The sequence below is a fragment of the Citrus sinensis genome, chromosome 2 (assembly GCF_022201045.2).
Source record: "Citrus sinensis cultivar Valencia sweet orange chromosome 2, DVS_A1.0, whole genome shotgun sequence".
NCBI lineage: Eukaryota > Viridiplantae > Streptophyta > Magnoliopsida > Sapindales > Rutaceae > Citrus > Citrus sinensis.
In genome coordinates this window covers 10,545,870-10,616,995 of record NC_068557.1, presented here as the reverse complement: position 1 = coordinate 10,616,995, position 71,126 = coordinate 10,545,870, and the positions used below count along the sequence as shown (strand labels likewise).

Genomic DNA, 71,126 nt, shown 5'->3' with positions numbered 1-71,126 from the left:
GGAGCAAAAACTGTGATGTTTTCAGGCTTATTTATGATTTCGCCGTGTCGCCGAGGTTTTTGACAGCCAAGGGTGGAGAGTTGGAGGAGCACATTGAGGAAATTCCTTCTGTTTACAAGTGGGAGATGATGAATAGAGCTGTCCATGCTGCTGCCAGGGGAGGAAACCTGAAGATCTTGAAGGAGCTTTTGGAGAATTGCACTGATGTCCTGACTTATAGAGATAAGCAGGGGTCAACTATCTTGCATGCAGCTGCTGGTAGAGGCCAGGTTGAGGTGGGACTTTTTTTTGTTATGTTTTAGATTTCTATGGCACACTTAACCAGTTCAATAATAATATTATTATGTTGATCTGAATTCGGATTATCCCATTTGCGTGAAGAGATAAACTTCCCGACTTGTAAAGAATTTTGTTTGAAGTAGTATCTTTTTATAGATGGAAAGGGAATGAAATCTGATTTTGACCATTTCTATCTGGTACATATGCTGTTTAATTGATTTTTGTGTTCTTTAAGGTAAAGTCCACTGCTTTAGCATGCATATATCTATTATTATCCACAAAAACAACTCATCTTATATTCTTATGGTATGCACTTAAAAACAGGGCATCAACTTGATGATGGCTCACAGAAGAGGTCCTGTGAGCCAAGGGTTAAAAGCTAGAGAAAGTGGACTGCTATTCTAAATGTCATGGACTCTCAGTATTGCACGAGCTTACTTGTTAGGAAGCCTTTTTAAGATACCGTATATAAAATTTTGATTCTTAAAATTTTCTGAGTGTAGTTCTTTTGCATATTCGAGACTTTTAATTGGTTAATCTGATTTGTAGTAGAGTTAAATAATGTTCTTACAAAAATCGAAATAACATTGTTGTACAAAAGGTTATATCAATATGTACTTCATGCCTTCGACAAAGTTTGTACTTACAGTAGCAGTGTTATCTTAAACTATGCAGGTAGTGAAAGATCTTATAGCATCCTTTGATATCATCAACTCCACAGACCATCAAGGGAACACACCATTACATATTGCAGCCTACAGGGGCCAACCAGCAGTGGTTGAAGCTCTGATCCTTGCTTCTCCTTCAATGATCTCTGTAAAGAACACTTCTGGAGAAACTTTTCTCCACTCAGCAGTTTCCGGTTTCCAGACTTATGCTTTTAGAAGATTGGATCGACAGGTTAAGCTCATGAAGCAGCTAGCAAGTGGGCAGATTTTCAACATGGAAGACATCATCAATGCCAAGAATAATGATGGAAGAACTGCTCTTCACATGGCCATCACTGGGAATGTTCATTTAGAACTAGTACAACTCTTGATGTCTGCCCCATCAATCAATGTGAATGTTCGTGATAATGATGGCATGACTACGCTTGATCTCCTCAAGCAAAGGCCACAATCTGCCTCATCAGATATATTAATTAGACATTTGATTTCTGCTGGAGGGATATTCGGTTGTCAGGATTATTCTGCGAGAAGGGCCATTGCTTCACATATAAAGATGCTAGGAAATGGAAGCAGTCCTGGAACTTCATTTAGAATCTCTGACACAGAAATATTCTTGTACACAGGCATCGATGTTTCATCAGATGGTAATGCTAATTCTGGCAGTGGAGGAATGAGTTCATCATCAACAGAACTGAATCAGTTTGATCCAACCAATGATAATCAAAGCTCATCAACTGATAAAAAACCTGCAGGTTCTGTGAATGTTGCAGCGCAGCGACTGAAAAGTGTCTTCCATTGGCCCAAACTGAAAGAGAAAAAACCTGAAAGATTCAAGAAATCGTTAGATGAGGGTTCAGATGAACCTCCAACCCCATTGAGAAAGAGATTCTCGAAGCCCTCATCTCTTCCAAACAACAAACGTACACTTTCTGTGAGGAGCAACCAATCAAGTCCAACTGCAAAGAAAAGGTTTGCTTCGGGGATAATGCACGGTGTTATGCAGGCCATGCCACAGTTAACCGTTCCTGGAGGTCGATCACGGTCAAGTTCATTTTCAAAATCATCCATTTGTTCGCCTACTTCACTGGATAAACAAAAGGGAATTTTCACTGATAATGAAGATGCAGGACCTTCTTGTTCCAATCAACTTTTCGATGATGAAACACCAAATAACATGACTGAGAAACAAAGCCACAGGAGGTCGAAGAGCCAGTACTTCTGTTTCGGCGGACCAGGCCTGTCAGTGAAAACCCCAGTTAGCAAGCAGCGGCAAAACCAGAATGTCAATCCTTCCATCCTCTCGACGGCTTGATTGACATGATTATGAAAGGCAAGTGCATTGCATGGATCATAAAAGATGAACTTGCTAACATAGAAAGTCTTGGGAAGTCCTATATCAGGCTACTTATTTAGTAAGTGAAGTTTATGTACTTTCTACACAGTTCTGTCCCAATAACTTGTAATGTTGCGCTTGAAGCAAATCATTAGAAATGTAATGTTGCAATTCTAGTTTTTAGCATTTTATGTTGTATTTGCTAACCTCTTGTTAGCCTGAGAGAAGGGGAGATATGAGGAGGTGGGGATCTTCACGAGGGGAGTCCTGGAATTTTAGCTTTTGAGCAATTTGATATTCACTTTTGACAGAATAATTGCCTTGCTTATCATAGTGCCAAAGGATCTTATCATAGTGTCAAACGGCTCTTTGCATGACATATTCATCTAAGTCTAATTTGTCAATACAAATGTCTGATATGGGGATAAATGACCTACCAAAATGATAATATAGATAACAAACAAATGAATGACCTGCCAATGGAGAATATAAATGACAGATGTGTCAATTTTATGGTACTCACAAGTGCAAAAATCTATTTTAGTATAGATTTATGGTGACAAATCTATTTTAGTATAGATTTATGGTGATGAGTGTCGATTTCACAAGATTTTACAAGAAGATAGATTTAATCATGTATAGGGTTAATTTTTCAAATTCGAATTGGTTGGATGTGATTTTTAAGCAATATTAAGATTAAAAAAATGGTGAAAATAAATTAAAAATAAAACAATGCAAATGAAGTAATTGAGTTTCTGGATTCATACTTAACACTTCATCATAGACTTAATATTCCATTTTAATTCTAATTAATTTATAAAGGAATAATTTCTACTTCTCAAAAGTCTCATTTTGATAATTATAGTATCAAACACTCATTGTCTCAGGGGAAAATAATCTTCTGCAGAATGTAGTGTCAAATACACGTTGTGCTAGGAAATAACAATTTTTTTGTCGATAATATGGCAAGACTATCCACTAAATATCTTATATATACATTCTCTAGCACTCAACAATCGACAAGTATCGGTATATTTATCCACAGTAAGTACAGGTTTCAATGACATGACATTTCAAGATATTGAAGATAACTTGATAGATGAACATGTCCCCAAGATGTGTTCTAATACTGAGACTAGTTCAGCAGTAGATAATTTAAATGGACCAGTGCTAGAAACAACCAGCCCATACAGAACATTACTTACCTAGAACAAATGCCATTACATGTGGTAGAATTTTTACACCAGCTAACACAGTTCATGCCCTTGAATCGGTCAATTCTATTGTCAATGTTGCTAATAGGGATGATGGTTTCGTAGTTGGGGAAATATTTGACATCAAATGAGATTTGAAAGTCTGCCTATGCAAAGTAGGAATTTCAATTCAGGATGATTAAATGTGTGTGAGTGTGTGTGTGTGTGTACATACAATGTATTCACCAGACTTGTCAATGGCGACTCCTTGCCACTAGGATGAATGATAGTCCATGTTTTCAGATTTGAAAGTACCACCCTGATCATTCATGCCCTCTCAATAATCTTGAAAGGGATTACCATCAAGCTTCCTCAAAATTAATTGCCAACGAGATCAAACATAAGTTTGAAGGGGCTTATTCTTCTAATTCACAGGCAGATATTCAACGTGATGTTTTAAAAAAATCTGGGTACTCTAAAGTTACTCTGAGACATGGAGATCTAAGGAACATGCTATGCATCTTGTAAGGAGTCTTACATGCTGTTACCATCATCTTGTCATATGTTGAAGAAGAAAAATATTGGCATCATCACTTATTTTGTAACCAATGACAGAAATGTCTTCGAATACCTCTTCATGTGTATAGGTGCTTCTATGAGAGCGTTTTGTAATTGTAATAGACCAGTAATTGCAATTGATATTACACATTTGAAGAGAAAATATAAAAATGTTTTGTTCATGAACTCTGGCAAAGACGGTAACAATCAAATTATACTTTAGCATTTGGCATCGATGAAAGCGAAAATTAACTTTTTTGTGAGAAATTTACATCTCGTCCTAAATATATGTACATTTAGAGACAAATCTAGTTTTCTTCACTATTATTCAACATTGTCATTGCTAAAAATTACTATTGGCAACGAAATAATTCATTGCAATTAAATGATATTTCGTGGCTAAAAATATTAGTTAGTTATTAATTTTGCACTTACCTATTTAGTGACGACAAAATTTTCATTTCTATTAACCTTGTCGCAAAAGGCCAAAATTCTTGCAGCTTTTGGGGGGGTTTTTTTTTTTTTTTTTGTGTTCAAGCCACCATAAGGTTGCGACTAGGGTTTAATTAAAGCCACCTAGTCTCCATTAATTCTTCTGTTTAACATCCTGAAATGGAATTTTTAGTTTTAATTACTTTTTTGCATTTTAATTGTTTATTAAAAAAAAGAAATTTTGATTTTTTTAATCACTATTAATCTTATAATTTTTTTAAGGATAAAATAGTCAATAATCATTAAAGATAACGTTATAACAGTAAGAGGATTTGAACTTATTTTCAAATAGTAAAGGAGTTTAATGTAACTTTTGAACCGTTGTAGCTAACTCTCTCTTCTCTCTTCCCTGAAGGGGCAGAATGGGAGTAAAACGTGAGCCGTCATGGCTCCTGTTGTCACCCACATAAGTTGGGTGTTTTTTTGTTGCGTATTATTTTCTTTTCAAATTTTACTGTTGTCTCTCTTTCCAAGTCAAACTCAAGGATCTGTTATTCGTAGACACTTGGAAAGTTGGGTAGTAGTTAACCTCTTGGAAGAAGAATATATAGGTGTTGGTGAAGTTCTTAGTTCCCAGCTTCTGATCCTTAAAATGGATACAGAGGAGCTAATTCGTAGATGCAAAGAAATCTCGTTGAGTGGAGAAACAAGAGGAAAAATGCCATTCAAAGGAAATCTGAGGCTGAAAGGAGAAAAGATTGTCGCTGGTTGTTTAATAGGGAAGGTACTGCATAATAGAGAAGTAAATTTGGAAGGGCTAAGATTAGCCATGTCACAGGTGTGGTGAACAATAAGAGAAGTTAGGATTGAGGAGCTGGGAGATAACATTTTCATGTTCAAGTTTGCAACGGAAGCTGACAAAAGGAGGATCCTAGCAGGAGGGTATGTGGCACTTTAACAGAGCTTTAATGGTGCTGATTGAGCCAACAGGCATCGGAGAGTTAACTAAGCATTCCTTTTCCCATGTTTCTTTTTCAGTTCAAATCCATAATGTCCCCATTATGTGCATGAATGAGGAGACGATAAGAGATTTTGGAAACGAAATCGGAAAAGTGGAGGAAGTAGGCACTAATGCTGCAGGAGAATGCATTGGCAAAGTATGTAAGGCTAAGAGTCTCGGTTGATGTGACAAAACCTTTGGTAAAGGTATTAAGCCTGGAGCCAGAAGAGGACAGGGAAGAAGGTGTAGAGATGGTAGATATGGAAAAGGAAGATATTGAGGCTGAAAAGAAAGAAGAGAAAAAGCAAGAAATTGTTATGCCAGTCTTATACGAAAAGCTGCCAAATTTCTGCTATGTTTGTGGTTGTGTGGGGCATCAATTTAGAGAGTGTACTCAATTTAAAAATCAATCTAAAGATGAGATGGCGTATGGACCATGGTTGAAAGCACCCACAAATACTAAGAAAATCAATTGAATAAAGGCAAAGAACAAGGGAAGATGGATGAAGATAACCAAATGCGTAACATGCCCTTCGAGTCAAGAGTCCAGGATCACTCCTAGGGATGGCAATTGTACCCGCAAACCCGCAAACCCGCCCAAACCCACCCGCCAAAACCCGCCCGTTGTGGGTAATTTTACCCGTTGCGGGCGGGTTTAGTATTATAAATTAAAACCCGCACATGGATGCGGGTGGGTTTGGTATTAACATTATATCCGGTGGATACCCGCATGGATATCCACCAAACCCGCAATATTTTTTTCAAATATTTTTAATTTAATTTTAATCTAAAAATGTATAAAGAAAATAATGTCATTAATTAAATTACCAAATAGCCAAAGGCTCAAAGTTGTGTATGTGTGTATGTGGCCTATATCCTATTCTAAAGTCATAATCTAAAGAAAACTAAAGACATTTTCCTTCGAATTAGTATTTGAAAATATTAATCTTAATTATTATTATGGGCATTGTGTTGGATGGGTGCTTATGGTGGTGAATGAAATGAATATCTTCTCTTGGAGCTTGTTTTAAATGATAATATGAAATGTAATTATTATTTTTAGATACTAGTTTGTGTTTTTTAAATGGATTTGTGTAATTTATACTTAAATTTGAGAATTTGTGTTGAATTGATGTGGAAATTTTAATTTTTCATTTACATTATTTAAATATAAAATTGAGTATATTATATGAAATTTGAGGTTATTATTATAAATTTATATATTAAACATTTGTGATTTTAAATACGGAAACCCGCAAAAAATCCGCCGGATACCATTGCGGGTTTGGTAATTGTTAAAACCCGCTGCGGGTGGGTTTTTGTAAAAAAATTAAAACCCGCTGCGGGTTGCGGGTGGGTTTGGTAATTTAAATTTTGTGCGGGTTTGGATTTGGTAATGGCAAACCCGCTGCGGGCGGTGCCCATTGCCATCCCTAATCACTCCGTAAAGAAGTTGCAATTGGTGAACGACGTCAGGGAAGGAGATAATGAAGGCGGGTTAACCCAACACCAATCCAACACGGATACGGGTAGGCTATATAGACCTGAGCTAGGGTTTTCGAAACTGTTAGGAAAAAGTAGCCAAAAGCTGGTGAATCCAGCTGTCTCTGAAACAACATCAGAAAACCAAAGCGGCGAAGCGGGAAATAAAAATGTCAACGAAAAGGAAAAGGAAGCACAGTTTCTACCAGAAAAACAGGCCCAAGCAAAGGCAAGCCCAAATGTGGGGAAGCTGATGGACTGGGTGTAACAAAGACTGAAGTTAAAAAACAGAAGTGGAAACGACAAGCAAGAGCTCTTGAGAAGACTTCAGGGAATGTAGAGGGAGTTAAAAGCTTAAAAAGACCCAGTGGAGAAAGTAGTTGGGTTAGCCCTGACGAAAAAAAAAAGAAAAGAATAAGTAACGAAAGTCAAACCTTTATGTACTCCACAGAAGCAAAGTGTAAGCGCGAACTGGAAATGCTGCAAAACAGAGACGTGGAGATGGCAGCCATAAACACAGTGGAATTAACGGCGCAGGCTGGTTGCCAGCCCCACCAACAGCCATGAGGATTGTATCCTGGAACACTCGAGGTATGAGGAATGACCAAGCATTCCGCGAAACCCATAAAAATCTCCTATAGCACAGGCCACAAATTATGTTCCTTTGTGAAACTAAGCTGTTGTCTGAGCAAATGCAGGATAGAGGTAAGGCTTTAAAGTGATTTGTTTAGCTGTTAGTAGAAATGGCTTGAGTGGTAGTTTGGCGTTGTTATGGAACTCGAAAGTTGTTGTGAACATAAAATCTTACAGTAGGTATCATATAGATGCAGTGGTTCATGGTGATACTAGTAGCTACTAGAGGTGTACAGGAATATATGGACACCCCGAATCTGACCAAAAACAACATACATGGAACTTGTTGCGAAGACTAGTTGGTTTGTCTTTATTGTCGTGGTTTTGCTTTGGAGACTTTAATGAGATATTACAGTTGAATGAGAAGATTGGAAAGCAGGATAGAAGTGTGTATGTTGTTAATGAGTTTAGAGAAGCTGTAAAGTTTTGTGGTTTGATAGATTTGGGGTGCAAATGCCGTCTCTTTACTTGGTCTAACAGGAGATTTGGACCTCAGTTGGTAGAGGAAAGACTAGATAGGTTTTTTTGTTATAAGAATTAGGGAAGCATTTTTCAAGAATCAGCAGCAGAGATCTTTGAAACTTGGACATCTGATCACAATCCAATCCTGCTATCCGTAGAAGAAAAAGGCAGAAACACAAAGTACAGTAAAAAAGTCTTCTCAAGAACTCACTATGAAGACATGTGGAGTCCCTATGAAAAATGTAAGGAAATAGTGCATTTTGAATGGCTGGAAAATAGAAGGTGGAGATATGAAGACCCTGTTACAGTTTTCAAAAAGGCTGCCAAGGAGTCACTAACTAATTTGAAGCTCTGGAGTAATCAAGTTTTCAGAGGGAGAGAGAAGAAGTTGAAGAAGTTGCTGGCTGAGTTGAAGACCTACAAAGAAAGCAACAATCAGTATATGAACGATGATAAGATAAAGCTCTTAGAAAGACAAATTGATGACCTGCTCCTTGACGAAGAAATCTACTAGAGGCAGAGATCTAGAGCAGTTTGGCTACGAGAGGGAGACAAAAATTCAAAGTTTTTCCATATCAAAGCTTCAGCTTGGAAAAGGAAAAACTGGATCAATGGCATTGTTGACGAAAATAATAAATGGTCTGAGGAAGCAGAGGATATTGAGAGAATGTTCTGTGAACATTATGACAGGCTTTTCCAATCAACAAATCCTTCTCAACACCGGCTGGAGACAGCTCTTCGAAACATGCCTCACAAAGTTTCTGCAAAAATGAACTCCCAATTGGACCAGCCCTTCACAGAAGCTGACATTACAGAAACTCTAAGTCAGATGCATCCAACTAAAGCTCCTGGCCCGGATGGTCTTCCAACAGCATTTTTCCAAAAGCATTGGAAATCAGTGAGCAAAGGCGTTACAGCCACTTGTCTGCATATCCTCAATGACGAAGGTAACATTGCTCCTTTGAATCACACATATATTGTTTTATCCTAAGACTGCACAGCCTAGAAATGTGATGGAGTATAGACCAATCAACTTATGTAATGTAATTTATAGGATTATTGCAAAATCTATAGCAAACAGGCTTAAGCTAGTTCTAAATTTTGTAATTTCACCATCACAGAGTACTTTTGTGCCAAATAGGCTCATAACTAATAATATCATTATTGGGTATAAGTGTCTCCACAAGAATAGGTATAACAAAGGTAAAAAGCATGGCTTGATGGCTTTGAAATTAGATAACAGTAAAACATATGACAGGGTGGAATGGGATTTTCTAAGATGCACTATAGAAAAACTGGGCTTTTCCCATAAATGGGTGGAACTTATCACGAGATGCATATCTACTTCATCCTTTTCTGTGTTGATTAATGGGGTAGCTAAAGTCCTTATCCAGCCTCAAAGAGGCTTAAGACAAAGTTGCCCTTTATCTCCATATATGTTCATCATTTGTGCTGAAGCATTCGCAAACCTCCTTAACCAAGTTGAATCAAACCAACTGATTCATGGATTAAAATTCAATAGGAACTTGTCTATTACCCATTTTTTATTTGCAGATGATAGCTTGGTATTCACTAGAGCCACTAAAGAAGACTGTACAAATCTGAAGCAAGGCTTTGATTGCTATTCTACTGCCTCAAGCCAGATATTTAATTTGGAAAAGTCCTCGATGTTTTTCAGCGAAAATGCTAAGCAACCTCATATCGCTACAATCAAGGACATTTTTCAACTTCAGGTGGTCTCAAGACATGAAAAGTATCTTGGACTACCTTCAATGGTGGGAAGAAATAAGACCAGATTTTTCAACGATATCAAGCTAAGAATTCTGAACAAAATCTCCAATTGGCAAGCAAAATTTTTCTCATGCAGAGGGAAGGAGATTCTGATAAAATCAGTGGCTCAGGCAATACCTACCTACGCCATGAGTGTTTTCAAACTTCCTGTTGGGTTATGCGAGGATATGCAGAAGGCTATAGCTAGCTTTCGGTAGGGAAGCAAGAGTAATCACAAGGCTATTCACTGGTCGAAGTGGGAAAAATGTGTCAAGCTAAGACGAGAGGTGGCTTGGGTTTTCGAGACTTGTCTAGCATCAACCAAGCTTTAGTGGCAAAACAGAGCCGAAGAATCATTCAAGCTCCATATTCACTAGTAGCTAGGGTGATGAAAAGACGATATTTTAGGCATTCCGACTTTATGGAAGCAAAGCTTGGTTCAAACCCCTCCTATATATGGCGGAGCATCCTTTGGGGAAGAGAGGTTATTCATAAGGGCCTCAGGTGGAGAATTGGTGATGGAAATCAGGTGAAAGTGTATTAAAGTAGCTGGTTACCAAGACCGGTAACATTCAAACCAATATCTTCTAGAAGCCTCCTTGTGGAAACTACTGTTTCTGAATTAATTGATGAAGAACACTGCTGGAAAGAACTGATGATAAGACAATATTTTCATCAAGACGATGTTGTCCAGATACTCAAGATCCCTCTGCCAACATAACCAAGATCAAATCAAGTTTTGTGGCATTACGATAAAAAGGGTTTTTACTCAGTCAAGAGCGGCTATCAACTAGCTCTACAAAGGAGGTTCCCAAACAAGCCCAGTAGTTCGGAGGAAGGCAAAAGTTCTTGGAGCTTGATTTGGTATCTGCAGATTCCAGAGAAAGTGAAAATTTTTATATGGAGGGCAGCAAATAACGTGTTACCTACAGCAGAGAATTTATGGAAGAAAAGAGTATTGCAAACCCCTTGGTGTCAGAGACGCATGAGTTATGAAGAGTCAACCTTTCACTCCCTGTTTGAATGTAAAGCCTCGCGGAAGATTTGGAAACTCACATCTTTTGCAAATGAACTGAAGACTCTAAAGTATAGAGATGTTTTAAGTCTACCATCAGTTGTGGCTGAACAACGAAACAAGACTGAAATGGAGCTGATAGTTGCCTTATGTTGGAGCATATGGCACACAAGGAATCTGTTTATTTTCAAGAACAAAAAAGAAGACTCACAGTTATCAGTAGCTGAAGCTGAGGCAATTGTTCAGTCCTATAGAAGAATTCAAATGCCACAAATGCAAGAAATAGCATATCAGAATTCGGCATTCCAGAAGCATTGGAAGAGCCCCCCTGCAGGTTGGTTTAAGGTAAACGTTGATGCAGCTGTAAACATAGACCAACAAAGAGTAGGCTTGGGTATTGTGATCAGAAATGCAGAAGGCAAACTTGTAGCAGTAGTTATAAAGCCTACAAAATGCTTTGATAAAGTTGACTATCCAGAAGCTGAAGCAACTAAGTTCGGGCTGGAAGTAGCTGAAGACAAAGGATGCTTACCGTTAATTGTTGAGACTGATTCAAAGGAAGTAGTAGACTTGGTCTCAGCAAGGAAAAAGTCAAAGGCAGAAATTTTTTAGGTAGTATCTGAGATCCAAGAGACGATGAAGAGATTGAAACATGTCAATATTCAACACACACCATGAGCCTGTAACGAATTTGCTCACATTCTTGCAAAGTTAGTTTTAGACTACAATGATTGTATATGTTGGGTGGATAACATACCAGCCCATCTTTTGTATTTATTCACCAAGTTGAATGATTGAAAGTTATACTTTTCTTTCAAAAAAAAAAAAAAAGCAAAGGAGTTTTGGTTAGATTCACCAAACGACAAGGGTTATTTTGTGCTTGACCAACTTCACTCATGAGTTGACGTCTTAAAGATGTTTGAGATTACAAAATGTTGGGTTTATAAACTTGGAATAAAAAATTTATATCTCAACTAATGAACAAATGATGTAGGCATTATCTTATATGTAGAATCAAATTATAATTAGTTATTATGCTTATCATTTTTAATCCAAACGATAAATTTTGTATTAATGTCGCATTAGTTATATACAAAACTTCTTGTCCTAACTTTATGTCTGCAACTATGCGTACATACAGTTAGAATAAATAGTTTGTATATAACTTATAATTGCACCATAAGATCATCAAGTTAATGGTGAATAATAAATCCAAAACATTTTAAATACAAACTGTTTATGATATGATATCCCAACTATACCTGTACATGCTCCAAACAACAAAATAAATAAATAAAATTCTATATATGTACATGTAGCAGTATTCGTGAAGCTCCGATCGAAGTTCTTTTATAAAGAGAGAAAACTAAAACGACAAGATAAAAGAGCCACAGCCCATAGCCCACAGCCCACCGGCCTGCTCTATCCACCAAACTTTGCAAGATCCAATGGTTGCCAAAGGCATACCATGGGCCCTTTAAACACAATTCCGTTTCTCAATCCAATTCACTCAGACCTAATATAGAGTTTTAGCTGGTTTAATTTTAATGTTTAAGGTTTAAGATGGTGAAAATTTCATCTAATTAGAATCAACATCAATAGTTTGATTGCATGTGTCATCAGTTGTTTGATTGAACCAATTACACATTTTAATGGTTTAATTTTGGATGACAATACTTTACTAGTGAACCAACTGATGTTCAGTCCAAATGCTGAATCGAACCCCTAATTATAAACAACAATATGATAACACGGTAGGTATATATATGTCTTGAAAAAAATTTAATATATATATATATATATATATGATTTAAATTTTATTTTTTGTGGAGTAAAAGTATATATAATCTTCGAGCATTTTCTTTAATGCTTTCCAACCAAACACATACCAAATGTTCTTATTAAAAGACACACACATGCTTTTCGATCACTTTTGTTTTTATTTTATTTAAAATTCATGATTATGTTATTAATTTTTTAACAGCATCTTTAACCACATTTTGTTTTAAAAAAATTTGTCAAACATCCTCAGTTATTTACTTATTTTGGCCATACCTACTTGCGTACGCGACTTCCTTTAAATTTAATAAGTATAATTGTCGCATCATTGAATAACTCTGCATATAATAGTTTTAATTTAATATATATATATATATATATATATGGTCTTTCTCTTGTGGCATCACATGGGATATACTTTGAATTCGCATATTAAAAAAATATGACAATCCGCACTACACACACATATGATTATTTGGGAAAAAAATAAGCACACCCCTAACATTTAGGTAAAGAGACAAAAATCCTCCTAATGTTTCAAAAAAGACATTTACACCTTAATTTATTATAATTTTACTATTATACCCTTCTAGCATATAAAAAAATAATTAGATTATCTAATTTGTCTATATATTGTTAATAAAATTATAAATATACCCTCATTGCCTCATTCTTCTATTTAAATTTTTAGCAATAACCAATTTTCAAAAAAGACATCTACACACTTAAAAAAAATCATAAATAAATTATAATTTTAAAAATAAAATTGGTTATTAATACCATAATAAATAACATAGAAAATTGGTTATAAATGTACAAGTTTAAATGATTGACATGTAGGGAATTGTTAAATATACAAGTTTAAAGTTTAAATAAAATTGATTATTAATAACCAATTTTATTTTTAAAATTATAATTTATTTACAATTTTTTTAGGTGTATAGATGTCTTTTTTGAAAATTAGTTATTGATAAAAATTTAAATAGAGGAATTGGGCAATGAGGGTATATTTAATTTTTTTTATAATATCTAATTTGTCTATTTACAATTTTATTAACAATATATAGACAAATTGGATAATTTAATTTAAAAAATTTATATGCTAGAAAGGTATAATGGTAAAATTATAATAAATTAGGGTGTAAATGTCTTTTTTGAAACGTTAGGGGGATTTTTATCCCTTTGCCTAAACGTTGGGGGTGTATTTATTATTTTTCCTGATTATTTTTTTGTGAGAACTGAGGATATATTAAAAAAATATAAAATTTATTACATTAAAGACCGTGCTTTTTTTCTTCTATTACTATGTTAAAATTTATTTATTTTCCTCGATTTGTTGAAAATAAAGATGTTTTAGAAAATGAAAAATAAAAAATATGTAAAAAAAAATTTTTAGATGCGATCGTTTTTTTTAAGCGAACATGTTATTAATTTATATAATTTTATAATTAATTAAATAATGAATTTATTAAACCACATAATTTAATATAACTTGAAACTGATCATATTAAAGCATATGATTTAATAACGTATTTGCAGAAAAAAAAAAAGAGCACCGTTACAACTAGGCAAATGAAATGCAACTATCAGTTTGCATTTTGGCGAAGCTTCCATGCAAATTCTTTTATATGCAAAAATAGTAGTGATTGAGCAAACTCATCGACATTCTCTTCAAAATGATTGGATGTTGTTCGTTTCTGTAAAATAATAATAATAACAATATTAAAAAATAAGAAAATAATAATAGAAAAGGAAGAAGAAAAGAAAACTCCCATTATAATCATGACACTGACACGTAATTACATTCAAGGCTCAATTAAGTTCCATGAAATTCACGAGCACCAAATGCATGATTATGTTCTTTAGGATTATTTAAAATAATACAATTTCTTTCCCCCCCCCCCCCCCCAAAAAAAAGAAAAGAAATTAATGCTATCCAAAATGTAAATATATTTAGCTAATATCTTTGTACAGATAATATGAATATATATTCTCTCGGTAAATAACGTAATCGTGGCATCATGATGACTGTTAATGTTCATAAATTTCCACCTATGACGTTACACATATATACATAGTGTCAATTGTCATGTTCTAATTCTATTTTTATTATTCTACACACCAAGCCTTGATTAATTTATTTTAATTATCTAAGAAAAATGAGCCATCAAACAGATATTTTATTTTAATTTATATTTGGAACGTACAATACAAGTCTAGCCATCCTTTTTTTTGTTTTTTCTTTGCTTCCCTCACGTTGAATTGCAATCAAGTTCCTCAAACGGTTTCGGTTTGCTAGTTTTGTTGTGTTTAATTACGTAAAATCAATATATATATATATATATATATAGATATTTTATTTATTGGCCATAAAAATCAATAACTTGTGCAAATCAGTATATATTAATTTCATCGCAATTAGCCAACAAAATAGATTTGTATATAAGATAAAGATTATTTGAAAATCACCATTTCGTTACAATTACCGATTAGTTAGACTCACATTTATAAAGATGAAGATGAAAGTAATTGAGTGATTTGAATGGATCACTCGGAAATTGATACTATATTTATCATATTTAATTTACAACGCTTATCAAAAACAAAACAAAAAAATACAACGACTAGTCATATTTAAATATTTTATGATTCTTATATTTTTATCTTTAAAAAAATAATATTAATAATAATATGAAATGGGAGTTTTCAAATTATAAAAGCAGAAGGCCAGTTTTGGAAAAGTATGGTGGGCACACACGCGTCGTTGTAATAGCGGACTAAATTGAAAGAAATTGAGATGTAAAAGTAAAACGTACACGATTCATGGCACATGGTGTTGACTTGAAACTCCTTAGTCCAAGTCGTTGTTGTATTATTGTGCTAAAATTTCCACACCCTAGCATGGCATTTTCTTTTAGTGGGGTTGTAGTGCATTAATTTGAATAGTCGCAATTTAAAAAAAAATTAAATTACCAATTAATGTCAGCATGCAATCAAACAAAAACTTTTTCAATTGAAGTGACGTTTCTCTCTTTTTTTTTTAAAGTAAAATATCTTTTCATCGTAAGGAGTCCCCTACGTTATGTGAATCGTAACGTACATCCACACATAGCAATAGTATTTATAGTTGGATCCTTTATTGTTGTTGTGTGTGGCGTACGTTACGATTAACGTAACGTAGTATTGGCCTCATTGTAAATGAGTGATAACGTTTCACTTGTGCAGCTAAGCTTCATAGTTTCTTTTTTAAATCAATAAGTTATATGGTATCACGATGATGTATTATATATATATAATTTTTTTTAGTGTGTATGTCTTTTTTTTAAGGTAGACATGTTATTAAGTCGTGTAGTTTTATAAAATTAACTTTTAATATTATTAAATTGTCTATCTTTATAATGTATTAAAAATTAATTGCGTGTTCATATTAAAAAAAAGAGAGTATAAATAATAGACAAGATAAGATAATTAGTACATAAATTTTGTATATTTTAAATATTAACTTAGAACAACATTAAAAAAAATCTTACTATTACACCTGAATTTAACCTTATGAAATTAATTGATTAAAGAGATGTACATGAAAAAAAAATAGCGAATATACATTTGAGAGTTTATCTAAATGCAATTTTATTTTCCACAAACATTTGATTTACGTAATTTGAGTGGAAGAACACAAAAACTATTGATCAAAGTATAAACGCATGTTTTAGTATAAATTATATAATGTATATGCCGTGTGCAATTCCAAGACGACCGCCCCATATTAAACAATTTTATGTCAACAATAAGAAAGTGATGAATAATGTGTTGTGCGTGTATATGTGGAGCCTCAATCTAAAGCACATATAGCATTGACCATCTTTGTTTTCCTAAAATTTGTCGACACGAAAAATGAGATTCTTCTGAGGGAGTGAGATTTGGATTTCCGGGGGCCATTATACCTTTGTCCAAAAGAAATTAAAGAGACTAATATATATAACTAAGAGAAGTCAACTTTCTCATCAACTCAGTTTTGTGTGTGCTTTTGAAGTATTTGAGATTGGGAAGTGAAATCAAATTTGGCGGCTACAGCTTGATTGAATCGACTTGTAAATCCACTAGCTAGCATTAGCAGATATTATCAATTCCACAAAGCTAAGCCTTATGTGTAAATTAAAGGCCCCCCACTTGTACTCGACCGTATCATCATTTGTCGGCATTTGGACTTCTCGGCATCCACCTTTTTTCTTTTTTCAGACGAAAATGAAATTTTTCTTCAATGAACGGAGTGAATAAAGGTGTAAGTTTTGAAGGGTATGAACTCGTTCATACAATATTTTTATATTTCTCTAAAGTTAATTGAGTTAGAGAACAAGAATTACTTTATAAGATTTAAGGATATAACGAACTCTAATTTAATTAAAAACATTTAGTAAGTTTTGAATTTTTGAAACCATTTGATAAATTTCTTTCATGATATCTTACTCGTTGATCGATATGTACGTCTACGTTTTAATTCAACTTCAATGAATATTGATTACTTTGTTTGATTGATTGATTGTTATTAGATAATATAAACATGAATAACGCCATCACTGAATTTAAAAAATCTTCCAATTAATTTGATGGATGATAACTTTTACTTCGCTCTATGAGTACACAAAATGACTTGACTGATTTGTTTACTGTAACACCACCATGTAACTAGAATGTCGATGTTGCTGTACAAAATATATGTGATGTTACTTACGATATTTGTGTGTTTCAAAAAAAAAAAAAAAAAAAACTCTGCTTAGTTCACATTGAGGTTGGTGAAATGTGAACGTTACTTATTTCAGGGGGCTGCAAAATACAGGTTCAGTTGCTGGGGAATATTGACTGCCCAAAAACATCCCACAAAATGCAACAATGTACAGTAAACAATGGACCGAATAAGAGAAAACAAAAATCCCACAAAGAGGACTGGGGAGCCTCCTGCTTTTTCTGTGAGCTACTATTGAATAGTCTTGTAAATCGTAATCAATGAATTCTACAACAAATTAATAACGGCCAGCAATATAATAATATATGCTTGAATTCAAACAATAGTATTTCTTGTAAGTAATGGCTAAGAATCTTCAACTTTTATAAATTTAATTAATTCTCCATTTGATATTTCTATTTTGACTTTCCCCTTATCAATAGTGGATCGAAATACGACTTAAAAACTGGAAATCAATGACAAAAGCATTTGGAAATTGATTAAAGTTTGGATGGATGAATGCTTTAGAAAATATTTTCGGCGGTCAATGAGCATTAAGCAACATGCTAATTACTAATTAGTTAGTAGAAAATTCTTTGCTCATGGCACGATCTTGCTGATTACTTTCACACAACCAAATCTAACCTAATCTGTTTTGAACACTTGGCGTATAAATAAATAAATAAACATAAATCAGGCCATTCCCTAGTCAAGATTGAATATCTTATTAGCTAGGGCAAATGTTAATTCGATTGTCCAGTAAAGTTATATATCATGTGTCATATAATGTGTATGAGTTAAGATATATAACAGGTGTAAAAAAGCAATTCTATGTCTAATGAGCACAATATTTCAATAATAATATTATGAATTTTCTTTCGATCATTTGTATTCATTTTGATAATATTTTAATGTACCGATATTATGACACTTAAGTCAACATTCATTAAAAAAAAAAAATCATTTAAGTCAACATTCTGCATATATAAATTACGAGTGGGCAACGGTGAGATTTGGCTTGATTCTAGAGATGCCCAACGGGCTCATTTATGCTCGTTCTCGTGTTGTGCCTTGCTCAGTATGTGTTTCGTGTCATGCCATACTTTTTTTTTTTAGGCCTAGCCGGCAATACACATATTGTGCTGTAGGCCATGTCATGCTGTACCTAAGAAAAAAAAGCATGATAAAAAAATTTTTTTTAAAGAAGGTATGCCAAGTTGTTACTGTAGTTTTTTTTCAAACCTATGTATTTTTTGGGGCCTATTGCCCTTAGTTAAATTCAATAGAATCAATATGTCAAAAAAAAAAAGTCAATAGAATCAAAAATTCAAAAATTAAGTCTATATTCAATAATAATAAACTAATAATAGTAAGAGAATGTAATATTAATTACTAAGTTAGGCCCTGCGATATTAAAATTTCTTCTTAATACTTAATAACAATAACAACAATAATAAATTTTTCTTAAAGATTAACTTACTTGTTAACTTGGACTTACATAGAGTTATAGATTATAATCCATAACAATATTAATACATATTTATAAAATCATAATATTTATAATTTTATTTATTAAAATCATGATATCAGTTATTAATTTAATAAATTATAAACATAAATCGATTAGAGAATTTTTTTTTGAAACTGAGAATTAAGAGAATTTAAAAAAATTACGCTAATAAAATATATTAAAAAGATTTAATTGCAAGTTATTTATAAAATAATAAAATTTTAAGTTTACTTTTTTAAAAAGTGAAATGTACTTATTGTGGGCCTTTTCTTGTAGTGCTTTTAAGGTTCACGTGCTTAAAATTCTAAGCTCGACATGATTTACGTGCGTGTCATGCCGTGCTGTGTGTCCTACCAAAACGTGCTCGTGTCGTGCCACTTGCTGTCTGACTCGTTGGACATCTCTATTCGATTCTGACCTAAAAAATGAACTAGAAATAATAATCTAAACTGAAACGATCTAAATTAGTTTGGTTTCCATTTTTTTTAAAATCATAATTCTTTTATATTTCTTAATTTTTTTTTATATAAACCGATCTTTTTTAATTTTAAAATCGAATCCAACTTGTCGAATCGTTTATTTTACCTACCCAGTGTATAAATCATGTGCAATGCTCGAGAGGATAGTGTCAATCCACATGCTCTGCATGTTTCGACCATTACCAGTCGAACAACAAGCAACCTAGGGTTTCTTCAAAATTCATCAAGAGTTACCACCATTATTGTGATGAAAGATTGCAAAGCAATTATTATTATTTTTAGGGACCAACTGACTTTATGAGATGTACATGTATCCAAGAGGAAACAATTGACTTTATAATACTGTTGCTAGTTACATTTTATTTATATTATATATATATGGGCATATATCTAATTTTAAGGAGGAATCAATGGAAGTGTAAATTATTTAAATAATTGTCACCATCACATACTGCCGCTCCATTATTCTCCTCTTTGTTGAAAGAAACAAGAATTACTTTAATTCGATTGGCACTTGAGAATCCAGGATGTATAATTGTAGGAAAAGGACAAAAAAAATAAATTGAGATTATGAAGAATCCTTTTATTTTATTTTTTTTAAATGGTTGCAATAATCTTATACACACACGCGAGTGGGTTTTCAAACATAAATCCCGGATCATATTAAAATTTGGATAAATTACAAGATAAAAATAACAAATTTCAATATACTAGAAAATAAAGTACAATGCATTAAAGTTTATATTTTTTTTAATCTTTTAGTTTATTCATAATCATGACTTTAATATGGTCATAGATCACTTATCGGAACATTTCAAGTATACACACACATGTGAGCAAATAATTAGAGATTTCTGATCATATTAAAGTCAGCTACGAGTTAAAAGATAAAAAAATAAATAAAAATTTCAATACACTGTATTAAAGTATGTGTTTTTTTTCTTATGGGGTAAAGCTCGTTTATGTGTTTTTTTCTTATGGGGTAAAGCTCGTTTAGTTTCTATATCTTGACATTAATTTTCATTTTGTTCCTATATTTTTATAAATATTCAAAAACATCACCGTTTTCAAATTATTGATGCCCCTGCCATTATTTTTTTTGTTTCTTTGGACTTACTTTTACAATATTACCCTCTAACAATAATGTTTTTTTTCTTGGACCTTAATAAAAAAATTAAATTACCAATTTGACCCAAAAAATGAAATTAAAATAAAAAGAATATATATTAATTTTTATTGAACACTTTGTTGAGGAGTTAATATATTAATTTTCAAAAAATTTGATAACTAATTTTTTTTACAATATTAATTTCTTTGGACATACATGAGCTTCTAAAAAATTAATATATATTATTTTTATTTTATTTTTTGGGTTAAATTAGTAATTTAATTTTTTATTAATATCCAAAAAAGAAACATTATTGTAAGAGAATAATATTGTAAAAGTGAGGCAAAAGGAATGAAAAACAATGGCAAGAGTGTTAATATTTTAATGACAGAGATGTTTTGAGGTATTTTTAAAAATATAAAGATTAAACATGCACTAACCTTATAATATATGGACCAACTGAGCTTTTACCCTTATTTTTATCTCAGTTCATCCATAACATCCTCAGAAGCACTAAAATACAAAAAAAAAAAATACATATTTTAAAATATTGGAGATATATAGCATTTTTTTGTTTGATGGTGTATTGAAATATGTATTTTTTAAAAAGTTAATGACATCTGAATATGTGTGGGGGGGGGGGGGTTGGCAAATTTAAGTTTAGATCGTGTTCGGATAAATCCAATTGCATTTTGGGTCAATCGGGTCAGGAAAATGTCATCCGAACACAATCCAAACTTATAATTCAATCTAATCCTATCAAAATTAAATTTAGATTTGATTAGATCATATTAAAAACTCGAGAGAGTTCAGATCAGATCGGATCTGCAAGGTTGAAGAGAGATTTTTTTTTATAATCACCATATCACAATCATGGATTTGATAAGTTGGAAATTTGGAATCAATTAGAACATGCCCAATTGAACAAGTAAAGGAACTTTATATCTAAGTTATAATTTGAACATGCCAAATTGAACAATCCAATGCTGAATACATATCATTTCGACAAATCAAAAATAATAATAATAATTTTGCAGTGGACAGTGGCTGCTTGGTGGCGGCGACTGGTAGTGGTGCAGTGGGCTTTTAGAATTGCTTATTGGAGTTTTGATTTTGGAGTTATGAAAGTGGTGGCAGCTTTTCTTCTGTTTTGTGTGTGGGGATGTAAAGAATAAGAGAAATTAGCTAGAATATCGCAGCAAAACCACGACTTGTGGGTCTCTTTCTTCCAAACGGGTCTCTCTCGGAAAGAGAAACCAGGAATGAAAGACATATGACTCTTTATGATTCTTTATATTACCCACATATTGGGTGTTCACTTAAATTACTAAGTTCTTAAATAAACAAGTTTTCCTTTTAAGTGTGGTTGGTGGGGTAGTTATTTCTTCTGAGGAAGGTGGTTAATTCAACATGGATACATAAGAACTTATTCAGAAATGTCAAGCTATAACGCTAAAAGAAGAAGAAGAAGACATGGTAGCAGTGATTGGCAAGATGAGGGCTCAAGGAGTAAAGATTATGGGAAATTGTTTAGTGGGCAAAATAATTTTAACAAGAGGAGTAAACTTGGAGGGTCTGAGATATGCCATAAGACAAGTGTGGAGGTTAATTAAAGAGGTGAAAATAGAGAGCATGGGAAGCAATGTGTTCTTATTTAAGTTCGATACAGAAGAAGATAAGAGAAGGGTGTTAATGGGAGGCCCTTATCATTTTGACAGAGCGCTGATAATTTTGTCAGAGCCAAGTGGAATAGGAGATATCCAAAAGCAATCTTTTACCCATGCAACATTTTGGGTACAATTCCATAATGTGCCTATAATGTGCATGCATAAGGAAGCCATTCATGAGCTAGGGGAGAAAGTAGGCACAGTGGAGGAGGTAGAAACGGATGAAGATGGAGAATGTATTAGAACTTTTGTTAGAGCTCGAATCTCTATAGACATTACTCTCCCACTAAGGAAAAACATATTTCTCAAACCGAAAGAAGAAACAAAAGATTCCAATAGCAATTTTATATGAAAAATTTTCGGATTTCTAATTTTGCTATGGGATGTTAGGGCATCAATATAGAGAATGCCAGGGCATCAAAACAAAGAATGCCTGAAGTATAAAGGACAACCAAAAGAAAAACTTGCTTTTGGTGGTTGGATGAAGGCAATCACTCCCACAGAAAGAGTAAGGCAAAACAAAACCAAAAATAGAGAAAAAAAGGAATCAAGTGCAGAATCAGGCCAACACAATCTTCTCCACTACAACACACCAGACCCAACACAATTTGCAACAAAACCCGGATGAAGAAAACGGGTCATATTTGAATCGGCTTAAGCAAAATGAAGAAATCAGCCCAATGACATTAAGCAATGTGGCAGGGGTAGGTGAGATCTCATTAATGCAAAAGGAGGGAGAACTGCAACAACAGACAATCAACGGTGTGGAGCAAATTGATACAGCTGGTGTAGAGACACTTCCTTGAAACAAGGACATAGAAACAAGAATTGAAAATTGAAAAGAGAAGGAAAACCAAAATGAAGGGGAACCAGATAAGGTGGGCTTAATGGGCCTAAACCAACAAAAGCAAGAAATCTTTCAAGGCCACTTTGACACAAAAGAAGTGGATAATGAGACTAATCAAAACATGAGAAGGACAAAAGGCAAAAAATAGAAGCTATAAGTAAGAACCACGAGAGTTAAGACGGGGAGCCTTGATGGGCTAACTAGAAATAAAAGGTTAAGTGGTGAAATTAGACATAAGAGCCTAGAGGAAAAGAAAATAAAAGTGATGAGCCTAATAAAACGTTTGATTTAGCATTCATAAATTAGCTCCCTCCAAACCGAGCTTATGCTGAACGGAAAAGCAACAAATGAGGTAATAATGGAGAACTCAGGGGAAATGCATGAGGAAATATTGGCGGAGGCTGGTGACCAACCCCGCCAACAACCATGAAAGTATTAAGTTAAAACGTTTGGGGTTTGGGGAACCCCTGAACGCGCCTAGAATTGAGAAAAATTCTCCAAATGCACAGGCCCCAAATTTTGATCTTGTGTGAGACAAAGTTAAGGTCTTGCAAATTCACGAAGAACATAAAAATCTACATTTTGAAAATGGCTTTGGGATCAGAAGAAATGGAATGTACGGAGGAGTAGCTCTTGTTTGGGATGTTGATGTGCAATTAGAAATCATGTGTTACAGTAGTCATCATATAGATGCGGTGGTTCATAATGGAAGTGGCAAGAAGATTGGCTGGGTTGTTCTCTTATCCTTGGTTGTGCTTTTGCGATTTCAATGAAATCCTGCATATTTAGGGAAAAAAACTAGTGGAAAAAATAGAAATGTGAATATGGTGGTAGATTTCAGAAAGCCTATAGATGATTGCAATTTGGTGGATGCAGGTTGCACATGTTACCCTTTTACGTGGTCGAATAGAAGGTTTGGACCACACCTCATTGAAGAAAGATTAGATAGGTTCTTTTACAACAAAGATTGGGGGAAGAATTTCCATGATTCAACGTTTAATAATTTGATAACATGGGCCTCGGATCGTTCTCCAATCGTTGTGGAAGTAAAAGAGAAGAGTGTGGTGCCGAAATATGCAAATAGAACCTTCTCGCAAGTGCATTATAAAGATATGTGAAATGCTTATGATGCATGCAATGATATAGTGAGGTAAGAATGGGCAAGTTACCAAGAGTGGAAAGTTGGAAATCTGGTTCAAGTTTTTCATAAAACAGCCAAGAGCTCATTAATTGCTTTAAAGCTTTGAAGTAAGGAGGAATTTGGGGCTAGACAAAAAGAAATGGAAAAGCTGATGAAGCAGCTAAAAGAGATTAACCAAAATTATAAGCATTATGAAGGTGGGGAGGAGATAAGAATAATATAACAAAAGCTCAACAATTTACTCATTGTTGAGAAGATGTATTGAAAGCATCGATCAAGAGCCGATTGGATTAGGAAAGGGGACAAACCTTAAAGCCATCTTTGAATGCTATGCTTCAGCATCAGGATAAGTTTTCAACTATGACAAGTCCTTCATATTCTTTAGCGACAAGATTTTATAAAAATAAATAGCTGTCATAAAAGATATTTTCCAGCTCAAAGGGGTATCTAGACATGAGAAGTATCTTGGTCTTCCTTCTATGGTGAGGAGGAAAAAAATAGACTTCTTTCATGAAGTGAAGCTTAGAGTAGTAAGCAAAATTTTGAAGTAACAGCATAGGTTTTTCTCTAGCGAAGGCAAGAAGGTGCTCATAAAGACAGTGGCACAAGCTATAACTTATGCCATGAGTGTGTTTAGGATTCCCTCGGGTTTGTGTGATGATATTCAGAGGGCAATAGCCAAATTTTGGTGGGGCTTCAAAGAAGACAGAAGAGGTATCCATTGGGCAAGATAAGAGAAGTTGAGCTTTGCAAAAAGCATAGAGGGCTTAGGTTTCAGATATCTCACTAGCTTTAATCAAGCCTTGGTTGCTAAGCAAGGATGAAGATTGTTGCAGTATCCAAACTCACTAGTAGCCAAAGTTATGCAAGCAAGATATTACAAGCAATTTGAGTTTCTCCATGCCAAGGCTGGCTGCAACCCTTCTTTCATATGGAGAAGCATATTATGGGGCAGACATATTCTACAGAAAATAAGAATTATGTGGAGAATTGGAAATGAAGATAGAGTACATATTTTTAAAGACAATTGGATTCCTAGGCCAATGACTTTTAAACCAATCTTCCCATCAAGTTTACATGAAGATGCTAGAGTGGCTGAAATAATTAGCTTAGAGAATCAATGGAAGGAAGGCTTGATCCGTTAACATTTCAGGGAAGAGGGTGCAGAAGCAATTATTAAAATTCCATTGCCAAGGGAAGCTAAAGATGATGAAGTGTTGTGGCATTTTGACAAAAAAGGGCAATATTCGGTTAAAAATAGTTATCAAATTGCCTTTCAATTAAAGTATCATGTTCAATTAAAGTATCCTAACACTCTAAGTTACTCAGGTAATGTTTTGAAATGTTGGAAGGATTTATGGACCCTAAAGTTGTTGGAGAAAATTAAAATTTTTCTGTGGAGAGCTGTTAGAAATCTTCTCCCCACTGCAGAGAACCTGTGGATAAAAAAGATCTTGCCATCCTCAATCTGCCGAATACGCATTAAGGATATGGAAACCATAGCTCACTCATTGTTACATTGCAAAAATGCCCAGAAGATTTGGAGACAAGCCTATTTCACAATAGAGCTTCATGGCGGCATAAGTCAGGATATTTTGAATATGATGCAGGATTTGTATAAGAAGCTGTCCAAATCTCAGATAGAGCTATTAATAGCTTATTGGTGCGCTGCCTGGAATGCAAGAAACAAGAAGATCTTTGAAGGCAAAAAGGTGAAATCTTTGGTGTTTGCTGCCAAAGCAGAAGCTGGTGTAGGAGCCTTTAAGAGAGTGAGAGAGGATGGAGACACTGCCCTTAAGTCAAAGTCTGAGCAAGTTAAAAAATAGTGAGAACCTCCTCCCAATGGAACTTATAAGATAAATGTTGATGCAACCATTCATGAAGAATCACAAACAGCTAGATTGGGAGCTGTGGTCAGAGGATTAATGGAAAAATAGTAATGGCAGCTGTCAAAATTGTGCCTTTCAGAGGAGAAGCAAGATACTTGGAAGCCAAAGTAGTGAAATTGGGTGTTCAGATTGCAGCAAAAGCAAAGATGCACTCGATAATTGTAGAATCAGATTGTTTGGAAGTGACTAATCTAGTCAACAACAAACAAGCCATAATTTCAGAGATCCAAAGCAAATGTAAGTAGTTAAATTTTGTAAGGATTGAGCACATTCCTAAAACATGTAACTTAGAGGCTTATCATTTGGCAAAGTTTGCCATAGATTTTAAGGAGACGGTTATATGAGAAAATGAAATCTCGCAGGCCATTATGGATGTATTCACAAAGTTGAAGCAATGAAAGTGTTACTTTCCCTTTAAAAAAAAAAAGAATCAGAGAAATTAAGTTTTTTATTTTGATTTTTGTTTTTATGATTTTATTTTTTTAAAATCCAATCGGATTGTCAGATCGAATCAGGTTTAATCCGATTCGAATATTGTTCAATCATATTAACAAAAAACAATCCGACTAGATTTGACTCACAATCTGCATTCAATCCGAACCCAAAATATTCGGATCAGATCAGACATGGTCGGTTTGTTTTCCTAGCCCTATATTTACAGTGCAGCCCAAAAATTAATGAGATCAACTCAAAAGTTTAGTTTTCCGAATATGTTTGATTTTAGGAAATAAAAGGAAATGAAAGGAGAGGAAAAGACAAAAGGAGAAATAAATAAAGAAAGAAGAGATGACTTCACATATATCAAACCAAACAACAAAATTGAGAATGAGCTTCATTCTCTCTCCTCTTCTCTCATTTCCATTCCTCTCCTTTCTTCCTACTTTTTTCAACAAAACATATAGTTAACAATATTTTAGAGAAATCAATCTTTATTTCATGTTTTTATAACCCTCAAGATTATTGATAGTAACAACTCAGGGAAAGATTCTAAAGGATTCTAGCAAACAAGTTTTCTGCAACTCGTGGAATTGTTCAAGTACCGAAAGTGACAATAACTATCTTTTTTTAAATAAAAAAAATCTATGTCAAATTGCACTATGATCTTACATTCTAGTATATGTAAGATTCTATTTGAAAATTAAATATGTAAGATTCTATTCGAAAATTAAAACAAAAAATTTTAAAAAATTCTATCACTTCATTTTTTTACTCCTTAATAAATTGGGAATATACATGGATAGTTTGAAGAAGTAGTTTGACTTGTGTTAATATTTTATAAATGTGGACTCTTGATAGCATACAATAATACACACACATACACACACACACACAAAGTGGAAATTATTTTGACTTTATGAGACAAATACTTTTGCAAGTAAAATTTGGATATATGTAGATGAAACAAATAAGAGTTTGTGTCTTTAGAGCCTCCTTATAAATGAAAATAAACCAAATAAAGAACGAGCTCTTTTTATCTTCAATCAAAACAAAATAGAGAAATTCCGCAATTCTATAGGTTGAATAAAACTTTGATTGAGTTTCTTATATAATTATCAAAATTTATAGAGTTCTTGGATAATCTACGAGGGAACTTAAAAATTCTAAGAAGGACAAAAATAGGGAATTTATCCTTCAACCACCTCAAGAATATCAATAATGTAAGTAACCACCATGAGTTTTATATCAAATAGCTAATTTTATGTTAACTTCATTAGTAGCCATTAAATAATTTAAAATAGATTACTGTTTTACTGCTAGAGTCTTCTAAGATATTGTTTTACTTCCTTAAATAAATCTAAGGTTAAAATAATCTTTTATCTTAGATTATTTAATTGTAGTTAATGGAGTTAACATAAAAATGGCTGGTTGGTATAAAACTGAAACTTGAGGTGATTTTAAGATATTATCAAAAACTTGTAGTACCTATTTGTACTCTCTATATTCTTAAGGTGTTTGAGAGATAGTTTTCCATAAAAATATCATTCTTTCTAGATAATTAAACAAATAAAATATACATTTACAAATAAAATTTTTATCCCAGAGCAATAAATTTATAGCTATCAAACACACAAATTAAGAGAAACTCGCTCTCAACATGAGTTGCATGGTTAATATGGTATATTTGATGTATTCTAAAATTTCTCTAACATAAGAGTTATGTTTATCTTCAACTGGTTCAAGATTTGGTGGAGGAAAATTTATTACAAGTCTCATGCATAAGCCTGACTCAGACTCTTAATTTGTAATCTCACCGCCATATATATATCCATAAAATCCTGTATACACTAGGAATTAGGGCACCGCGAATGCTTCAGCATCAAGGTATCTAATAATGTTGTCGGTGCTCCAAATTCTTGAGTTTAATTAAACTCATTCATGACCACTTGAATTATACCTAAAGAGAGAAAGAAAAAAAATATAAACTCCGATTTAAGTTTAAGTTTTGGTCATTTTGTATCTTTTGGATGAATATTACACATCTGAAATTAAGTTTTACGTTAACTGAAAAGAAAGAAAAATATATCTAATAACGTAAGTCTACAAAGTCAATAAAAGGGAGACGTATCAGCTAGCGGCCTGCAGCATTTGATATGCATAATGTTGAAATTAATTGAGAACAAAATCGAAGAAATATGAAACCAATAATTTGATTGGTTGTAACAAATATTGGTGGTTTGAAAAATCCGCTGCCTGCCACTGTAAGCAAAGGTAGTAATCGTTGCCAAAATAATTCAACTTTAATTTCACCAATTGTACAACAACAATTGCGACATTTTTAAAATTTTGTGATTATCTTCGAGGGTCCTTCTTAATTCTAACCCACAAATTCTTATACAATTTTTAAACCATTGAAGCATATTGGTTCAATTATAATACTTAGCGAACAATTTATTTCGCATAAAAAAATTTATAGTTCTTGTTTGCGGCTGATTTTGGGTTAATGAATCAAAAACCACAAAACCAACCCAAGAGCAATAAATTTATATTTTTGTCGGGGAGCGGGGTACCTCGCTTGTTCGGCACGTGCGAGCTGTTTAGGCTTTTTGTGGAGTGAAGGAGGATTGAGATGACGATGGTTATGGAGGGAATCTGACTTTAGATGCGGAGGGCTGGTGAAACTCGCCTTAAACCTGCGAAACAACCAAAAAGTGGTCAGAGGTGGAGCCGGGGGTGGCCGGCGACCACACTCCGACGCTCAAGTCAGAGCTGGGTTATCTCAGGTTTGAGAGCTTGCAAGCTCTCGGTAATAGAGGTTTTGAGGTTAAAGAAACCATAGTTTTTTTCTGGTGAGTTGTTCACTTCCTTGATAAAAATCAAACCTGAGTATTTATATGGTGTACCCCGGTCGCCGTGCCACCTGGCGCTATTTTAGTGGCATTCCCTGCTGTCATGTCAGGAATATTCTTATTTTCATGCGTATGGCAGCTTAGACGTTTCAAAAATATCAGTGGAGAGCAAGTTTGTGGCGTATTCACGTGCTGGGCGTAGTGGAGTGGTCCCGCGTACCTCTGCAATTCTACAGCCCACAGTAATCTTCGGGGGTACCCCAGGTACCCCAGGCGGATCTCCCTTCGGTTAGCGCTGTTCATGCGGGTAGCAGCTCTTTGACCGCGAGTATTCTTGTTGATCCCCCTGTTGAATGGAACGGTGGAGAGGATGTCCCCCCTTCTGCTTGATCTTACTTGCCATTTAGGGTTTTATCTCGAGATGTCTTAGCAGCTTTCTCTCTTTGCTTATATACCTTTGTAGTATGGCATCATCATTTTATTGTGTTGGGATACTTGTCTTCTGGAAGGTTGCCTTGGCAATCTTGCTACATATTCGCATTAAACTTCTGCAATAGACTTTATTCGGCATACTATTGAATTCCTTGCTTATGATTGATTTGTGTAGACTCACGGGGGTTCCTCGGGTACCCTAGGTACCCCCCTGATGTATTTTTGGCGCTTGCGTGGTGATTTCCGTAGATGTGCTCACTGCTCATCTTAATAAAGATTATGGCGTATCTCAAAATAATTTAATAATTCGCACATCATCATAAGATAAAACGAAATTCATATTTGGCGCAACTAGGATAAAATAAAGATTATGGCGTATCTCAGATAGACATATGGAGTTTCTCGGGTACCCCAGGTACCCTCCTTTTTTCGGGGACCTTCTTGGCCCCCTTTCTTGCAGAAATTGTCAAAAACATGCTTGTTTTGCCATCCGCTTCTAGTCAATATTTAATAAAATAATACGAATAGAGGGGCATGCTTGCCTACCTCATTTCGTTTATTTATTCTTTACTTGGCTCAAGTAAAAGAATGGAGGTGTGGGCGTGTGCATACCTTAACGGAACCTCATGGCGTTAGGGTATGCTGGTTTACCTCGCCCTCGGGCCTTCTCTGACCCTCCCTCTTTAAATTTGTTGTATTATTTCTTATTGGCGTTGACCTCGAACAAATCTTCACGATCAAATCGAGTCAGATACCTCAGGTTCCCCTGATTATCTTGAAATAGAGCAATTATAACTGAATAAGACGTGGCATCATAAGATGGAGTCATATTAATGGCGAAAATTTAACTGCAATCATATTCGGTAATAAAAAAGGAGAACAAGCATCATCTCATAAAGTAAAAAACATACTTATAAACGATAGAACCAAGATCATTACATGATAATGTTATGTTATCTTAAAGAAATGGGGGATCCTGAGATCACCCTTGTCATTGGAGACTTGGAGAATTGAAAAGTGCAACTAATCAGTTTGGGGTACTCTGGGTACCCCACATGATAAAGTACACCACACAATAGATCAAATATCATAAACGCATAAGCATTGAAGAAAAATAAATAAAGTAAATAGAAAGAGGTAAAGTGCTTCCCTTTATTAGTAGTACTTCCTCGGTCTGGCAATATTTCACAAGTGCTTTATAATTGTTCTTTTCATTTAGAGTAGCGTGTGTGCTCATTCCTTTTCTTCCTTCGGCATCCGAGGATCCAGGGGTGCCTCTAACTCTTCGATTAACGCTGAATTAGGACTTTAGGGTACCTCGGGTACATCATGCATAACTGCATCTACCTTCATTGGCCCTACTCTTTTTTGTTTTAGAGGACTAGTTGTCTATAGCACTTTCCACCGTGCAGCTCTTCATTGTATTGCAAGCGTCTAATTAGTAAGGCGAATAAATGTCATTGCACTGCTGGAGTACCCGGGGTACACTAGGAATATTCAGCCCTTTCTCACGTGGGGTTGGACGAGGTGGGCTGTGTACCCAGGGTGCTCAAAAGGGTACCAGAGGTACCTCGGCTCTCTTGGGTTTCTCATTGTTTTTCAAAACTTCGACTCTGTCTTCCTTCCGCTTTAGGTTACACTTCTCATCCATTTCTATTTGTTGTAGGGCTCGAGAATGAGCTTCCTCATATGAAAGAGGGCGGTGTTTTTAAAATGACTGCCATAACTTATCCAAATGCAAATTCGTTTCAAAATGAGTGAGAGTGTGTTGGTGACCAAACGTACCGGTACGCAAACCTCTTGGTGGAAACGAGTTACGTACTCAGCTAAAGACTCTGAATCCCCCAGCCTTCAACGATCGAAACCATGACTTGGCTGGTCCGGTGAGGGTATGTGGGAACATCCGGCACATAGCATTGTCGCCCACTCCTTTAATCATCATCTGGTCACGATACAACTCAGCATATTCCACGGGATCCGAGGTACCCGAGTATTGTTGTATTTGAGGCATAGTGAACGCTTCCGGGATAACCGCTGTCCAAATCTCCATGGTGAATGGCGAGTTATATGCTGCTAGCGCTAGAGCATTGGTGGGGTTTTGTTTTTCCGAAAGGAGCTTCACTTAAGCTTCGAGGTACTCCATTTTTTTCCAGGAACTCGCGGGGTACCCTAGGTGCACCTGAGGAGGCTGCTGTTGTCTGGGAAGCTCTTTTGGCGTTCAACTTGTACCGGAGATCTTCATGGGCTTTTTGTTTACGTTTGGTACCCTGCCTGCTATGGGAATAATAAGAAGCAGTGGAGCGTTCTTCCCGAGAGCCGCTGGTTTGAAACTTTGAACGGGTGCCCGACGGCCTATGCTTTAGTCTACTTCTTTCCGGTATTTCAAATCTTGGTATGATCTGCTTCTCACCGCGTGGAGGCGGGACATCTTGAGTTACCGAGGAAGTGGCTGCTTCGGGTACCCGAGATCCCACTGCTCTGAGAATCGCGTGAGCAAAATCTTCAAAGTGTTTGTAAGTAATGGGCTCCTCGTCGGGTTGAATACCAGCTGATTGCTTAACAAATTTGCCTTTCTCTAGGCGGGATGCCCTCCTTGTCGAGTCACCACTCTCATCACCGCCGTGGTCCTCTGCTTCATCATGACCTAGCATTTGGTTATCAGCGGGTACGTCGGGTGCCATGGTTGTGCAAGCACACGTACCGACAAGCTTAGCACCGTGTGGAAGCTTTTTGCTCGTATCCCCACAGACGACGCCAATTGTTTGCGGTTGATTTTGGGTTAATGAATCAAAACCACAAAACCAACCCAAGAGTAATAAATTTATATTTTTGTCGGGGAGCGGGGTACCTCGCTTGTTCGGCACGTGCGAGCTGTTTAGGCTTTTTGTGGAGTGAAGGAGGATTGAGATGACGATGGTTATGGAGGGAATCTGACTTTAGATGCGGAGAACTGGTGAAACTCGCCTTAAACCTGCGAAACAACCAAAAAGTGGTCAGAGGTGGAGCTGGGGGTGGCCGGCGACCACACTCTGACGCTCAAGTCAGAGCTGGGTTATCTCAGGTTTGAGAGCTTGCAAGCTCTTGGTAATAGAGGTTTTGAGGTTAAAGAAACCCTAGTTTTTTTTCTGGTGAGTTGTTCACTTCCTTGATAAAATTCAAACCTGAGTATTTATATGGTGTACTCCGGTCGCCGTGCCACCTGGCGCTATTTTAGTGGCATTCCCTGCTGTCATGTCAGGAATATTCTTATTTTCATGCGTATGGCAGCTTAGACGTTTCAAAAATATCAGTGGAGAGCAAGTTTGTGGCGTATTCACGTGCTGGGCGTAGTGGAGTGGTCCCGCGTACCTCTGTAATTCTGTTGTAATTTTGCAGGCGTAGCAGGAAAGGCTGTTCACAGCACTGTTCACATAGACGGACCGATGACGTGGCATTGACTGATGATGTGGCATTGACTGATGAGGTGTCATGATCCTGTTGGACTAAAATTCTTATGTACTGTTGATGGTGACGTGGCAGCATATCAGTGGACGAAAAATCTCGCGTAGGGTGCATGCATCACACAGGATTATTTTCAATCAAACCGCGTTACTGTTCATCCGGGTCAAACCGTGTTACTGTTCATCCGCGTGGTCAAACCGTGGACTGTTGACTGATGACGTGACGCAATCCTGAGCGTCCAAACTGTTTTTAATCCGATGGCCATAATTTACTCCATGTATCTATAAAAAGAGGGCCTCCCCCCCTAATTTGATATCTCTGAATCCATTTTTGGGATCCATTTTCTGTAATTCCTTCTCCATCTTATATTTTCTTCGTATTTTAATAAATTCCCATTTTGCCCCTAATTCAATTATGAGTGGCTAATTTTCTTTCAAGCTTGAGTTGAAGGTGAAGTATCAACATGTGTCATAGGCTTTATTTGGTAAATTTATTTTCTCTTCCCCTCTAGTTTTTGTGGATGTTTTGACTTCTCATCGACAAATAATACTAATCTTGTCTAGTACCGCCTTGGTTTCACCGGCCCTCTAGTACAAGGTTATTATTATTTGGCACGATAAGCCCTTAGCACCATATTGATTAGAGCGTGGTTCATGAGGTGTGGATTCCCCCCCTATGATTTAATTGGCATTAATACGGATTATTTAGCCCATGATGCATGTTGATACGGATCCAGATACCCAAGTACGTCATTTCAATAGAATTCTCTTCAATTTATTCTCGCCATTTCAATACCAATTTTAGAATTTATTCTCACCATTTTAATTTAAGTTTTAGCATATTCCAAATCATTTCCACCATAAATCCAATCACCCATTTACAAAATTAATTGTACACAATTAAAATCCACCTCCTCGTGGGATTGACACTCGTCACCATTAATCTATACTACAATAGATTCGTACGCTTGTGAGTACATTAAAATTTGCACAACACTTTGCATCGACACGTGGCGCTTCATTTTCAATACTCTATTTATCCCCAAACAGTTCTCGATAAAGAATTTAAATTGTGGGTATGAATAAGATCACCATAAGAGTTTAGGTATTTAGCATCCAACTTTTTAACGACGAAATTTCTTTTGTCGCCTTATGTATGTTTTAGTGACATAAAATAATTTCGTCACCCAAATATATAAGAAAAAATTAATACCTATTTCAAGTTTTTAGCAGTGAATTTTTAGGGACGAATTTCTTTTTCATCACTAAATATGTATTTTTAACGATGAAATTTTAATTTCGTTGCTGAAAATATTTGTTTAAGTCAAAATTTTAGACCTTTTGCAATGAAATTTAGATTTCATCACTACACATGTACTTTCGGCAATGAAATCTAAATTTCGTCGTTAAATATATACTTTTAATGATGAAATATAAATTTTATCATTGAAAATATTCATTTACATATAAAAATAATGCCAAAATTTTAAAATTTTTGCGACAAAATTTCTTCACTAAATGTGTACTTTTAGCGATGAAATCTAAATTTCGTTACTAAAAATATTATTAAAAATTTTAAAATAATGCCAAAATTTTAGACCTTTTGTGATGAAAATTATACTTTGTCGCTAGATGTGTATTTTGGCGATGAAATTTCAATTCTTCGCTATAAATATTCATTTAAATATTTAAAATAATGTCAAAATTTGAGACATTTTGCGATGAAATTTAACTTTCGTCCCTAAATGAGTATTTTTAGCGATTTAAAGATTTAAAGTGGTTAATTTTCCACCAAAATGTGTACTTTTCACAACGAAAATTAAATTTTGTCGCTAAATCTGCACTTTTAGCAACAACATTTGTATTTCATGGCTAAAAAATGTGAAAATTTAAAAAATTTTGGCAGATGATTTTCCACCAACATTTAAGATCTTTAGCGATAAAACTAAATTTCGCAACTAAATGTGTACTTTTGACAATGAAATTTAGATTTCATCGCTAAATGTACATTTCTAAAAAAAATGTGAAAATTTAATAAATTTTGGCTGATTATTTTCTGCCAAAATTAAGTTTTAGTAATGAATTTTAAATTTCGCTGCTAAAAACTCTAGTACCCTATTTATATATCATTTATTTCATTCTTTTTTTTTTGCTCATTCTCTTATTCTCTTATTCCCTTACTTTTATTTTTTAATTCTCTCATCTCTAAATATATAATTCTCATTTTCTAATTTAATCTCTACTTCTTTTGTCTTTTATTTTTAACATGGTGTAATTTTTTTTTAATTTACCTTATTTATTACAACTTATATTAATATTTTGTCTTAGAAAGCATTTGGTCTTAACTAATTTCTTTTGTGTTTATTTAAATTGAATATTGAAGATAAATTATATCAAGATGAAGAAAATCAAGAAATTTATATTCATTTTTTTAAAGCCCAAGGTTAGAGATTAGGCGGGACCCCTACCTATAATATAAATCAGTAATGAAGCAAATAGATTAGATTTTCATTTATAATCAAGAAATTTATATTGATTTGTAACAATTTTCTTTATTGGAACAATAGTAATAACAATTAAGTAGTAGAAAAACAATACATTTTAACAACAAAAATTATTATTCGTCGCTAAAAGTACTCATTTAGCGATGAAACATTATTCATCGGTAAAAGAACTTTTAAGTTTTTTTAACGGCAAAATAAAATTTGTCGCTTAAAAATACTTTTAGCTACGAAAATTATTTCGTCACTAAACATACGCATTTAGCAATCAAGTTTGAAAATTTGATACTAAAGACCTAAGGCAATGCTCATATAGCGACGAAAGGGCAATGGAAATTTTTTCGTCGCTATAGCATTTAGCAATTAAACTATTCGTTGCTAAAGTTTGTTTTTGTTGTAGTGGATACCGTGTATATATATACACCACATCTTGGACGTCACCAAATAGTCAGATAGTCGATAAAATCTCATTATCTAATAGTGCTTTAGTTAGTAAAGAACGATACTCTTGTAAACCTTATACCGTGTTCCCAATGATATATGAATAACTTTCTATAAATCATTTTGAGTTCAAAATATTTACCCAGAAAAAGCCAAATAAAGAAACAAATCAGAAGAAGATCATGTACAGCTAATTAAACGTATTTTTTTCAACAATACTTTTCCTTAAAAATCATATTTCTATTTTCTGAATATCTAATTGCCCTTTTAAGAACTTTTCCAAAATAAAAAAAAATGATCGTTAATTAATATCTGATAAAGGTTTTAAAAAATAATTTTTAATTATGTTCTCGACCGGCCATTGTAAACAAAAGAATTCTACATTCATATTATCCAGTAAAAAATTTTGCTAATTTTGTTATTAATGATTGCATTGGAAGAATATTTATTTTCCCTTGTAACATTCCAAATAAATTTGGAAAAGTCATTATCAAACAGGATCGAGCATTATCAAAGGTGAAAGAAAAAATTAAAATTGAATCTATAATTGATAAATGTTTCGTTAATATATATGTGTTATATACATTACACAGTGATTTGTTTTTGAAATCCGGTTGTTAAAAATTTAATCCTTCCAAATGAAGAGTGATTTCAATAAATGCTATATGGGTTTAAGTTTGTCAACTGGATCAAGGAAATGAAAATTTTCCAGGCTCTTTAAGGAAAATATTGTGACCACGTCTTGAAAATATATTTTTATTTGCCGTAAATTTTTGTAAATAAATAATTTAGAAAATTACTAATTTAGAAACGTATATATCTGGCTCAAGCTGGCAAATGGTAATATATAATTATTCATTAACCTAAAAAATAATAATTTATTAACATAAAGCAAAGATTACCTAATAAATAACAAGGTGATGTTATCTTCTTCTTTTGGCCATGACAATTCCAAGTTGTTTTCAACTTGTAGTATTGTCATGTTGTTTTCAACTTGTAGTCAATAACAATTATTGATTTATTGTAAGTAACTTAACCCCTATTCAATGTCCACGTAAACATAAAGATGGCCAATGGGCCAGGGCGGCAATGGAAGGCCTGTGTGTGCTCATGTTCGTGTCGTGCCGTGCTCAGCCCACTATGTATTTCATGCTGTTTCAATTTTTTTTTTTTTTTTTTGCTTAGGTCTAACCTGGCACACATGCTGTGCTCACTCGTGCCATGTCGTGCCTAAGACAAAAAGCCTGATAAATTTTTTTTTTAAGAGCACATGTCAAGTTGTCGGTGCACTTTTTCCAATTCTATGTACTTTTGTGAGTCCATGTGCCTCTATTCAAATTTAATGTAATCGAAAATTTAAAACTCAAGTCCATACTCAATAATAATAAACGAATAATAATAAGATAATGTAATATTTATTACTAAATTTGACCTTATGGTATTAGAATTCTTTTTTAATACTTAACAACAACAATAATAATAAATTTTTGTTAAGAGATAACTTAATTGTTATCTTAGACTTATATAAAGTCATAGATCATAGTTCACAACAATATTAATATATATTTATAAAATCATGATATTTATAAAAATTGTATTTAAATCATGATATCAATTATTTATTTAACAAATTATAAACATAAATCAATTATAGTTTTTTTAAACTAAGAATTAAATGAATTTAAAAGATTCAATTTCAAATTATTTGTAAAATCATAAAATTTTAAATTTATTTTCATTAAAAAGTCAAACGTATTTATTGCGGGTTTTTTCACGTTATGTGTTTTAACCCATCACTAATCATGTCATGCTCTTAAATCCCCCGTGCCTAAAATTCTAAGCCTAGCCTAGCCCGCGTGAGTGCTGTGTCGTGCCGCGTGCCTCACCAAAATATGCTCGCGTTGTGCCGCGTCGTGTGTATAGACATGTGCCATGCTATGAGCCGTCTGGCCTATTGGCCATCTTTACACACAAACACAAAAAATAAAAAGCCAATATTGAAATTATTAAAATGCCCTTTAAAGTAGAAATATGACAAGGGTAAACACAGCAATTTCAACAGGGATCACGATCTATTTGATAAAAATGAACAACTCAGATCTTTATTTATGAAAACTTAAGAACCTAGATGTTATTAACCAATGTGAGTAATGTGATGGTAAGTCAGTTTCTCCCACTCTACTCTGCTGCAAACCTTCCATCTTTTTTTTTTTCACCCAAACTTTCTTTCTAGCCGTTGCTAATCAAACTATTTGTAGGATTTCTTGTGGTGCAGTAGTTTCCTGATACTCTTTCCTTCATGCATTAGAGTTCTGTGAAACTTGGGAAGTTTTCTTACCCTACTATGCTTTCCTTTTTGACTGAGCTTTTTTTTTTTTTTAAGTATCAAAATTAAAAAAAGGGGGTAGATTTGGTATTATATTTTCATGTGGTATGTTTTTATACAAATAGTGGAGTAGAAAAAATCTTCACCCATATGGGTAATGTTTTTATAATCAATTTACCAGTAGTTTTCTCTTTTATTTAAACTTTCTTTAAAGATAGAAGAAACAAAAATCTTACAAATTTAATAAACTTCTGTGGTTTTATATTTAAGTTACTATTTCAGCATAATAAAATCAAATCAGATGATGAGATAGTTTCATGGAATTTTCGAGGCGACAGCTCACAAAGTCAATAAAGGGAGATTAGATTAATTTTGTTTTTATCATTTACTGGATACATGAGATTGTGATACCGTAATAAATTCGAATTTCTGTTGATTTTTTTATCATCAAACAAGAGGGTAAGACGATATCTTCGGACTATCAAAGTCAAACCATAATATACACGAACTCTTATTACAAATTATTTGGATAATTAATATTATTTTGTGTTATGTATATATATATATATAAAGAATTTGTCCTAGAAAGAAAGTCCAGCAATATTACAATTGGTATTGAAAATTTACAAAGTCCCCGATCGGGCGGTAGTTTCAAAGAACTTACCGAAGTCAACACTCAACTTAAAAAACGTCACATGTCCGGCTCCTCAGCCCACGGCACAAGTCTATAAATACAGGCCCCCAGTTCGTGAGTTCCTTCATTCACCTGCGTTAACTGCATTCGCTTCGTCTCCCCTTTCGCTTAGCTTTCTTCTCTGCAAATTTTAACTCTTTTTTCTTTCTTGAAGTACAAATATTAAATAAAAAAAAGAAAGGAGAGAGAAAGAAAAAAGTCATGGGGACTCAAGGGCCAGCAACAACTGATCAGAATTACAACCATGCCACCGTCAGTATCTCTCTCTCTCTCTCTTGTCTTTTTACTTTTATAGATTTTGATTCTGTTTGGCATCACTTTTCCAAAACTTTTGGAGCTCTGTCTTCCTTAATTTTTTCTTTTAAAGAAAAAAATTTTCCGGGCGTGTTTTAAATTTCCGTCATGATTCATGAACTGGGTTCTTTCCGTTCATTAGCCGCATGATCTTAAAACTTGTTAATTAAATTATTGTGCACGTAAAATTTGCTCTCTTGTTCCTGTTGTCTCTTTTAATTTTTTTTTTGGTTTTATATTGCCATTATTCCTGTTTTAAAAAATAAAAGTAAATTATATATATATTTAATTACTTCACAAGATCGAATTGAGCCCTTTTCATATTACCTTTGTATGATCAATTTAAAAAAAAATAAAAAAGTTAACCTTCTGGTTACGGCACCAATTTTTCAACACTGTTCTAGCCGACCTTCAATCGTTTTGATAGGCCAGCCTTAAATCCTGTTGACGGGAGAAAAAAAGAGGCCTTTGTCTTTTGTGTAGCTTTGAATCTGAGACCAATAAACCAATTGGCTGATTTTTAATTTTTAAAAAAATTTTAAAACTGACGGATTTATTTATATATATTTAATTTTGTTTTTTACGTTTCCATTTATTAATATTTAAATCTGAAGATTACGTTTGTGCCACTCAAAATGGGTTCCCATTTGCTTTTATTTATGTATATGAAGTCTAGGGCATACCATCTTGCATGTGACATATAAGTCTCGCAATTTCTATATTTTGACTCATAACGCTTATCTCTAATTTGCAAGCAACTTTAAAAATTATTCTCCGATCAAATATATATATATTTTTTAAAATTGTTCTTTGATCATTTGCTTTTATTTTTTAAATTAATTGGCTATGAATAGATATAGTAAGAGTTGTTTTATATGTATGTATAGAAATATTATAATCATGAATTTCTTATCATATTAAAGAAAAAATTTATCCAAAATCTGTGTTTTTTTTTTGTTTTTTTTATCTTTTAATCTATTCCGAACTTTAATATGGTTATATTTTCTTACCATATTAAAGTGAGGGATAAGTTAAAAGATAAAAAAAAAAAATTATCTTAAAATCTTTATTTTTTGTCTTTTTTGTCTTCTAACTTATCCCAAACTTTAATATGGTCAGGATTTCCTAATTGGACACTATATGTGTGTTTAAAAAATAAAAAATAAAATTAATCAGATTAGCTATAAGTAATGGACACATCGAAATTCTGGTTAAATTTGATTCTAAATAGATAATCTATATTCACTTACTTTGTATGAATCTAGATTATGAAGAAATATCATGACTTTCCCTGTAAGTTCTAATAAAGGCATGTTCTATTATTAAATTTTAAATTATAAAGTGCAAAATAGCTGAATTGGTAATGCGTTTTTCTTTCTAAGCTAATAAAAAACATTTTGTTATGACGACGATATAAATTGCAGAGTGAAGAACAAGCAGCAAAGCAGAAAGCAATTGATGACTGGCTTCCAATTACTTCCTCAAGGAATGCAAAATGGTGGTACTCAGCTTTTCACAATGTTACGGCCATGGTTGGAGCTGGTGTCCTCAGTCTCCCTTATGCCATGGCTCAACTTGGATGGTGTGTTTATGTTTAACTCATACAGCTGAAGCAACTATATTTATTTATCAGTTCTTTTGAATTAACATAACTTTGCTTATTCTTTCATCTCAGGGGTCCTGGTGTTGCCATTCTGATATTGTCGTGGATCATCACTCTGTACACCTTGTGGCAAATGGTTGAGATGCACGAGATGGTGCCGGGAAAACGGTTTGACAGATACCATGAACTGGGGCAGCATGCTTTTGGTGAAAAACTTGGTCTCTATATCGTGGTGCCACAACAGCTTATTGTTGAAGTCGGTGTGTGCATTGTCTATATGGTTACGGGAGGCAAATCACTGCATAAGGTCCATGAACTTTTATGCAAAGAACCATGCAAAGAAATAAAACTTAGTTACTTCATCATGATCTTTGCCTCTGTTCACTTTGTACTCTCCCATCTCCCCAACTTCAATTCCATTGCCGGTGTCTCTTTGGCAGCTGCAGTTATGTCCTTGAGGTACAATTGCTCTCTCTTGGATTTTACTTGCCATTGCACATGTTAACTATGGAGTTTGAGTTTCTAACAGAAATTTTGATTTTTACGTTCATATATATACAGTTACTCTACAATTGCTTGGTCAGCTTCAGTCCGCAAGGGTGTTCAGCCAGATGTGGCGTATGGATACAAAGCTAAGACTGCAGCAGGGACAGTCTTTAACTTCTTTAGTGCCTTGGGTGATGTGGCTTTTGCATATGCCGGGCACAATGTTGTCTTGGAGATCCAAGCAACAATCCCATCTACACCCGAGAAGCCATCCAAGGGGCCTATGTGGAGAGGAGTTGTTGTTGCCTATATAGTCGTTGCATTGTGCTACTTCCCTGTTGCACTCATTGGATATTGGATGTTTGGCAATAAAGTTGAAGATAACATCCTCCTTTCCTTGGAAAAACCAACATGGCTTATTGTAATGGCTAACTTCTTTGTTGTTGTTCATGTTATTGGAAGCTATCAGGTATGAATCGAACTTTCTGAAGGTTTCTTGTATTTGCGTTAATAAAGTACCTCAGATTGACTATTATTGTCAGTTTACTTATCAGTTCTCATTTATTTGCATTAATACAGATCTATGCAATGCCTGTGTTTGACATGATTGAAACTTTATTGGTGAAGAAATTGAATTTCAGTCCCACCAGATTGCTTCGCTTTGTTGTACGCAATCTTTATGTTGGTAAGCACTCCCCTCTACACTGTCATGTTATATTAAAACAAGATTTTGATATTTCTACATGAGATCTGTTATGAATTAATTTAATGTAACATTTATTCATTGCAGCATCCACAATGTTCATTGGCATTACCTTTCCTTTCTTTGGAGGTTTACTTGGTTTTTTTGGAGGATTTGCTTTTGCCCCAACAACATATTTTGTAAGCCAGATTCTCCCTCTGCAGAGTTCAAAAACTTTTTCCTTTCTCTCTTTTTTTTTTTTTGGCACCGTTCAACAACTGATATATTATACCAAGTCTCCGTATCTAACGTTTTGTTTTAATTAATTTTCAGCTGCCATGCATCATTTGGCTAGCCATCTACAAGCCAAGGAAGTACAGCTTATCTTGGTGCATTAACTGGGTAAGTCTCAAGTGATTATCTTCATAACCTCTAGTGTTACTTCGTTTAATTCTAGTATATAAGTTCAGTTGATCTCACATGACTTCATTGGTTTTCAGATCTGCATTGTACTTGGCTTATGTTTGATGATCTTATCACCTATCGGAGGACTGAGACAAATCATTCTTCAAGCCAAGGACTACAAGTTCTACTCTTAGGTAATCTACCCGCAATACTAGAGAAAGTGGGTGATCGTGAGGCATGAATTGATAATGATGAAAGCAAACATGCAGATGATGTGGGCAAGACTAACATCCGGATAGGATTCTAGAAAGTATATCCGGACTCAGATATGTTGTCTATGGAGTACTGGCTTGCTGCTTGCCTGTGGAAGTTTGGGATTCTTGCCACAGAACTAAGGAAAATGGAATTTCCTAGAGGCCTTTACTTTTAATTATTTCTTTTTCCTTTTTTCTTTCTTTTTTTGAACTACACAAAATAAAAAGAGAGTTTGTGCTTGCATATACGAGAGGGTGTATTCTTAATGATTTTATTGGTTAAAGAAAGTGCTGAATTTCTGTTCTTCCTATCTTTGAATGTTCATTGTGACTGTTTCACTTTCCCCTACTCGACATGCATTTCGGGTGCCAATCTGCTGTATATACATCTTTATCTCATTTCTTCTGTTGGTATAAAATAAACATTTGAAGGACACTGTCAGGAAAAAAAGTAAACCAAGTTGACGGCGAGGAAGCAAAATGTTGTGTGTCCAGGGAAAATCAAATAACTAAAGACATCATGTAAAATCCGGGGAACGATGAACAAAATTTTTATTGCTCACCAATAAGTAGATGTGGAGACTGCGTTAGCATCTTCGCTTGCCTGCTGTGGCAAAATCCTGTAGGACTAGGATACCGCTTCCTAGAGACATACTAGAAACGGAAATAAATTATCTATACTCTTAGTTTCCTTGTAAATTAATAGTAAAATCAAGTGAGAAAAGAAACGATAAAAGCTTTGATACCTCACAATCTGATGCCGCGACTATGATGACACCAGTCAGCAGTGCTCCTTCATGTTGGCAGCACGGTTATAGTCGGAAGATGCTATTTTAACCCGTAAGTGCAAGAAAATATGAAATACAACGAATGACCAATTCAATCACCATATCACTTTATATCATCAGCATACTCTTCTGTAAACTCATTACCAGTCAAGTGTTGTTTCATCACTCATCAGATAGATGGGCAGTCTGGAAATATATAGAGAAATCAAGAGGAGGTGTGCAACTAACTAATGAAACTTACACACAATTTTAACTGTTGCAAAAGGCCGGCCACAGTATTCAACCAATAACTATGTCTGTAGCTAAATGTGGGACTAAATTATTTCACTGTTTCAATGCCTGCATTTGGCGTATTTGAGGGTAATTACAAATTAAAGAATGTATTCAGCCTCAATCAAGTTCAACCTGAATGCCGTTGGCATAGTGCTGACAAACAGAACTTACAAGTGGGAATTATTATATGGATTTTGTCAATTATATGTTTTTGTCTTGAGCATGAGAAACGGAGATCTCATTGACAAGCTTCGATGTTTCCTAGTTTATATTGCTTGCATATACAATCATCTTCAACTTTGTCATAGGCTTCAGTTCGCCCCTGTCTAGAAATTTTCAGAGGACAGAATCATGGGTGATCAAGTTCAAACTGGTGGGCAAGAAGAGCATGTCTCCCACGATGTAAGTCCCTCTTTCTCCCCTCTAATACTCCCAAGACCACGCTTGATTACCCTTTTGGACAAAACATTGAAACACTCAACGTTTGTTCCAAAATTATAAGGCTCGTGATGTTATGCTGGTTGGTGATTGTCTTTAAGCTAATTTCTGAGAAATTGTTAGTCATTAACTTGACTGACGTGTGATATTAATTAGCATTTTCAGGTAGATGAGAAACTGAAGAAGCAGAAGGCGATTGATGATTGGCTTCCTATCACTTCTTCGAGGAACGCAAAATGGTGGTACTCAGCTTTCCACAATGTTACTGCCATGGTTGGAGCCGGTGTCCTCAGTCTTCCATATGCCATGTCAAACCTTGGATGGTACGTTCAGCGCAAAAGGATCAGACCTCAGCTCTTAAATATCGTACTTGTGAGAGAAAAAAAAAATTGAAAATAAAATTATCCGTCAGCCTAACAGAATTTGCGATCATCATCAATAACTAATTCCGCCAGTAAATCTTATTTGCTAATGCAACAGTTCCTGCATACGTTAGTTTTACAGGGTCCAAAGTCCAAACACAATTACACAAAAAGTATTAGGATTTTTATTTACCGATTTTTTGAACGAAGTTTTCTGTATTAAATTCCAGGGGCCCTGGTGTAGTGATTCTGATTTTATCGTGGACAATCACTTTTTACACTCTATGGCAAATGGTAGAGATGCATGAAATGGTTCCTGGAAAACGGTTTGATCGATATCATGAGCTGGGTCAGCATGCCTTCGGTGAAAAGCTTGGCCTTTATATAGTAGTGCCTCAACAGCTCATCTGTGAAGTTGGTGTGGACATTGTCTATATGGTTACTGGTGGAAAATCTCTACAGAAGGTTCATGATTTAGTCTGCAACGGCCGCAAGCCAATTAAAACAACCTACTTCATCATGATATTCGCGTCTGTTCACTTCGTTCTCGCTCACCTCCCTAACTTTAACTCCATCTCTGGTGTTTCTTTGGCTGCAGCAGTCATGTCTCTAAGGTGTGCTGTTTATATGCTACTTTCACAAGCCAGTAGGATGTTAATTAAGCCGGTATTAACAGCAGTATTTAAGTTTTAACAGCTTTAAATTTTGAATTTCGAATGATATCATGGTTATCATGCAGTTATTCTACCATAGCTTGGTCAGCTTCTGTCCACAAGGGAAAGCAGCCAAACGTGGAATACGGCTACAAAGCCACAACGACATCAGGGACAGTCTTTGACTTCTTTACTGCCTTAGGAGACGTAGCTTTTGCCTATGCGGGCCACAACGTAGTCCTGGAGATTCAAGCAACAATTCCTTCTACACCAGAGAAGCCATCCAAGGGACCAATGTGGAGGGGAGTTGTCATTGCCTATATAGTTGTGGCACTTTGCTACTTCCCAGTTGCACTTGTTGGTTATTATGTGTTTGGCAATATTGTTGAAGACAACATCCTCATTTCACTAGACAAACCGACATGGCTTATTGTGGCTGCAAACATGTTTGTTGTCGTTCATGTTATCGGCAGCTATCAGGTTAGGTTTGTTTGAGTCTTTGTTTTCTGCTCCCTGATGACCGTAAGGTTTTATTGAATTCAGTGAACTTTTTCTGTCTGCAGCTGTATGCCATGCCAGTTTTTGACATGATAGAAACTGTGATGGTAACCAAATTGCATTTCAAACCCAGCGGATTGCTTCGCTTCATCACCCGCAATTTATATGTTGGTACGTAAATCCCTCTCTTCACCATGTTCTTGTGTTAATTATCTCACATAGTGGTTGTGTTTTCTTAAGAAACGATCTCTTTCTTTCAGCTTTCACCATGTTTGTAGCTATAACCTTTCCTTTCTTTGGTGGTCTTCTTGGATTCTTTGGAGGATTTGCTTTTGCCCCAACAACATATTTTGTAAGTCAAAATTCCTTGCCCTCCCCCAGATGAAATCAATACACTGTTCTTAAAAAATTGTGGTTCTGTAGAATTACTATCATGGCAAATACTGATATCTCTCTTCAACACTTTTCAGCTACCTTGCATCATGTGGCTTGCCATCTACAAACCCAAGAAGTTCAGCTTATCTTGGTGTACAAACTGGGTATGTTTCACTTTGAATATTAATGAACTATCAAATGATCTCACTCAATGTATCCTCGTGTGCTTTAAAGATATTACACTAACCTAGTTTTGCCTCTTAATTTTCAGATCTGCATCATACTCGGTCTCCTGTTGATGATTCTATCACCTATTGGAGGCTTAAGGAATATCATCAAAAGTGCAAAGCACTACAAGTTCTACTCTTAATGTGATTGTCCTTTCGCCTGTGTTTTATGCATGGTCCAAGCATGCATGTGTTGAACTAGTGTGTATGTTTACATTTGTGAAATAAGACGATTAATTAATTGTTCCTGTTAGCGCTGCATGCTGCAAGAGACTGATGCCGATTATAATTCCAGCAGAAATTATGTATACAACAATAGGATGTCTCTCAAATCTTTGATTAAATTGCTCATCTGTGGAGCAGGAAGCTGAAAAAATGGAACATCTTCTGAAGACTATTATGTGATTCTGAAGACTTATCTCCTGTTGATGATACATTCTATCACCTATTGGAGGCTTAAGGACTATCATCAGAAATGCAAAGCACTACAAGTTCTACTCTTAATGTGATTGTCCTTTCTCCTCTGTGCTTTATGCATGGTCCAAGCATGCATGTGTTGAACTAGTGTGTATGTTTACATTTGTGAAATAAGACGATTAATTAATTGCTCCTGTTAGCGCTGCATGCTGCAAGGGACCGATGCCGATTATAATTCCAGCAGAAATTATGTATACAACAATAGGATGTCTCTCAAATCTTTGATTAAATTGCTCATCTGTGGAGCAGGAAGCTGAAAAAATGGAGGAACATCTTCTGAAGACTATTATGTATGTCCATTTAACTGCATGATCGTATTACAAACTTCTTTCAAGCTTTTCAATGTCTGTGCCCCATATCATACTACCTTTATCCAAGCGTCAAAAATGGCACTCAGCCAAAAATCCCTTGATTGTAGGCTAAGATGCATGTGGCATATGTTATCTCTGTTTTTTTGTGAACTGCCTAACTATTGTTACACTAATGTATTGTGTTCGTTGATTCAATTTCCAGTTGTAAACCGGGTTCCTAATGTTTAGGAGACTGTTCCAGTATCGAGTATTATTGGCAAAGAACATTGCATGAAAACCATTCCCTATTCCTACAGAATAATGAAAGAGAATACTAAACTATCGGAACCATTAATCAATCTCAAAACTGATCAAAGTGGGACTTCATTCAGAATCAATAAGAGAAGGAGAACCTGTCATATAGTAGACCACCCCCAAAAAAAGAAAAATTGATCATATAAAGTTTCTTTTACAGCCGAGCTAATCTTTCACAAATCGACCAAGTCTTCAACTATGTAGTTCTAATATGCAGAGGGATATGCTAAAGCTGATGCACCATTACAGAACAAAAATAATTTTATGAGCCAGTTAATGGTGTTATTAACCTTCACCAGGCCAACTATTCCCACCACGTAATCAATTCCCCCAAATGTGTGGAAATCTAATATTCACCTACATTTTTTCAGCTAAGAGTATGTTAGCACAAGAATCTGAAAATGTCAGTCAGCCTGCCACTCTGGGCAGCTGGGTGCTGGTATTGGAGACTCACTCACAAGCTATGAAAGAAGAACAAACAGACCCAACTGTGCTACCAAATTTGTAGAACTAGAAAATTCTGGGCCAGTTCTGCCAGTTCACAAATTATACCAATAGGGCTTAGCCTCTTCTAAGCAGCTAGAAAATAGACTACATAAGTTGTATTATATAAAATACCATCAATTGAGCCACATTTGTTTACTCCCTTTGCATGATTCCATAGTTGGCCAATCGAAGATCTGACGGAATATATAATTGGCATGAACGCCCAACTCAAATCAAATCAAGCACACTACAATGGCTGAAGGATGATCAACTAAGGGAGGCACCAACGCAGATAGTACCTAAGGCCTGACTGGCTACAAGTAACGGTAAGACAAAGAACCAAAACTCTTTAAGAGTCAGTTTCCTTGATTGAAATAATAAAAAGAAGAAACAAAATTTCCCACGAATTACAATCGTGCATGCACCAGTAACTACAATACAAAAAGAAAACAAATAAAAACAAAAACACCCATCGGACAGAGATACTACTAAATTGGCAAATTATATCAAAATAGAAACCAAATTGACAAATCATGAGTAGAAAAATACATATATGTATATTTATGTAACTTTCTTATAAAAAAGACCTCTCCTTTCTCTAAATAACTGAATCCACAAATTAGAAACCCACAAAATGCTAACAGAGATAGCCGAGGCCACCACAATCAACCAGGAAATCCAAACCCATTTGGGAATCACAGGATCAGCGGCCCCACTCATATAAAACACGCACATCTCATACACAAACATGGGCCCCAGAACGCCCCTAACAACGCTGTAAAACGCATAAAAGGGCGGCGAGAGTATGTGATAAACTTTACCGGCGAACTCGGAGTCGTGGCTCCTGGCGCAGGCGAGGGTCCAGGCGTTCTGGCAGGCGCTGGTGACTTCGGCGAGGATGAGGAGGGAGAGCAAGGCGTAGGCGCCGTGGGAGACGAGGCACCTGCAGGTGAGGAAGACGAAGAGGGTGGCGAGGTGGTGGGCGATGAAGAGGACGTCGCCGGGGAAGAAGACGAGGTAGTGGAGGAGATCGGTAGCGAAGTAGGCGATGCTAAAGTCGAGGACGAGGTTCTCGAGAGGGGTGTTGGGCGAGGAGAAGCCGCGGGATTTGTTGGAGAGCAGAGCGTAGGTGGCCAAGACGACCGCGGGGGTCCCGTGGAAGATGGAGATCAGGCAGCTGGACGCTTCGGGTCGGATCTTGGGGCTCCAGCTTCGGAATACGACGAAGTAAGCGACGAGGTAGATTGTGAAGAACATTAACAAGAACAAAATAAAGAACTGGGGTTCCATTGTGACTGTAACTGTCAACCGTCGAGTTATGATTATTATTATTAGGGTTTCGCTTTTAAAGAGCCAGTCCAGAGAGTTGGTGGGTGACCAGTGGGTGAAAGTGGAAGGAAAGATTGAATGTAGAACTGACAAGAATCGTAGTTCCCGAGGAGTCGAGAGCTCGGAAGAGAGAGCTCTCTCTCTTCCTCTCTCTCTCTCTCTCTCTCTCTATCTCTACGATTGATTGACCTTAAGCAAAAGAACACGCTCATTATTTTCATTATTATTCAGCTTTTTCTTTTACTTTTTTGTGTCACAAATTTATTAATGCTTTAAAAAAATTAAATTATTTTCTCATGTAGTCTCACACCCACACCACATGTATATGTAGATATTTAACTTATTTTTTCTTTTTTTCTTATAATCTAATTAGATTTGAACATTTTTCATGTAATGGTGATTGAGATGATCTAGATACATCTTTACACTACATAAAATATATCTATATCTATTAATAAATACTGTGCACATAATAGATTTCAAGTATCATATTATATTAATTACAATCATTTACAACATAAGAGCAAAAGAAAAAAGAAAATTCAATGATAAATTTGGATATAGAAAGTGGACAATAATTTTGGTTGATTTATCCACCTTTATATAAAATCAAACAAGAGGAAGGTTGGATTTTTGTGAGCAGAACTACCTTTTTCATTTGATCTGATTTTCTTTCTGATATAACAAGAAATGTTAATTATTGAGTCAGCTTCACTTAGTCTGATAATGGATCTCCAACCTTAGTTGAAATGAGAGCCAAGGAATTGGTCAATGTAATATAATATGATCCGCAGAGAAAGCATCAACTTAGTAGCAAAAATTTGGTGAATTTATTTTGACTTTAATTTACATTGTTGCATATTTTAAAAACAAAATCACAGAGTTGCAACTTGCATCTCTCCCTCTAATTGATTCATAATGTAACAAATCTACAGCGTCAGCCATAAAATCATTTCAATTTAGACTGTGCTAAGGTAGGGGAAGCTCATATCACAATAGCTTTTTGACATTAGTGGGACTTGACGAAAGCAAGAGACTGTTATAAAGACAATACAATCAAAGTTCTTAATCACCAGTGCTAGATTTTTCATCTAATTAACAACCAGGACCTGGATGAAAGACCGACTTATCAAGCCTAATAATTCATGAAGCCTAATCCTGAGCCAATTCTTGTGGAAGCTGTAGGGTCATTTCGTCGGTACCATGGAATGATCAGCCACAGCCAATTATTAAAATTGTATGTTTCCGAGCACTACATTGATATAGATACTGCTAAAGACATTGGCGGGACCTTGGGAAAATTCATTAGTGCCCCTTGTTTTTTTTTTTTTTTTCTAATTCTCATATATAATAACTAGTTTTTATTTCATTTTCATATATGTCTCCAATTTATTCTTTGATTAGGATCCTCTCTTAATCTGAACTCTTTGATTTTTTTAAAATATTGTGCCATCTATCTTTTAATAATATTATATGTTTAAGATTTAATTATATTTTTTTAATTTATTAATTACGAATCACATGAATCAAATTTGCTCGATAGAAGATGAGGTCATTGAGAAAATCCCGATCCTCCAATCCTTTTATTTTTCTTAAATTAGAGTTAGAGACTTAATTTATAAAATGATTAAACTATATATGTATTTAATAAATTGAAATAGTTGGGAGACTAAAAGGTACAGAATAACTTATAGTTACAATTAAGAATATTTTCATAATTTAATGATTTATTTCCTTTGTAATTATACTTTCCACACGAAAAGTTTTTTTATAGTTATAATGTTAGAACCAAATTAATATATTATTATGAGGAAGTTATAACTTTATAGAGGTTTAGCGACAAAAATCATTGTTTTCACTTGGTTAATCTTAGTGCAAGTGTTATAAAGATAAAGTATGCAATTAATAATTAATTAATAGATAAATTAGAAATATTTTGACTTCAACAAGAAGGTATCCATTATGCCAAGTAATTTACGTACCTGCAAGTTCAGAGATAGAGTAACAACGCAAACCACTGTCCTAAATAATTTTAGAAAAAAAAAACTTTATTCCATCTTAAACCTTTAATATAACATAGCATATATTTTGTTTTAGTAAAGATAGCGCTACAAACTCTTGTACATAACGTAATTCAACTTCTTAGATTAAATAATTGTTGGCCTACATAATTTATTTTTATTATTTTGTATTTTAATCTAACTAACGAATTTAAGCCACAATATTTTATACAAGAACTTGTAAATCTATCATCACTTTATAATTTATGTAATATACAAATAATTATTACAATACAAAGGCAATTTTTTAAAGATGAGATTTTAAAAAATTATAACTTATAATAATGTGAAATTTATTCTTAATTGTAGTTAGGCTAAATTAGGATCATAATTTTTTATGACTATATGAAAGTTATTCATAATTATTAATTCATGTATAGAGTGCCACCATACAGAAGTGTATTTTTCTTTTTATTACATCAAGTTATTCATTATGAAAGTTATTCATAATTATTGATAATAATGTTTTATACTACAATTTTAAAAATTTATATTATAAACCCACTTGTTGCCCAGTTGTCTTTTATTTTGCTGAGTACATGAACTCTATTAAGAGTTTTTTATGCTGCATCGCTCAACGTGTGTTTTTTCTTTACTTCTCTGCACATTCACACAAATATATAAAATAAATTCATAAATTTGCACAGGTTAATAAAAATTCCTGGCTCCGCCCTTAGCTAAAGAGCTATGAAAAACAAATGATTTGGATTAACAATTAAAGACAAGATTCCCCTTCACGATTTACTGGGAAAGCTATTCAGGAGGAAAGATAGATCATATGGTTGATGATGAAGATGAAGACAAGCCTAAAAAGAAGTCGAAGGTTTAGGAGGTGCATCCAGAACGCAAGACGCTGTACAATTTCCTTTGCATTGGTGAAGCCTGGCTAGGAAAATCTTTGTGGTGTGGCCTATGAGTTGTCATAGTTTAGGAATTGAGCTGCGGGGGGCTGCAATCTCGGGTGGTCATTTGTTTCTACAATTTTAATTTTAAACGGTGCATTATGATGGATGATAATATATGTACTAAACTTGAGCTTCGCTAGACTAGCAACTCCTAGTTACATTTTCATGTACACTTTCTTTTCACAACATCAGCATTTCATATAATTCATTCAAAGCACAGTTGTGGCCCGCATTCTTGCTGCACCTAATGATTGAGAACGCTTTACCTTACTGATCTGCCTGCCCCTCACACGTTAGGCCACATCACACTCTGAAGCTTAAGAGTATAAAATAACCCAAAATTGATTGTCATATGCTTCTCCTCCTTTTGCCTGTGTATATGTAATTTCCTAACCTTTCAGCAGTCCCATGCTTCCCCGTCCCCTTTGGAAAGCTATAGAATGGAACTGATGAATGCCCGAACCAGGTTTCTTGCAGTTTCTTTTTTGCATTTTATTTTTCCCTTTTTGATTAAGTACTGTGGTGTAGCTCCTTTTTGACTAGTGCAATGTTACATGAGCATAGAACTAGTCAATCTCTCCTTCCTCTACATCATTTAGAGGATTTGGAACACTTGGTGGTTCAGCATCTTCCTCTTCATCATCCTCTTTCATGTATAAACCTAGTTGTTCCAACGGGTTACTACCTCCAAACTTGAAGCTACCCAAGCCATCCTGAGAGTGGTCTGGGCTTGTCTCATCGACAGAGCTTGGTAACTGTTCGGCAGGGGCAGTTCTAAGCATTTCTAAGTCTTCGAGGAAACGAGAATTCTCATTGATTTCAACGGTCTTTTCCATCTGTACAAACACCAGAAAAATGTTCTGTTGAAAACCAAAACAAGAAGCGTGGGAGGAATAGGTGAGAACCCATTTGTACACTGTTTACCTTCAGCAATGCCTGCCGTGCAGCCTCTCTTTCAACCTCCCTCTTTCGTCTAGCCTCAACGGCAGCATCTGCTTCAGCTTGTCTTCGAGCCTCTTCAGCAGCTTTGGCTTCTGCTTGTAACCGTGCTTTTTCTGCACAGGAAAAATAAAAGCGAAAACCATTACTTAATGATGCACTACTAAAACTTTCAGGAAGAAAAAGGTGGGGAAGCTCTACCCTTACGAAATTCAGCAATTCACAGAAAATTAGCATATGTAAGGTTAATGGTAAAGGTCAAACCTTTCCGTTTCTGCAGTTCAAGTTCCTCTCGCTCCCGACGAAGTTTTTCAGGATCCCCCTTGTCCCCCTGATATCAGCCAAATCAAATTGCACCAGATCACATTCAGTTGAAATGCTCACAAAATGAACAAGACATTAAAATAACTTTGCAAGTAGGGCCAAAATCGAAACCAACCTGAGAAAGTGTCTTTTCTTTTGCTTTTAAAATGGTATCAGCAAATCGATTCTTCAAAAGGGTAGCTCGATAAAGTTTGTCAGGAGACACCTGCCTCTCATTTGGCGCACTTTCCCCTAAATTTTTCAGGGATGAACCATGTGATGCAGCTCCAAATTAATAGCAGATAAACTATCAATTTGTCAACTTACCATCTTGACGAAAATCTGACTCTACAGAACTTGGTTTCTGCTGGGAAGTATGTTCAAGCTGATCCAATCCACTCACCGACTCTGAAAAGGACCACAGATAAATAAATTCTCACAAAGATGGGGAATGCTATAGCTTCAACTGTAAATCATTTCAGCTTAGATTATGCTAAGGTAGAGCAAGCATATAATAGCCATCTACAACCAGTGGGACGTCATAAAGCAAAAGAAAAAATTCCAGCCAGTAAGTTCTTTTTCATTACTGTTATAAGGACACTACACAGTTCTTAATTGCTGGTACCTAATCCAAAAGGACAGATCTGATAACAGAATACTCACGATTTACATCTAGAGGATCACCACTGCCAGTCTTTTCATCTAATTTATCTTTATGACCCGAGACTTTTGGCACCTGAAAGAGAAACTGGGTAAATAGAATGATGGTTGAAAACCATTGCGAACAAGATGGGCATCCAGTAAACCATAGCAGTCAATTTAAAAAACCAAAGCAAGAGGAACATATAATTCCAATTATTTATCATTGACAGCTAGATCAAATGAGCACACACCTTTGATGCGCTAACGGGACTTGACGCTTTAACATCATCAGATTCACTGTCAGAAGAACTACTAGATTCTGAACCTGTGAAGCATACAAAAGATACAACGGGAAATCAATAAATAATTCAATTCAGAGAAACTAACATTATAATGATGCTTGACAACACAACACACACATGCGCGTGCACGCGAACACACACATATAGAGTGACGTACAAACAGTAGGATTAGTTGATAACAACACATATCAGATATCACCTTGATATGAAAACAATCAAACAAATGAACCAATTGATTTAGCCCATAGGTTCAACTATAATAGCTAAATAGGCAACACAGGAGGATAAATAATGAAGTTAAAAAGTATATACAGACCCTTTGCTAATCACATCAGCTTGTTATAATATATCAGCATCTTTGGTACTCAAAAGTCAAAACCGATTATACATATTCTTCTGATCCCAATACCAAATAATAATAAAGAACTTCAAGATCTAGGTCGCTACATGCCTTAGGTGGAAAGAGAATATTAAAGATCAAACAAAAGATAAATTGTAGCATCCACGAAGAGTTTACCACTGGAGCTGCCTGGGCTCACACGTTTACTGCTTTTAATGGCTGTATCCTTCTCAATCTCCATGGGAGGGTAGCTTGAGACAGGAGGCTCATTTCCACCAATATCAATATCCTCATCAGGTAAGTCATTGCCTAAATGCAAGATGGGAAAAACAAGTCACAAAGAGATCCTAAATAACTTGAGCACTAAGGGTGCATTCGGTATTGTTTTCAAATCTTATTTTCTGGTTTTTGGATTCATGAAGCACCAAATACGTGTTTGTTAGATCATCTTTCAATTAGGAAATATAAAATTCATATTACACTTTTAAAAAAGGAATTATGAAAATAACTTTTTCTTGTTTTCTTTGTTTTCCAAAATGACAACTTTCTTCAACCATATCTCAAAATAATAATAATAATAATAATAACATCATAATCAATAATAATATATAGAGCCCTGATATAATATTCAGGCACAACGGCCCCGAGAAAATCCTCAGGCATCCCAAAAAAAAAAAATTCAGGCACACCATCGCTGAAAAACATTAAAAAGCCATGGAAAAATCTTCAGACAAAAGAATCTTTTGAACAAATTGTTATTATAAAACTATATTAATTTGATAGTCTTTCATGACTTCTAATAGCAAGATTTCTTATTGTTCACATGTACTTTCCCAAAGCTACAAAAAACAGGAGCCAATTATCGACAATAAAAATTAAACAGATATTTTTGCGGCTGTTTCTATGAAATAATCAAATATCGAACATCTGGCAACTGCTATAAAGCATCAAGGGATATTGACATGTTGAGAAGATAAAGCCGAAATTGCACTTTGACAAAAAGTCAAAGGACAACCTAATAAGGGGGAAATGTGGGGGATAATAATATTTAGTTAAAAAGCCCAAGTGGGTTGGCCCAGTACACGTGATTTAATATATTTAAGTAAAAGTCTCTACGCTCACTTGAGTATAGAATACAACAAGTACACACCGATTCCATTCAAAACGACCAAAATGAATTATAATTGAGGACAAGGCTGCTTCAATTGGAAGGATAAGATCGAACAAGAAGTAACGAGAAGAAGAAAAAGCAAGCTATAAAGAAGCTAGGAAGCCAAAGAATGAAGCCAAGGCAAACTGAAGTATAGAAAGCAAAGCTGACTTTCAAAAATCAGTAAAGAAGCCAAGCCAACAGCCACTCAAACATAACTTCTTCAACCACTCATCATCAATTCAAGTGAAGCAAGGCAATAAGAGAGAATCCAATAAAGAAGCTAAACAAAGAAGGAAGCCAACAGAAAAAAGAAGCCAAATCAAGCAGCCGATAACTCAAGCAAATAAGCAAAGGCCCTATGTCACAAGCTTCAACAGCAACATCCCTGGAGACAAGCTTAAGCAAGAATAGATGTCTATCTTTCGTTGTACAAGCAAACTGCACAGATCTATTATTATTATTGTTGTTGTTGTTGTTATATCTTGAAAAAACAATCTCCCTCACAATAGTCTTTCCTTTTTTTTAATACATTATAATATTTATGTTTTGATATATTAATTAAAATCAAATATGTATAGTTTATCATTTTTCTTGATCCAAGTAAAATTAAGAAGACTACCTAATGTATTCTTAAAATTAAAATAATCAAATTCATTAAATAATTAAAATGATCAACTATTACTTAATGTTTAGTTGATGAAAATTAATCCAATGATAATTATTTAAAATATTCCTATCAAACATGTTCTACTTTTTCTTGTTTTCAAGGTTATTTTTGAAAATGACACCGATCACATAGATTTTCATTCTCCTTTTTTCACATGAAAGCAGCAATTGGACAACAATACCGAATACAACCCTAAGACATCAAATGAACTAGAAAATAACCTTTGCCCTGTTGCATGGATGAATTGCTTAGTCCAGATTCGTTCAACAGCTGCAACAGATAAAAACACAGAATATGTAATACCTTGACACATGCAAGAGAAAACAGAAATTCAAAATTAGGGTGGTCAGCAAAGTGGTCTACCTCTATTTCACAAGGTTCAACATTTGCTTGGTTCTTTTGTTTTTCTTCTAAATAGTCATCTAAAAGCTTCCGCAATGTCAACAAAGTATCATTACTCAGATCATCAATATCAATCTCAATTTCGTCCTCACCAGTTTCTCTTCCATTGGAACTATGTTCTCTCAAGAAATCAATGATATGAACGGGCATTTCTGCCAACAAAGACTCCAGTTCCCTGCCCAAATTGTGCTTTTCTTGATCTGTCATTACTGGTTTAACAGCCGTCGGCACAATTTCCTGACACATTATTTCAATTTTTTTCCTTTTTGCGGGAGGGATTGCCTTAGCTGTTTCAACATTAGCACGTGGGGCAGACTTTTCTGGAAGGGATTGGGGCTTGGTTACTGGTAATTTTTTCTCAATAGCTTTCCACCTTGCTTCAAAAAACTTACGAAGAGTATCTGCCATGATGTGGAAATCATTCCCCGGTGGATTATACGTCATTGCATTGCTAAATGTAAGCCTCACATCAGCAAGAAATTCTAATGGGCTTGAATATGCATTTGATGCCATCTTCTCTTTAATTGTTCCAAAATCCATTGGATGCTTTATAATAGTATAATAATCTGGAATGTTCATCTTAACTACATCAACAGGGGTGTTGAAAACCCAACCATACTGATGAGACATTAATCGTTTCAACAATGTCTCGCACTGCTTCATCAAAATTACATTTCCAGTGCCTGTAGTTGAAGTTGGTTTTCCTGCAGATTCAAACCTTCCTGAAGTACCCCGATTCCATCCGCGACTGTTATTACTCACAGGATTTACTTTCTTCCCTGGCCCACAAGTCATCACCAACGATTTTCTGGAGTTCTGTACTTGAGGTCTATTTGGTCCATTGCTACAACTAAGAATATCACTAGAAGAAGACACTGTAACCCCATTTGTTCTCTGCACCCCAACTTTCTTTTGAAGTATCCTTATCTGTTCCAGATCTGATGTCAACTTATGCACTAGATCTTTTCTTTCAGACCGCGACAGATTTGGAAGAGAAAGGACTTGTAAAGGGACACCAAAGGCATCCCATTTGTCAGGATTTAAATTAATGCATTTTCTTGTTGGTGCACTTGAATCTTCAGAAGCAGTGATCTCAGCATCAATCCGTCCCGAGCTACCAGACCCCTCCGATTCACCAGTGGTCTCAAACGCATTACTACGGTAATACCCCCCTGAGAACCTATCATTCTTCCCCATCATCTTTGCCAGAGCTTTATCTTAAGGTCCAGATATCAAGAGGACAACAAATGTTGGTCTAACCAGTAATAACCAAACTCTGCACATTTTAATCATAGGAGGACATTATTCCCTCCGGATTTCAGTTAACATTAAAAGTAATATTAGCAACAACTGTCAAACTACTGACCAGTAACACAACTAACTCAATAAACTTGATTTAACCATTATGTTCAACAAATTCACTAATTCAAGACACATCCTTTCTTTCATGTTTTCACAAATTCAGTTCGAAATGAAAATTAGGTCAATTAAATTTCATTTTACAGATAAATTTCTAATTTCCTATAGTTCTAAATGTAAATTTTCGGGCTTTGGTAATATTAAACCCCAATAGAACACATACTGTTTCACTGCAAGAACACTTACTGGGCTTCAAGAACATAAGAATTCAAGATCCAAAACTCAATCTGAATACTTAAAATTGAGCAATAACAACAAAAAACAAGAGACCGAATGGAAAAACATTAAATTATATGTAAGAACGCGTACAAGACAAAAAATATTAAATCTTGAAATTACCCAAAGCCTCAAGTCAATTACCATCTACTACTTGCGACCAGAGCCAAAACAATTCTCCATAGTAGCAAAATTTCTTGCTCTTAGGAACTTCAGTTTATGGTAAAAATAGCTTGGAAACTGGAATTGCAACCATCTCTGAATCACACAACCCTAAATCAATACTTAGTGCATACGCAAACTGGGGCGAACCGAGCCGTAGAAATTTTAAAAACTAACTTGGTGAGAGACCTGAAGTGGTTGGGTAACACGAACTGGGCCGAATCGAACAGGAGAGGTGAAGACTTATTAGATAAATGACGAAGCTTTAACTTTGAAACCGAGAGAAAGAAGCAAATTTTAGAGAGAGAATGAGCGTTTACACTTCGCTCCTCTCCAGTCCCATTACTTAAAGGCGAACGCCTTCCTTTTACAGCCACGGTTCGACAGATGTGGACCGTTCGATTCCCACATCCAGAGAATTGGACGGATTGGATTAGTTATCGTTTGGCCGTTAGATTTGGATTTGACGGATATGATTGTAATTTGCAAAAGAGAGCTTCTAGACAAATTAACGCTTGATGTGGAAAAGCATAGCGGCGGCTACTTGAATGTGGTTGGGTGCAATTTGTGTCGAGTGGAAAAGCATTGAACGCAATTAGATTTGATTGGTTTAAATTTATCTGATCCGTGGGTACGGGTGTAATTTAAACTCTACCAGCAAAAGCTGCTTTGCGGCTTTCGTGTCACGTGGCGATTGTGAGCTTGTACGCGGTCTGCGATCCATGGTAAGAAGTAAGAACCAGACAACCAGTGAACCCTGAACAATAATTATACCTTTTAGAATTTTGTTTAATTATAGTCCGATTTGTGTAATATTAATTAAAAACTATAGGAGGTCTCTAAAGAAAAAAAAAAAAAAAAAACCCTTTTTTTCAATTATTTCAAGTGAGATTTTTAAGAATTTGACACGACTTTCAAAAGATGACAGAGATTTTCGCAAAATTGGAAAACTAAGCTAAATTTATCATATAAAGTGGATGAAATATTTTTGATATTTCTAATTTATGAGCACTATTTATAGTTGGTGAAAGATTTTTTTATATATTTTTATTTTTTTAATAATAATAATAGAGATGGTAAAAAAAATTTGGATCCGACATGGATCCGTAAAGATCCAAAAGATCTGAATTTGAAAAAATTCGGATCTGCACTTTAAAAAATGTGGATCAGGAGTTTAAGTATTATAGCGGATCCGCATCCGGATGCAAGTGTATTGGAAAAATCGGATATCCGGATCCAGATATTTTAATTATAATATTAATTTAATCTATTTTTTTTTTTAAAGATATATAAGTTATAATTGAAAAAAAAACAAAAACAAATCCAGTATCCCTAAATCGAAAAGCGCAGACAGCAACAGCATCACTCACTCACCAAACCGTTCACGCCTCACACCTCCACCACTCACAAGCGCTTGAAATCGAAAACCACCCTAAATCCCTAACCCTTGAACGCCGTCCGGCTTGCAGTCGCTGTCATCGAACACCGAATGCCTCGCCTGAGCTGAGCACGCGTTGTTGTCGTCGAAGGTTGAGCGCCGGCTGCCCTGCCTCGCCTCGCTCAGTGCACTTCGCCGTCATCAAACGTCGGCAACCCGCTGCATCTTGGCTCGCGTGAAACACTCTGTATTTGGCTGCCTTGTCCATTCTTTCCACTGTTGGTCGCTGTTAACACAAAAGGTGGGCACGAATTTCCAGCAAATCAATTTCTGATTTTAAGTGAATTAATACGTATAAGCATAAATGCATAAATGTAGTTTCTGATTTGTAGTGTTTTTTATTTGCGGATTTTAATGGTTGTGTACTTGAATTTTGCGGGTTTTATGATGATGTTGTATTTTATTCATGTTAAATTGGTAATTGTTGATTATAATTGAATTTTATTTGAATTTATTACTTAAATTGTTGAATTTTTAAATAATGTTTTAAATTATTTAATTTAATTTTGCGGATCCGGATATCCGGAATATCCGCGTGCATCCGTTGTGAATATTAAAATTTACGGATCCGGATGCAGGATCCGGATATAGATTTGTAAATCCGGATCCGGATATAGATTTGTAAATCCGGATCCGGATATAGATTTGTAATCCGGATCCGGATCTGGATTTTTGCCAACCCTATTAATAGAGTGTGTCTGTCCTCGTAGAGATATATCTAAGGAAGCTTAATCATGTAAATTTTGTGTTTTTTGTTATTATTTCGTTTGTCCATTTTAAGGTTTTTTTTTTTTTAATTTTTAAACATCCTTTCCTAATTATTTTTTATTTATTTTGTAATTAAGTTGAGACAGAGTGTAACGGTTATAAAATAAAGAACAACTCAGCTACTCAAAGAGCTATAAGAACTAATTAACTTAATCACAATCCTTAACAATTTACTACTAATATCTCGTAATTTTCCTTCCTACCCACTAGTGTGTAGATTGAATGCAATAACTTAATATTCATAATCCTCAATAATAAATGTTTATATATACGTCTATATCTATTTGTTAAATTGTCTGTCACTACCGTAAGTATGGCAAAATGGCCCAAGCGCGAGCCTCTTAACCTCAAATTTCAATACTCGTCCAAGGCTAATGGTGTGTTTGAGATTGAGGTTGAGCAGCTGTATCTTTAAAGTTACAGTACTAAAATATTTGGTAAACACTAGCTGCTGTAACTTGAAAGTTATGTGGATGTGGTTTTTCACTTGTATCATGGAAAATCTATTATATCTTTAATAATTTTGTCAAAATTATTATTTAAAATATATATTTACTACATATTATTAATTTTTGCGTGATGGACTTGGCATTACCAAAGATGATGAGAACGTGAACTCTCAACCATTTGTGCGTTGGAGGGGCCCTTTCTTATTTTGTGCGGAAGCTATTTCTAAAGCGCAAGCTGAAACAAGTGAAATCAAAGCTCATTACTTGAATACTAAGCAACTGTAGCTTAAAAGCTATATTACCTCAATCCCAAACACACCCTAAGCCCGGGTTGGGCCTACAAAAAAGCATGAGCTTTGGCTCAGCCCTTATGAAAAATTAAATTAAATTAAAAAGTAAACGTAAACTTGTAATTTGCAAAATCTAAAATGAAAATTATACTCTCCCAGACCAGCCGACAGTCGCCTTCCGTACAAAACTTTTCCAAACAGCCAAACGCCGGCCAACACACGTCAATCTGGTGACTGCTGCGGCTCTGCCTTCTCTCCTGACACCGGCGACCACTATTAATCTTGACATTGTTCCGCTGGCTACTGCCATCTGTAACATAAAGGAGTTAAACTTTTAAAAGCCCCGATCAGCTCTGTTAAATTAAGCTGCTACTTTTTTTTTTTTAACTTATTGGTTCATTTTTTGTTTTATAACTTAGAAGTGAATTATTCAGTGATTGATGAACTGGATTTATTCTGAATTTTGTGAAAAGGAATTGACAAGCTGTTGTTACTTGTTAAGTTAATTTTTTGAAATTATGTTATAATTATCTATTCACGTAAATGAGAAAAATTATAATATACTACAATCAGATTTCTATTGGTTTGATTGATATAAATGTCATAACATTATAAGATGAGACTATAAATCTGAAAAAGGGCTTGACGGCTCAGCCCATTTGCCATCCCTATGGTCATGGAAGGTGGTTGTTAAAAACCTATATGGTTTTTTAATTGAGTGATTTTATCAAACCACAAGAAGGTTTGTGAAAAATACCCTAAAGGGTATTAAAATACAACTGAACCAACTACTTTACCCTCTCTTTTCAAAGCTGTGTCCTTTGCAATCTTCTTCGTGTTTGTCCGATTGAAAAGCCCTAAAAATGAGGTTCTAGGTTTTGCAGATCTCAGCAGAATTTCAGGGCATCATTGTCTTGCTTTTGTGTTTGGGTCAGGTCAGTCACGAACTCATTATTGAGTCAACAAGCCTTTGTTTGAGTTTAATTGCTGCTAGCTTAGCTGCTGAGAAACGGCAGGAAACAAAAAGTAAGGAGAAGTTCGAAACTTGTCTTCTAATTTGATTATGTCTTTGAAAGAATAGGAGAATCTGTGCTATTACTTGAATTAATTTATGGTGATTTTACTCATTTTTGTTTTTTCTTTTGACTGAATGATTTTTCGTACTTGCCTTTTGTAAATTGAAAATTGTTGGACACAGGCTTCCTGCTATTACGCTGTTTCAATTTTCAGGGACAATGAAATTTTCATCTGCAGATTGTTAATTAGTATAATTAATCGTTTGTAGTAGACTTGTTAGTGAAATTTGAAAATTATAATTTGTTTGATTTTCCAATACTTTTTTTTATAAGAAAATGAAAAAATTATGAATGTTCAATGTTAAACTGGACAAAACCTGTCCCCTGTCCCTGTCAATGGTTCGATTTGTTAGTTATTATTATTTTTTAAAATTTATTATTAGCAGTAGTAGGTAGTTATTTTTTTCAATAGTTATTATTTATATTATAAGTACAATAAATAAAACCCAGTTTAGGGGCTAAATCGTTTGGTTATGAAACTATTGATTTCCAATTTTCTTGATTTATTGTAGTTTCGGAAAGGCACATGACACATGCTTGCTCTTTTACACTTTCTAAGGCTTTGTAAGTATATTCTCTTTTTTAGCATTTTTTATATATTTTTTCTATTCCTAGAGCTTTGATTCACAATTTGTGTTGGCGTGGTGTATTGTGTTTGTTCAGAAATGAAGAACGTAGATCTTCTAAACAATGTAGTTCTATAAAAATCAGCTGATGGAAAGTTAAGTTACTTGTAGATGTTCTAAAATGATGAAATATAATTTGATTCTTTTAATATAGATCAAAAATATTTTTTTATGGTTTTCTGACTCAGTTTCAGCTGTGGAACTAAATTGATGTTAATTGCTGTTGAAATATGTCATACTCGGGTCTTGTTTTCTAATAATATAGTTGTTGAATTCTAGAAATTTTGGAGCTTTATTTGTGCGGCGGTCAAAGTTTCACTTGAATTGTCTGCCAAAGTGTTCCTGTACACCATTTCGGATGGAAAGTAGTAGTAGCCTGAGAATTGGTAATATTGATTCAAGAGGTGCATTAGTAGTTCTGGAAGGTTTAGATCGATGTGGGAAGACTTCTCAATGTAGTCGACTGCTCTCATACTTGGAGGGTTTGGGCCATTCGGTTGAGTTATGGCGATTTCCTGACAGAACTACTAGCGTAGGGCAAATGATATCTGCATATCTTTCGAATGAGTCACACTTGGATGATCACACAATCCATCTGCTCTTTAGTGCAAACCGCTGGGAGAAAAGGTCTGAATTATTGCCATATGAGATTTGCTCTGTCTTGCTTTGAATGTAACCTGAGTTTGCTTGGCTGTTTAGTAATTTAGGGCGTCTGATTGTTCTATGTGATAGATCAAATGCACTATACTCATACCCAGCTTTGGGGGATTTGGGCAATTTCAGAGTCATCTTTCCTGAGTTGATTTGAGAAACTAATTTAATCAAACATGTATGTTTCACTTCATTTACTTATCGATAAACCTCTAATTCCTGAAGCTTAAACTTCTAGCTTAACACATGGATCTAGAGATTCGTAAATCCCATCCTAATTTCCTTATGTGTGGATTTTGGACTGGGATAACATTCTGCTATTCCTATGCTTAGGTAGGACTGACACATTGAGTATGACTTAGATGAGAAATATTAGGTGGGTGTGCAAAATTCTGAATTGAGATTCTTGATTCTGTGGTTTCTTCCTGGACTGGACCATGCTATGGAGTTGCAATGGACCCATTGAGTAGGCTTTTATAGAGGATATGGGAATATAAACTTTGAGATGAAGTGTCTGGTTTTCCTTACTGTTCATTGTGGAACTTTACATGACATGTTGCAGCAATGCACAGCATGACCAGGGAACCTGAGTGCCTGATGCGTTATCAAGATAATAAACATACACCATTTATTTTGGGTTGCAGGTGAGTGGAGTTTTGTTCCAAGGTAGGCATAGTGGCTGTTGTAATAACATCGCCAAGTTCCTGTAGCTCTGTATGATGGTTGTGGGACATAGTGGTATGGTTGAGCACTTGAGTCATTTGGATCTTAATTGTTAGAGTAAGCCCTTTAGGCTTGATGGTTAGTCTGGGTTCCTAAGACTTTGGATAAACTGATAGGCTGATAATCATATGAAGGGAAATCTTATGATTTCACTTATCTTTTGTGCAAGTTTGTGTGTTCTCCTTTGGTTTTTAAATCAACTACGTAAAAAGTTATCTGGATAAACTGATAGGCTGATAATCATGAGGGGAAATCTTATGATTTCACTTATTTTTGAGCAAGTTTGTGTGTTCTCTTTTGGTTTTTAAATGAAATAAGTAAAAAGTTATCCAATGCTTTTGCAGGTCAATGATGGAAGCTAAACTGAAAGCTGGAACTACCCTCATTGTTGACCGTTATTCTTATTCTGGGGTGGCTTTCTCATCTGCTAAAGGAATCGATATTGAATGGTGTAAGGTGAATACTTGCTAAAAAATGCTTTGACAGTGAAATTTTTGTTATTTGCTGTTCATTAATGAATTTGGTGAGGTCTCCTGCTTATTAAACAATATATGTATATGTATATAGTGAGGTCTTTTTTTGCAGGCACCAGAGATTGGGTTGCTGGCTCCAGATTCGGTACTTTATCTTGACATACCTCCGGAGGTCAGTTGTTTAATATAAGTTTCATAGATGCCAATTGCGTTTGGCTAGGCACCTTGCTCTGGTTGTATATTGCTTTTACTGATTTGTTACCAACCAACAGCTAGATCTTAGGTTTTCCTGAAATATTGTTCGAGGCAGGCAAGGAACTATCCTGCTTAATGATCAGTTGACCTTAAGAAATTTCTGTGTTTAATTTTCTGGTTTTCCATTTTGTTAGAAACGCGTGACAATCTATTCATAATTAGGTCATTTATATTAGTACCTGACAGTAACACCCTGCTGAAACTAGAGGATTTTTTGTCCTTTTTATATGGTTCACTCACCTGTATGCATTCCTGGCCTTTTATGCACAACCTTGCATTTTCTTCTTAATTATTTAAGAAGAAAAATGGGAAACCATCTATCTAGCTGTTGTGATAATTTATATAGGTTTATAGATTTGCATAAGGATATATAGCAATATATGGTCCTCTGTAAACAAGTAGGTAGGTGAATGGGTAGTCAGAAAAGAGTTGGCAAAACAAACATCTTGGGGGCAACATCACTAGTGTTCACAAACTAATGGCAATTGAATCATCCTTTTTTGCTAAGGGATACTTCAATATTGTTTTTCAAATGAACGAACATTTACCTCAATATTTTAATAGACAATTTTGTTATTTACTCAGCTCGTTAAGTTGCTTCTTTAAACATGCATTTTTTTATCCTATTTCTATAGTTTTCACCTTCTTCATGATAAACTTTAAAATGTTGGTGTCACTTCCAAATTATTAGAAAGCTGCAGAAAGAGGAGGCTATGGTGGTGAGAGATATGAACATCTAGAGTTTCAAAGGAAAGTAGCTCAATGCTATCAGATGCTTCGTGATTCCTCCTGGAAGGTAACATTTTCCTTGGTTTGTTTAGCCGTTACATGGCAATAGTGAGGCCTCATAGTCCGCATTTTTTTTTCTGGATAATGATGCCTTAGTTCCACTGCACTGAACCATTTTTTTCACTTGGAACTAAATTTTTGCTTAATTGTTTCTGATTTTTGGAATTTGAAATCAATTTCCAATGTTTTCCCATGTACTTTACTGCTGAGTGGATATTCTTTCTGAGCTACTCAACCCTGCTATACCATTGAGCTTGTTTTCAATTATCCAATTTGCTTTTAGTAGGAGATAACGGATACGGTCGCCATACTCATAGCTAAATGTAAGACACTGCTTGCAGATAATAGATGCCTGTCAATCTATAGAAGACGTTGAGAAGCAGCTGAAAGAGATAGTGTTGGATCAGGTCACTGCTTGCAAAAAAGGGAAGCCCCTTTCCCTCCTCTGGTCATGTTAGTTAAAATAGTTTATCATTATTATTTTTCTTTTTTTCACTTGAAGTGGGTGTCATGTGTAACTTATCTTTGCCAACTTTCCCTAGTATTTTGCCCTGCAATGGCTTTTATGTATTATTCCGGCAGTGTGAGACACACAAGGTGAACTTTCTCATTTAATCAGGTGATAGTCGAGATTGTTTAAAATATGGTGTCTAGCCGAATTTGTCAAATTCCTATTGTGAAATTACAAGGGGGTGGGTGATATTTTCACCTCTCATCACTCATCAGAGCCCCTCAAATGGTGTCAGGACACCTTCGAAAATATAATCACGAAAAAGGGTAAATGTTTGTTTAATCTTCTTATATTTTGTCTTTAAGTGTGTTTAATTTCAATATCTTAAATGATATTTGAAAATATTTTTTTATTTTTACAATAATATCCTTGAAGTAATATTATTGACATTAATTAATTTATCTTTTAGAATTTAATTAATTTACCATATTAGTCTTAAAAGCAAAATAACAAGATTAAAATTTATAAAATTTTTATATTACTTTTAAGGTTAATTTAATAAGTTAATATTTCTTTTTCTTTTTGTTAATATTGTAAAGAAGGTAAGAGTATTGTAGCAAGGGCATTATTATAAAAATAAAGAAAAAGCATGGATAGAAGTGAAAAAAATTAGTAGTTGCTTTGAAATATTTTTTTTTAAAATATAGGAACTAAATGATCATATAATTAAAAATATATAAATTAAATGAATGTTTACCTACAAAAAATTCACGTTCACATTATTTCGACAATTTTGAATAAATAAGAAATTTGAACCATCAAACAATTAAATTCTCATTAAATTCCAATGAACCAATTATTATTATGAGGGTAATTATTATTATTTTGACAGTTTAATAGAATGTATTGATGTAATTACATATACTTCTTCTACCGTTAGTTATAGTTAGTTTGACTGTTAGTGGACTATTAAAATTATAAAAATACCCTTGTTGCTAAAATAATAAATTATTAAATAAAACTTTAAGAACCGATGGGTCATAAAATTTGTTGGAATCACAAAACATCCAAAAAGATCAAATTATCCATCATTATTTTTAAAAAAAAAAACTAAAATAGAACTAAAGCTGCCATTTATTACCGTTGTAGATAAACAATAATATTTTGAGCAGCAACACCTATTTATGGAGGCTTTTGCAAGTCAACAAATCACCATAGAAAATCTATTCTTCATTTTCTTCTTAAGAAATGTTTGCATAAGCGATAAAAATTTTAGACCTTGAGGACATCAACAAAGAGAAATCAACATGCAGAGAAAAAAAAAATTCAAAATACAAAAAACCCATTTTCATTTGTAAGTAACTTAGAATCAACAAACAATTAACTACATCTGATTCGCATATTTGAACTAGATAAATGAAAACTAACTTCTTTCTTGCTCCAATTCTAGTCACGGCTGAAGCCATTCGCCGTTGGTACTCGCTTCATGAAAGACTTGAGCCACGATCAAAACTCATCCCGTTCATAAATAATGCTAAAATATATTTTTAATCTTGATAAAAGCTTCGGGCAAAAGGAGCTCCTTCACAGCTTTAGAAGGATGAAATTGGTGTTGGCTTTTGCTTGTGTGAAAGAGAAAGCCAAGTGGATGTTATGAATTTTTCCTTTTTTTCCACTGGTTATTGTATAGCACTAGTTAACAGGGTGTAGCAGCCAATATTTCTCAGACATCAATACAATATCGCTTTAATTTTAAATTATTTTAGATTTTAAATATACTTTTACACATTTACCCTTTTATACTAATGCAATACGTATTTTTATACTAACGGCAAGGGAGGTATATGTAATTACATCAATACATTCTATATAAGTGTCAAGTACCTAAACCTTATGGGAGATCCCTAAAAATTACCTAATATTATTATTGCTATTATTGTCTCTTAACCATTTTCAACTACTAAGGTGTTCTTAATATAGATTGAATTTGATTATTTTACCTTCGGTGAGGCTACTTGAACCTACTAAGTGTCCATTTGGGATTGTTTTTGGGAGACCTAAAAGTGATATGGAAAAGTTAAAAACTAATTTTAGTGTTTGGTAAATTTTTTTAGAAATTACTTTTAGCAAAATCGTCTCATCCTATAGCAGATCTTGAAAAGCAGGAAAGAAGTAGTTTTTCAAAATTAGATTTTGAGAATCACTTTTGTACTTAATACAATTCCATATATATCGTTATATATATTATAAAAATCTAAAATTATTCTTATTAATTAGGAAATAAAATCATTAACTTTAAAGAGATTACCATTATTATCAATAATATTGAGATAACAAAATAAAAAATAAAATTAGTGGTATAAAATATTTTTTTTAGTTATAAATTATTGTAGGTACACAATAAAAAATATTTTATATACATGTTTATAAATGTTTAAATAAATGTTATTCAACATTACGTTCAATTTATTTATTTACATTATTAGAACATTTTGACCGTAAAATTTACTAAACATAGATAATTACTTTTAAAACTCACAACACTTTTTAAAATATATTTTACTAAATATTTAACTGATTTTCTTTACAGCTGATGATTTCTACAGCACAACTAATAAAATTATTTTAAAAGGTACAACATTATCAAACTAAACCTAAATCTCTCTTTACATATGGTATAAAAATGTGTTTATGTATAAAATTTTATAATTTTATAATTATCCTTTATTTATTTTTGTAAGGATACATATTCTTTCTCTACCATGGCCATATAAGAACGGAATGCCCTCTTCTCAACAAGCTCAAGAAGAAAGCAATGGTAGCCACATGGGATGATAGCGATGAGGAAACAAATGATTATGAAGAGCATCAAGAAATGACAAATCTAGCTCTCATGGCAATTGGAGATGAATCGGATGATGAACTTAATGAGGTAAATGATCTTTTTACTTATGATGAATTATATGATGCTTTTAAAGAATTGCATGATAATTGGATAAAAATTGGTAAAAAGAATGCATGTCTTAAAAAGAAAATGGTAAAGCTCACAAATGAAAATAAATCTCTAAGTGCAAAGATTACATGTCTAGAATTAGAGAATAAAACATTGCATGATAGAGTTGCATTATCAAATGAGAAACCTAGCACTTCACATGAGCATCTAGAATCATATGTAGATGACTTGAAAAATGAAAAGGATGCTTTACAAAAATGTAATGGTTCATTAAATGAAAAGATTAAAGGACTAGAGTTAGATAATAAAATGTTGCATGATAGAATTGCATCATTTAAATGCAAACAAAGTACTTCATATGAGCATGAAAAATCACATGTTGATGAATTGATGAAAGAAAATGAAGTACTTAAGAAAAAGAGTAATGAGCTCAACGAAATTGTGTTAAAATTTACAAGTGGTCAAAAGAACTTAGAAAAATTACTAAGCACTCAAAAATGTGTGTTTGAGAAAAAAGGACTTGGGTATAAGCCTAACTTGAAACAAAAATATTATAAAAATTATTTTGTTAAGGCTACCTCCACAAGTGATCATAAGATTATTTTGTCATTATTGTAATGGAAATGGTCATATGAGTTTTAGATGTCCAATTAAGAGAAATGTATATTATGGAGTCAAGTGTATTTGGGTTCCAAAAGGAACCATTGCTAACACTCAAGGACCCAAGAATATTTGGGTATCAAAGCACACAACTTGAATAGTTTTTGTAGGTACCACAAACAAGGAATGATGGAGAGTTCCTTGATGAAGTTTGTGAGGATAATCATTTGAGCATGATCTAGGAGAAAAAGATGAGGCAAGATGATTTAATTATTTTGGTAATAATTCTTGCCATATTAATTTTGTTGAATGGATCATGATAAATGGATAATAGCTTGAATTTGTGAAAGTATACTTGTATGTTTACATGATTGAATTATCATTGTGTTTAACATTGAGTGCTTTATCATGATGCATGGTTATATATATAAGATGATAGCTTGTCAACTCATCATGATAGCTTTGTTTGATTTTGATGATTATGTAATGCCTAAGCTTGATAAATGAATGATATGCTTCAATTATTAATCTTTGAATGCTTATATGTTTCATGATTGTGTAAAATATATACATGGTGAATGAATTATATGTGTGAATTCTTGTGTCGTTAATTGTGTTATATCATCATTCACTTATAAAATTGCATCATTGTTTGAAACGATTTCATATGTTTGGTCTTGTATGCATTTATGTCTCATGTATTAAATGGCTTATTGAAAAGTTTTAAATCTCAAAATGATTTAAAATTAA

At 34.5% G+C, this 71,126-nt stretch overlaps 6 protein-coding genes across 16 annotated transcripts in view; 4 read left to right on the top strand and 2 right to left on the bottom strand.

Moving 5' to 3' along the window:
* Positions 1–2,596, top strand: part of LOC102611260 (hypothetical protein) — a 3,879-nt gene extending 1,283 nt beyond the window's left edge. For both annotated transcript variants that reach the window (XM_025095196.2, XM_006469919.3), the window contains exons 2-3: positions 1–275; positions 955–2,596. The exon at positions 1–275 is cut by the window's left edge and continues 438 nt beyond it. In XM_025095196.2, the coding sequence (XP_024950964.1) occupies positions 1–275; positions 955–2,259 (1,580 nt within the window). In that variant the 3' untranslated portion in view covers positions 2,260–2,596. The remainder of the gene's footprint in view (positions 276–954) is intronic.
* Positions 2,597–39,150: 36,554 nt separating this feature from the next.
* Positions 39,151–43,124, top strand: LOC102611544 (lysine histidine transporter 1-like). The gene is made up of 8 exons (XM_006469920.3): positions 39,151–39,341; positions 40,808–40,965; positions 41,059–41,445; positions 41,548–41,941; positions 42,052–42,157; positions 42,263–42,354; positions 42,488–42,556; positions 42,655–43,124. The coding sequence occupies exons 1-8, from the start codon at positions 39,291–39,293 to the stop codon at positions 42,751–42,753; spliced, it is 1,356 nt and encodes a 451-aa protein (XP_006469983.1). The 5' UTR covers positions 39,151–39,290; the 3' UTR covers positions 42,754–43,124.
* Positions 43,125–43,256: 132 nt separating this feature from the next.
* LOC102611832 (lysine histidine transporter 1-like) lies at positions 43,257–47,731 on the top strand. 3 transcript variants are annotated; one of them, XR_008052329.1, is made up of 9 exons: positions 43,257–44,276; positions 44,469–44,635; positions 44,905–45,288; positions 45,414–45,807; positions 45,891–45,996; positions 46,086–46,177; positions 46,296–46,364; positions 46,472–46,828; positions 47,418–47,731. XR_008052329.1 is itself a non-coding variant. In XM_006469921.4 (8 exons), the coding sequence occupies exons 1-8, from the start codon at positions 44,226–44,228 to the stop codon at positions 46,568–46,570; spliced, it is 1,362 nt and encodes a 453-aa protein (XP_006469984.1). In that variant the 5' UTR covers positions 43,257–44,225; the 3' UTR covers positions 46,571–47,262. The 3 variants fall into 3 exon arrangements, 2 of the variants coding, with proteins under 2 accessions (XP_006469984.1, XP_006469985.1); XM_006469921.4 differs by lacking the exon at positions 47,418–47,731 and having other exon boundaries at positions 46,472–47,262; XM_006469922.4 differs by lacking the exon at positions 47,418–47,731 and having other exon boundaries at positions 44,478–44,635; positions 46,472–47,261.
* A 747-nt stretch (positions 47,732–48,478) lies between these two features.
* On the bottom strand, positions 48,479–49,597 carry LOC102612326 (hypothetical protein). Its single transcript, XM_006469923.4, has one exon. It carries the CDS (start codon positions 49,283–49,285, stop codon positions 48,557–48,559), a length of 729 nt encoding a protein of 242 aa, XP_006469986.1. The 5' UTR covers positions 49,286–49,597; the 3' UTR covers positions 48,479–48,556.
* Positions 49,598–52,403: 2,806 nt separating this feature from the next.
* LOC102612627 (transcription factor GTE8) lies at positions 52,404–59,177 on the bottom strand. Of its 2 annotated transcripts, none has more exons than XM_006469925.4 (11): positions 58,796–59,177; positions 56,999–58,313; positions 56,857–56,905; positions 54,993–55,124; positions 54,425–54,498; positions 54,195–54,267; positions 53,859–53,939; positions 53,668–53,783; positions 53,493–53,559; positions 53,214–53,344; positions 52,404–53,125 (listed from the first exon to the last, which is right to left on the bottom strand). In XM_006469925.4, the coding sequence occupies exons 2-11, from the start codon at positions 58,235–58,237 to the stop codon at positions 52,856–52,858; spliced, it is 2,232 nt and encodes a 743-aa protein (XP_006469988.1). In that variant the 5' UTR covers positions 58,238–58,313; positions 58,796–59,177; the 3' UTR covers positions 52,404–52,855. The 2 variants fall into 2 exon arrangements, with proteins under 2 accessions (XP_006469988.1, XP_006469987.1); XM_006469924.4 differs by having other exon boundaries at positions 58,817–59,177.
* A 956-nt stretch (positions 59,178–60,133) lies between these two features.
* On the top strand, positions 60,134–67,094 carry LOC102613130 (thymidylate kinase). 7 transcript variants are annotated; one of them, XM_052435132.1, is made up of 8 exons: positions 60,135–60,513; positions 63,368–63,419; positions 63,761–64,108; positions 64,705–64,776; positions 65,200–65,311; positions 65,441–65,500; positions 66,275–66,379; positions 66,714–67,094. In XM_052435132.1, the coding sequence occupies exons 2-8, from the start codon at positions 63,382–63,384 to the stop codon at positions 66,828–66,830; spliced, it is 852 nt and encodes a 283-aa protein (XP_052291092.1). In that variant the 5' UTR covers positions 60,135–60,513; positions 63,368–63,381; the 3' UTR covers positions 66,831–67,094. The 7 variants fall into 7 exon arrangements, with proteins under 7 accessions (XP_052291096.1, XP_052291092.1, XP_052291094.1 ...); XM_052435134.1 differs by lacking the exon at positions 60,135–60,513 and adding an exon at positions 61,898–62,104; XM_052435133.1 differs by lacking the exon at positions 60,135–60,513 and adding an exon at positions 62,121–62,714.
* Positions 67,095–71,126: the final 4,032 nt, after the last annotated feature.

Bases quoted from the DNA above. Each gene is read 5' to 3' on its own strand.
- LOC102611832 (XM_006469921.4), top strand. From the start codon at position 44,226: ATGGGTGATCAAGTTCAAACTGGTGGGCAAGAAGAGCATGTCTCCCAC. The intron at 45,997-46,085 runs GTACGTAAATCC...TCTTTCTTTCAG, and splicing joins CACCCGCAATTTATATGTTG to CTTTCACCATGTTTGTAGCT. The intron at 46,178-46,295 runs GTAAGTCAAAAT...AACACTTTTCAG, and splicing joins TTGCCCCAACAACATATTTT to CTACCTTGCATCATGTGGCT.
- LOC102612326 (XM_006469923.4), bottom strand. From the start codon at position 49,285: ATGGAACCCCAGTTCTTTATTTTGTTCTTGTTAATGTTCTTCACAATC.
- LOC102612627 (XM_006469925.4), bottom strand. From the start codon at position 58,237: ATGATGGGGAAGAATGATAGGTTCTCAGGGGGGTATTACCGTAGTAAT. The intron at 55,125-56,856 runs GTTATTTTCTAG...TCTTGCATTTAG, and splicing joins ATCCATGCAACAGGGCAAAG to GCAATGACTTACCTGATGAG. The intron at 53,126-53,213 runs GTAAACAGTGTA...GTGTTTGTACAG, and splicing joins CACGGCAGGCATTGCTGAAG to ATGGAAAAGACCGTTGAAAT.
- LOC102613130 (XM_052435132.1), top strand. From the start codon at position 63,382: ATGACACATGCTTGCTCTTTTACACTTTCTAAGGCTTT. The intron at 63,420-63,760 runs GTAAGTATATTC...GTTGAATTCTAG, and splicing joins TTTACACTTTCTAAGGCTTT to AAATTTTGGAGCTTTATTTG. The intron at 64,777-65,199 runs GTGAGTGGAGTT...ATGCTTTTGCAG, and splicing joins CCATTTATTTTGGGTTGCAG to GTCAATGATGGAAGCTAAAC.
- LOC102611544 (XM_006469920.3), top strand. From the start codon at position 39,291: ATGGGGACTCAAGGGCCAGCAACAACTGATCAGAATTACAACCATGCC. The intron at 39,342-40,807 runs GTCAGTATCTCT...TATAAATTGCAG, and splicing joins AGAATTACAACCATGCCACC to AGTGAAGAACAAGCAGCAAA. The intron at 41,446-41,547 runs GTACAATTGCTC...ATATATATACAG, and splicing joins GCTGCAGTTATGTCCTTGAG to TTACTCTACAATTGCTTGGT.